This window comes from Rhododendron vialii, chromosome 10a, assembly GCF_030253575.1.
Source record: "Rhododendron vialii isolate Sample 1 chromosome 10a, ASM3025357v1".
NCBI lineage: Eukaryota > Viridiplantae > Streptophyta > Magnoliopsida > Ericales > Ericaceae > Rhododendron > Rhododendron vialii.
Genome location: NC_080566.1, coordinates 112,019 through 173,051, shown reverse-complemented (window position 1 = coordinate 173,051; position 61,033 = coordinate 112,019). Strand labels below are relative to the sequence as shown.

Here is a 61,033-nt window from a genome sequence, read left to right as displayed (position 1 = left end):
AGAAAAAAGTATGATTGGAGAAAGAAGTAGGATAATGATTGAAAACAAAACTAAAACTAAAACTAAGTTGAGAACCGAGCAAAGCCAGTTATCACTTTATTACTAACAAGAAGTCTGCCCACACAGACCTGTTTCATTAAATTTAAAACATTTTCCCAAAAGACCCACGAAAAAACCCAGCTTCATTCGTGTGCTTTCCACTTGTGCACTCTGACTTTTCACCTCGTGTTTCTCTTTGGCAAATGCCACCTCAGACAGAAGCAAAATTCCCAAGACAAAACATAACTCAGGCAATTAACTTACAAAAATGCTACTCACACAACAATCCAAACATAACATCAAATACAACATTTCACACACATGTGGGCTCCACACACACTACTATATGTGGGCTTCACATGTATGTGAGAGGTTGTGTGAGTTGTTGTGTTTTGATTGTTGTATAAGTAGCATTGTATGTTAACTTAGGCTTTGTTTGGAAAAGTTTTTATTTTCAGTTTTTTGTTTTTATTTTTGATATTTTTTGGAGCAGGTACTATAAATATATTTGTGTTGCTATTTTTTTTACAAATACATAATCAATTCCATTAGTTTAAGAAAATTCTAGAAACAAAAAAATTACATTTTCATTTGTTTTAAAAATATTTTGCCGGCCAAAAAAAATAAACAAAAACTATTATGGTCACCAAACATGTTTTTTGTTTTTATTTTTAATAAATAAACAAACTCAGAAAAAAAAAGTTTTAGAAAAGGAAGGTAATTTTAAGCTCAAAAATCATGTATTTACGTAAATAATTTTTTTACTAATATGAATCTTGTTTGATAGATCTCATTGAGATTTTTTAAATAGTGCAAAAAAATCAAAAAATTAATTTTTATTTTCGTTATATTTGAGTTTAAAATTACTTTCTTCTTTTAAAAAAAATTTAGAAAGAAAGCGGAACTGGGCGACAACTTTACTAAACAAAGCACACCCTTCATTCTCACCCTGTTCTTTCTTTTGTGTCGTTGATTCTACTGCCACGTGCTCTCTCGACAGGAAAGAAACTGTAGCCAAGCCGAAATCGAAACAGCGATTTCCCATAAAAATCAATACAAAGAAACCCCATCTTCGAAAGCATACCAAATCCACACCAACCTTATCCAAACTTCAATGTATATGTACAGTAACAACCAGCAATGTTTTCTGTTTTCGGTAAGTACAAAGAACATAGTTTACAACATTATTTTCACACATTTATGAAGGAAAAAAATAACAAAATAATACAGCTGTTCTTTATACACTTATCAAACAGCTGGTTCTCTTTCCTCTGGTGTTTGAGAGCAAAAAAAAATTCACAAGGAAGATACTTAACAGTTGGAAAGCAAACAAGCTGATCCATCTTTCGTTTTTCTTTTTCATTTCGAGGCCCTGAATAGTTGGCTTCCAAGGGTGACAACTGGGGTTCCTTCCCCCATGATTGTTGTCAAGTTCATCTCTTTCTCTAGTATTCGATCCAATTCCATTACCGCATAGCTCATGGAAGGTCGTCTATCACTAGTAGGGTCCACGGACCTGCTAATCAACTGAATGTACTCTTCCATGCCTTCTGTGGTGAAGCTATTTCCCATTCTTTGATCAATGATGGTAGAGATCTTGCCAGAGTCCTGATAATTTTGCACCTTCAAAACGAGAGAACAACTCTTGAGATGTGCATGATACTGTCTACTACATCATACCTTTTAAGGCGTGTTAGGTTCACTTTATGTAACAAAATATGACGCAATTAAAAATTGATAACTATGTTGTGTGACGGTTTGAAACCACCACACCTTTGCCTTTGGTGGGTATGCATTACACGTGCATTACTACGGATATAATTTGCTGGGTCGATGAACAAATAATCGTGGGCAAACAAACAAGTCTAGAAAATTTTATATTTGGAACTGCGTAATTTGTTGTATCAGTACTAGATTAGCATGGTGTGAGAACTGTTGGTACCCATTCAACCAGGTTTTGATTAAGATCTGAAGATAGCAACTCCATTGCTTCAAGCCCGCTTACTAGTTCCAGAAGGAATACCCCAAAACTATATACATCACTTTTGTCAGAGAACCGTCTGAACTCCCTCACCCTATATAAGCAAATGTGATTAAGTCATTAAAAGAAAAGGAAACAAAAGAGCAAGGCATGGTAGACATGAATAAATCACAGATGGGTTTGTTGAGAGCAGTACTCTGGGGCAAGGAACATCTCATCGGCTGCCACATGAGAAGATGGGCCCACAATATCAACTCTTCCAAGGAAATTGCGAAGTCCCGCATCAGCAACCTTAGCAATGAAATTTTCATCTACAAGAACATTTGCTGTTTTGAAATCCTTATGTACCAAACGGGGACTTAAGGAGTGGAGATGAGCCAAACCTGCATGTTAGAGAAATGAATCAGGCAGTATAACCCAGGAGCAATGTTCAGAGACATTTTGAACATGCAAAGGAGGAAGGTCTCTGGTACTTGACAGTCTTCCAGAACTTACAAAAGAATTTTGTGGACCGAGATGGATATTCGGATATTTTAGAATAGAGAAGGAAAACTAATACCAGGAAAGCCACTAATGCTCACTGATTTTGCAGAGGATCACCTTTAGCAGCACCTATAGCTATTGAAAGCCTATGCTTGAATTCTAGCTTCTCCTGTGAAACCTGACCGGCACCTGCAAAGGGAACATCACAAAATTTCATTAGAAATAAATAGGGGAAAGTATATCAACAAGCAAGACTGTCTACAAGAATGTTTCCATACAAAAAGACCAAGGTGCGGCTCCAGAAATATTTGTTAGGGAAGTCATCGACAAAAACTTGACACGTATAAGACCATAAAATTGCGCTTGACAAGTTTCAAAGTTTTTGAAATTGTTGCATAACTATACATCATAGTTGCCAGTAGATACATCATTTGATCTTCTATTCAGTGCCTCTCTTTATAAGTGGAGAAGAGACCAAAAAAAAAAGGAGGAAAAAAACATTGTTACTTTCTAAATGATTGGCAAAGTGGATTACATATTGGAGAAGAATTAGATGAGTTGTAAAATAATTGAATGTTAGGAGGACTCTAAAATTATGTATGAGAAGAGTTGAAGATAAATTAGTGTTTGGAATAATAAAGTAGATTCAAATATCATTTTTTTCTTTAACCTCACGGGGTTGGCCTGGTGGTCAACTTGGGACTTAGGGGGTTGCTCTCTCCAGAGGTTTCACGCTTGAAACCTCCCAACTACTATCAACTATTGTTGGGTCATTTCGCACGGGCTTGTCCCGGCTTTAATGAGGATCCACACTAGTGGATGGTGGGAATGGGTCCCCAGGGATTAATCGAGGTGCACGTAAGCTGATCCGAACACCTTGAATTATCAAGTAGAAAAACTATCAATCTTTTCTAATTCAAAGGCATAACAATAGAGTGTTTATTGCTTTCTTAAGGTTGTCAAGTATATGTTAGCCCCCCATCAAAACTTGTACAACATTGTTTTCTACTTCTATCAGCGGCGAATCTAGGAATTGTGACCAGTGGAGTCGCTCAATTGGTTTTTGGCATCACTTGTAAGATCCATTTGGCATCACTTTTAAGATCCATCAAATGCATTTAATAGGATTAATTTACAGTCCTTATATGATAAATAGAGAGGATAACAGGTTAACAACAGAGCAACAAAAAGATATATAAAGACATGAGCTTCTGTAAAGAAAACTCTAAAATTTTTATTTCCCCTCAACTCCAAGGCTATTTCGGCAATCAATTGTAGATTTTTTGAGAGGTAATAATGGATTATTGGAGGAAATTTTGACGAGTTTAGATTGTAGCTCTGTTTCAATTAAATTTTGAAAAGAATGTCATACTTTTTACTGGCTGCAGTATAGGGATGGAGAAAGTAAAAAAGAAAAAGTAGAGGTGGATTTGAAGAGGAATACAGAGCAGATAGAGCAAAGCAGAGACAGATAGAGAAACTGTGCTGTGGGGTGAATATACTTTTCACTCACTTTCAAACAGGGTGAGATGGGCAGTGGGCACATGACAGCCTTTGGATCATGTTTTAGCAAATCTACGGGTGCTAAGGGCTTTGTCAGTGGTGACATGTCAGTACAAGTTTTCAGAAAGGAGAAAAATTATGCTTAGTAAAATGTAGAAATTTGCAGGCCACTGGATTCAACTGACACCACATGTATATATGTGGCGTCGCCCCTGACTTCTATCTTCAATAAGAGGGTGTTCATCTGCATGTATATATGTGGAGTTGTGTAGGTAAAGGATCAGTGACTTGGAGCCAGATATCATGCTAAAAAGGACAATAAACATGATGTCATTTGTTTTTCACCAGTGTTTGTCACTCATCTGTTTTTCACCAGTGTTCGTCACTCATCTGTTTTTCACCAGTGTTCGTCACTAATCTGTGCTTGTGTGTGCGTGCGCAGGGGTGGGTGGGGTGTGGGGTTGGGGAGAATAAGGCATTACCATACAAGTGAATGGAAACACTTCCATTAGGAATATACTCATAAACGAGGATCTGTTGATCATTTTCCTGGCAGTAACCCAAAAGGGTCACGAGATTTCGGTGATTAATGGATGAGAGATAACGTACCTGTAGGGCATAAGTACAAGGATATCAGATCTTGGAGAACTTAATACAGAAAACGATTAAAAATGCAAAGTGAAACAAAAATCAAATCCCCATCCACTCCAGTCACTTTTAAAGTGGTATTTCACTTATATGTGATCTTTCAAGTAACTGGGAAAGAGGAGGGGAGAAAATGAAAAATGGAGAAGGCGACATTGGAGTTCATATTCAATATCACATAGAAGTGAGAACAGAACATACTAAGATCTAGTCGACGTGGTGACTTGTCTTGGAGGTACACAAAAACAAGGTGAAATTCAAGGCAAAATCAGGAGTAAGGCTCTGAAAGTCCAGAAGGAGGAACATAAATGAAACCTCTGAAATAAAGCTTTGTTGTCTTCAAAAGCACATCCCATCAGAATCTGAAACGGAGGGTGTGGTTGCAAACTGACTAACTAACGAGAAAAGTTGGTTCCACTAATCTTAAACTTCAAGTGAACTCTCTTGTAGTCCATCAATTTCAAACCTCAAAGATAAAACATAGACAGTGCTGGATGAGTCCAGAATCCCAGATCATATGCAAAAGCTTATGCAAAGAGCTTTTGCATAAGTTCTTTTTTAAAAACTAACCAACCATTATAATGTGAATACTTTTCCTCATTGGACAAGAAAGGAAACATCACCTCTTCAATGAATTCCTGACTAGGTGCAGCAGCTCGCTTTTTTATGGCTACAAGCATCCCATCATTTAGCAGACCTTTATATACCGCCCCGAATTTACCCTCTCCGATTAAACTTCTATCACTAAAACTTTTTGTCGCCAATGCCAATTCTTCCATCTCAAAATGCCTAGCTTCTCGCAAGGACAACTCAACCCCAACAGATCTTTCCACTGCAGATTACCAGAAGAGATAATGGACAGATACGCATTCATAAGAGGATCAGAAATCTATATATGTACGTAATTAGCGGAAGAACTAGTGCTCGTAGGGGTTCTATACCACCCCTTGGCTTTATGATGCCTCTATTAATTCATGTAAATTCCAAGCCAAAAAAAAATAAAAAATACTATATCCTCTTTGGATTTGGCAATCCCAATCGCTCCACCGTCAAATCTCCTTTGGTGCAATCTTAAAGTATAGCTTTGTCGAACATTTTAGAGTCACATGTCAATTTTCGCTCTAGCTGATGTTTGTTTACCAAATGCCAAGTTGACATGTGTAGGATTGTTGGCTAGAGAATTAACCTTTTTCATACTAGCAACCACACTCGTTGAACATTTTATTGCCTATCCAACACCCCCCTTTCTTCTGTTCCTTTTCATTTCCAAAGTACTTAACGAAACCGGGTCAAAATAAAAGAGAAATTAATCAGTCATTGCAACATTTGTGTAATAGATCACTTATTATTAGGTGATATTGAGCTGGACTTTGATTACAAGTGATCATGTATTCAAATTCAATAGGTACGACGTGCATTTATTCATTATTTGCTGAAATTTATCCTTTTCTGGAAAGCTTTCATGAAATTGAGTTGCAATCAAATAATTGTGTTATTAATTTGAGCTGAACTTATGGTGCTCCACCAAAATAGCATTGATGGAATCAACAAGGGGGACACCAGATGGCACCTCAGGCAATGAAATCCTAGTTCAGCCCCTGCACGTGATATGAAGTTACCTTGAACTGAGGGATCAGAAGACCCTGTCTCAGAAGTTCTTCCAGCACTTCTATTATGAAAGAGGCAGAACCAGATAAGTGTAATCACCATCCCCACCAATGCCACGGCTCCTGCAGCACCTCCCAAGATTGCTGCAAGAGTCGTTGACATTTGATTTGGGAGCCACTTCAGCTACAGAGTCAAGTTGTATGGTTACACATGGAACCTGAAATTAAAAGGATATGTAAGCAGATGAGTTTCAAAAAGAAGTTTAACCTGGATAAAGAAAGGACGCATAAACAACAGTTGACAAACTCTTCTTTTCAACGGTAAGCAAAAGAAATCCTATTAGTTAGATGCAGAAACATTATGAATAAGTGATTAAACAACATTAGAAGCAAACCTTCATGTTAGATTATAAGAAGATAAGTGTTCTATCTGCAGTGTATGGAAGGCTTAAAAAACAAAGCAGTTGGCAGGAACAAAATTGCTACTTTGGACATGAAAGCTCAATCTGGATGTAGAAGGAAAACAACCAACTAAACATGGACCTGCCGAAAGGTATTGGATGGATAATTAGGATTCTAGTCAAATACAGTAGCATTGCTCATTTTTGCATCAAGTAAATGGGTGGGAATAAAAGACGATTAAAATGTTCACATTGGAAATTTCTGTTTCAGGTGAGAATGCTTTGACACACTGCACAACCAGAGTTGAGGTTGAGAGAATTGAATGATAAGAGAAGCACATTGGAAATTAGCATTACCTGAATCGGGTAGCAAGATCCCTAAGAAACCGAGCTCCATTTGCCAATGACAATTTGAGCGGCGGGGGTTCCAATAGAACAAACGCTCAGATCGAAAGTCAACCACATTGAAAATCCTCCACTTCTAACACAGAAATGAAGCAAAAGTGTAATGTAGGCGTCAGCCTCTCCCAAAGCCTTTAAATCGGGACGCAATAGCCAAATAGAAGTTTAAGTCCGAGTATTTGACAAACTAAGAAAGAAAGAATGAGAGCGAACCTATCAAGTCAAAATTCATTAACAAGTGCCTTCTTGATGGGAAGCGCTACTTCAAAGTTATCAATCAATCAACCAACCAACCAATCAAGACCCCTCCTTTGATGAGGGAGGGAGGGAGGGAGGGAGGGAAATAGAAGTTTAATTGCAGTTGTTTACTTTTTCTTTGGAGAGAGAGAGAGAGAGAGAGAGAGAGAGAGAGAGTAGTTAGTTTAATAGAGGAGGGAGGAGGTTGACATCGAATTGCCTTGTCTTCACTATCGTCGTCGTCATCGGGGATACAGACAACTGCCGACAGAAATTGTGGTCGCGCCGACAGACACACACGATCAGGATTCAGGGTTTATTACTCCACCGCCAAAAAATTTCAAATCCCGTTTTCAAGAGAACAAAAACAAAATAAGGAAACAATCCTAAACCCAATTCTATTAATTTGCTGATGACGACTCAGACAGAGAGAAAACCCATTACTATAGAAGTCCGAAAGAAAAGGCAGGGGATTGTAAATTTGTATGTCAGGGACAAGGAGGAAGGATGAAGTAACAGGATAACAGAAATTTGATCCTAGCGGTAGCAGATTTGGGCCTCGGAGAAAATACAGTAGTAGTTCGAGACGAGAGAGAGAGAGTTGAAAAAGGCACTACTCCAGTGGGGAGTATTTTACTACTACTGTTCTTGGATGTGTGTGTAGGACTGTAGGGAGTGGGAGGGAGTCTTGTATTGTATGGGCTGTAAAGCATTAATAGCGGGGTTGTCTGTTACTGCGTTTGGGGGCTTATTGTATATGTTGTCGCTCTGTCCTGTCCCAGCCCAGGACATCTTGGTTGTTACGACTCTCTCCCTCCCTTACAAATTCTCTCACAATATTTTATCATCATCATCCTATACAAAGCAACTCTTCTACAACTATACACAAAGTCCTCGTCATTATGTGTGAGCCCGTCTTTTCATGTGAGGAGTTTGTATATTTGTGTGTGTAATTATAAATTAATTGTATACAAAGACGACAGAGAGAAGACATCCAAAATGTACAACCCATGCCAGCTAGGCTAAACTGGAAAATCACACCAAAAGTATACTACTATAAAATTAATGCCTTTTTTAGGATATTATAGTATTGTTGTTTAGAATAGAATATTTTAAAACTTACATTTCTTCATTGTCCAAAACCAAAGGAGAGATTTTCATACATACAGTATGTAATGTAATTAGAGATACACCCCTTCTATAAAGGTTAGCTAGGAAGGTATCCATTGATAATTGCATTGTTGCTATCCCCCACCTGCCAGCTATGTTGACACTGCTCCTACTAATCCCCTCCTATATTCAGTGTTCAAAAAATCCCCAGCTTGTATTGACATTTTTGTGTAGTGCACGACCCACCCTTTCTGATTACTTTTTGTTCAAACCAATTTCTCATAGGAAAGACAGCTTTGGATTCTATCACCCTCTCTACAGTTTATTTGTTTTCTTAAAAATTACTAGAAAATGCTAACCACTATTTATGTGGTGATTATTACTCCATTTTAGTTTTGAATTTTGATGGTCGCAAAAATTTATGTTACTTTCTCACATCTACTATAATTTAATGGATAGACGTTATCGTGACATTTAAAGAAAATAGTTTATTATTTATAAAGTTGCTGTGCAGTCAAAGACCATGTAGTGCACTACTTCATTAATTAACAAACCTTTGCCTCATAACCTAGCTATACTTGGATAAATGATTGCTCTCTATTAAACATCAAGGTAAACAAACAAAAAATTGCATGCCATAATTCATCATTCTTCAAAAATTATTGATTTGGTATTTTTTTCATCTTTTCTGAATTTTTTTTTCGAATCACATCAAAAGTTTTTGGATCGAACATTCATCTCAATGAGGGGAGTCCAAAAAGTGAAAAATTACGATCAAAAGCAAAAAAAATCACTAAAAACAAAAAAAAAAGGTGCTAAACAGCTGTATTTTTTTGTCTTTAGTGTCATCCTATCTTAACTTTTTCATCTTCGATCCACATTTTTAATTTTTTTGATTCCTCTATTTCTAATTGAGATGAACGATTAATTTCAAAAATTATAAGGTGAAGTTAAGTAGTAAGTTACAAAAATTAATTTTGTTCACCCTCACCTTTTGTGAGGCTAACTTTATGCAAATTTCATGAGATATGTTGCGGATTTCATTTGGCCACGGCTATTCGCAGCCCGCTTCTTGCTACTCGCTGTCAATTGCTACTTGCAACATATCACCTTATAAGAATTTGCTACCTACAACCAACAAAATATTCCTGATCTCCCCATTTTACCCTCTATACTTGCAACCCACAAAATATACAACCCCACAACCCTTCTATACCTACAAACCCTCCCTCTCCCCTCGTTTTTTCTACCACAGGCCTTCTCTTTCTACCTCAGGCCTTCTCTCCGCTGCCCGCCGCCAGCCACCAGTCTACCATTACCGCCACACCCACCACACGAAACCCATCCCCTTTCACCAGTCACCACTTCCAGCACCAAACCCACCCCGTCTATCTCTCTCTGTCTCCTCCCATTTCTTCTTCTCCCCAGTCACCACCACAACACCACACCACAACAGTAGCACAGGTTTGAGGCGAAGGAGATGTGAGAGAAGAGCACAATACGCCAACATCACCAACGATTTCGAAGTTCAAACATCGGTAAAATTTTTGTTGTTGTTATTACGTACCTACGCGGTTTTGCCTCATTCGAATTTTACTGTTTGATTTTTTTTCTTCAGAAACCACGAGCGTACTACTATTTCGTGTATCTATTTCATGTATTTCAAATATAATCGAACATTAGAGTCCGATTGTTTGACACAATTTTGGATATTAAAGTCTGATTGTTTGCCCCCTATTCGGATTTTAAGATCTGAAATTTATTGCCTTATTCGGATTTTAATATCCAATTGGCCGATTGGCCCCTATGTATTTCAGCAGCAGCTGAATTTGTTAGCATAGCTCATTCAGAATGTAATATCTGAATTTTTTTGCCTCATTTAGATTTTAATATCTGAAATATTTGACTCCATTCGGACATTAAATTTTACCCGAGTCATGTATGTATTTTACCCCAATTCTATAATGGGTCTCTGTAAGTTTTCTACTCTAGACGTTTTCATCATATAATGTGAACCGATTAGACAATGACACAAACCATTGACATTGTCCAGGAATAATTGACAAAGTTTTCGGATATTAAAGTCTAATTATTTCCCCCTATTCAAATGTTAATATCTTAAATTTATTGCCCCATTCGGATTTTAATATGTAGCTGAATTTGTAAGGTCATTCGGAATTTAATATCTGAAATGTTTTGCCTCATTTGGATTTTAATATCCAAAGTATTTTACCCCATTCAGACATTAGAGTCTGATTTGTCCCCTCTATTTCAACCTTTAGAATCCGATTGTGAGTGAGAACCTATAAACATTCATAACATTACCACACTCGGAGTTCTTTCTTCTTCATTGAAAAAGAATAAAAAAACCCTAATTTGGCTTGAAGAACTTGAAGTAATCTCTTGGAGTTTGACATGTAATTTGAAAATTTCTCTTCTTATGGTAAGAAATCTTCCTTAAACTATGAGTATTGATAAATATGTGCATATAGAATCAACCTACATGGAAGAGATTTAAGAATTAGGGTTCTATAGTGCTTACATGATGATTTTATACCTAACTCATTTTAAATTCTCAAATATTGTTAATTGGTATGGATAATATGATTTTGATCATGGAAACCCAAGATTGATGCATGTTAGTTGGTATACAAATGGATTATAAACATGAACTTGTAGAATTTTGAAGTTGCTTACTACTATTGATGTTGAGAAATTTTGAAAAATCTGGACAGCATCCAAAGCTACGTTTTTATCAAATTTGTTATACTTAGACAAGTTTATTGGTTATGAGTCCTTTCGAGTCTCAGAGATTGTTAAGTTGGTGTTGTTTTGGCGATGGAATCATCGAAAAATATGAAGTACACGATTTTTAATGAATATTCGATCACAGATTCCTTTGCTGAAAAACTGTGTTTCCTGCACAGAATTACTGAGAGTGCGGAAGAACGCAATGCAGCGGCTTTGGCCATTTTGGATAGTGTTTTGGGTGGGACTAGGGCTACGACTTCAACTTGCCCGTATGATCTACGACAAGCACTTGTTGAAGTGCAGAGGACTTTGAGGGGACCGGAGGCTACTGAAGCGAGCATAGCAGGCCCTAGTTCGGATCGTTACTCGAGTTGTTACACTACGTGCTGGCGCCGTGACTATACTTGAGACTTGTCTTTTCCATGACTTGTTTTTGATGGACTTTATGACCTTGTATTTATTTTGGACACTTTATGGTCATGGTTTATGGACTAATTTCCGTGGTGGAATGACTTTTGTTTTATTGCGGATAACTATTAGCATATTTGTGATAATTGGATACCGTGAAAATATGAATGCTAAGTAGGGCACCAAAACGTAAATTTTATGGTTTGAATCATTCTTAATACTTTCCTAGCCACAAATAATTCGTTAGACAATACTTGTATGTGAAAATTTAGATTTAAATGAGGAGTGCCGTACGAACGGACAATGCTCTAGACAAACATAGAACACTACCAAAAAAAATGGTTTGCCTAAATTTCATATTTTACAATAAAATTCTACGAACTCAAATTTTACATAAAAGTCTTTCGAGCCAACCTAGTCTAGTTCGATTATGTCCGTCGTTGCCACATCGTTCCCCACTATGTTTTTAAACTCTTTGATCTTGTCACAATATTGTGTATCCCATCCATCCGCGAATGAGTAGTGATGTATATACCAATTCCTTGCAATAGGCGGGATGGGGGAATTTGGTTGCAAATGAACCGTTACAAAGTGATCGCTGTAAACGTGTCCGAGCGCAATCAAACGTCGACTCTCAGGGGGAAGGGGCGGATATAGGGAAAGAACACGTTTTACGAGGAATAAAATTTTTACAAATATATATTTTCATGTTGGCACATTATACGAGGAAGAATTACATCCCATTTTAACCAATAATAAATAAGTGCGTTGATTTTCAAACTCCCCTTTTAATATCCACACTCTTTTTTGTCCATTACAGTCCATTCATTCGGAAAAAATTAATTTCGGAAATAAATATTCGAAATCTATAACAAGATTTGGACTTTAATTTCTGATTTATGTACCAGTACTTAGATTTTAATTTTCCAGGTTTCTCTATCACTCGGTACTTTTGTCGTCCATTGTATACGGTTTTGATAGACGTTACGTTCTCAAGATCTTGAACCTTCAAATGGGTTAGGATTTCTCTGGGTTTCACCAAAGCAACTGACAAATCAACCACCGTGCTAGTTTGCTCTGCTGACAACCTCCCAGCATACGAATGACCCTCCAAGTACACCACTGGAGGATGGTTGTGAGTGCCATTGTGGATATAGATAGTCCAACCATCTTTGCCCTTTACAGCTTTCAATTCAAATGGGTATTCACATTTTTTGGTGCCCGTGGACTGCACTCTCTTCTTCACAGCTACCTCCTTCCCATCAACCTTCTTCACAAATGGCCTATACTTACCGCTCCTTTCACATGAAAACCTCATCCAAGGTGTGCGATTCTTAATACATTTCTCAAAACCCTTAATCACAAAGATAAACCCGTGTTGTTTACCAGTGCATCTTATCCAATCTACCAATGCTTCATCGGATGGGAAAACCTACACACACATGAAAAAAATTATAGCCCGTAATATAAGATTGCACATGATAAATGCTCTATCAAAAAACACTCACCGTCTCCGTTGTAAAATACTCCGTATAATCGTATGGAGGACGAGTGGGAAGTAGGTATAGTCGATGACACTACATAACTACCAAGTGTTGAAGTGTCACCCTGTAACACCCAAAGGCAAACCAGGTAAGTGCCGGATTCTCTACAGTTTCATTCAGATATTAATATCTAAAAATTGGCACCAAATTCCGATATAAGAGTCCAACAATGTTGACAATATTCGGATATTAATATCCGAATAGTTGTACATAATTCAGACATTAGAGTCCAAAAAATTAGTAAAGTTTTGGCACTATGTGTCCATTTGTGTCGGGCCAGAACTGAAATTCAAAATGGAGGGCTTCTGAAATTGAAAATGGAGGGCGGGCTTACCTCTCTCTATGGTTTTTGCTCCATCACTACAACATCTGTGACTTGTTTCTCAACTTCCATTGTGTCCATTGTGTGATCTTCTGACTACAAATCGTGGTGTATTGATGGGTCAACTATTTCGTATTTATCAATGGAGGGAGAGGAAGCAATCGAGGTTTCCATTGACAATTTAAGAGGAAGAGGAGGGGAGGAGGATAGGCAGACTTGGCTGCTGGTGGGTGATGGCAGCTGGGTAGGGATGAAAATGGAGGAGTTTGAATGGGAGGAGGGAGGAGACGTGGTCTAGGGAGGGAGGGAAATCAGGAGTATGTGGTTGTATGTAATGGGGTAAAATAGTCAAATAGCATGAGGTCTTAGGGGTATCATGGTCAAATTGCACAAGGGCATTTTTGTCCGTAATTGATAAAAGTTTTAATCGGCTGCGAGTAGCAAAAATTACGCTGCAAATAGCGGCGCCCTTTCATTTTGGTAATCGAAACTGCTCATTGAGTATCAATTAATTTGGTACGATACCATGCAGAAATTAAGTTTAACGGGATTGATGAGTACTCGATAAAAAAAATCCAACTTTGCCCTATCCAGTTCTATACGCAAGAATTAGATTTTATAATCAAGTACTTTCCGGTATTCGATTGAACTGATTTTTTTGCGTGATCTTCTAACAAATCAAGTTAGACAAAATAAGCGGTTTACGATCATCAAATCAAGACCTGTAACATGGCTCACGGCCCATTCGATGTGGGTAAAGTTACCCTCATCATGATGTTTTTGAGAGATGGAACTGACAATTTTGTTTTGAAATGCATGTTATGTTTTGTTTAATTTCACTCCAACATAGCTTCATGGTAGAGCTTGCTGAAGGTGTTCGATTCATTCAACATTCCCTTTCCCTCTCTCCTAGGGTAGAGCAGTGTAGAATTTGCCTTTATCCAAAATTTAAAAAAAAAAATCGAAAAGATGGAAAGAACGGAATGTTGGGGAATTCTCCAAATTACATTGTGGAGGTAGTGGGTTATGGTGTGAGAGAACTTTGAATTACGTTAGATATGATTGATATATCTCTACCTTATCTTATACTTGGGTAATATGAATCGAAGTTTTGTTTTCAGATGGCATAGGGTTTGCACTCCCAAAGTCAGACCTAAATCACCCAATTATTTAGAACGCCAAGAAAACCAAATGTTTTTTTTCTGCAGAATATAAACTCCATCAACAAGAACAAATAAAACCAACGAAGGAGAACTTAAAAGCCTTGGTGTAGAGAGACGTATATGGCAAGAAATTATATCACTAAAATGGCTAAGAAATTAGTAATAGAGGCAATGGTGCCTATTGGCATAAGGTGTCTTTCAAAATGTTTGCAGTGGCTGAGCTAGAATTTTCATGGAATGGAGGCACATATAGACATACTACTTTGACATGCCCAAGTACCGAGTCCAGCACTAATAGCGCCATGCGCCTAGTTTATTGCGTACCCACGTACACCTTACTGCCTAGTACATGCGAAGCTTCTTGTTGTCTTTTTTTAAGCCTCTTCATTTCCTTCTCTCTTTCCGTGTGAAATTATTCAAGTTATAGTATTATGAAATAGTCAGAAAACAAACTGAAATTCTGTATCCTAGACGCAATTCACCAGTGCCCCGATACACATTATATTCTTAGGTAGTGACAGAGGTGAATACTATCTAAGGAAAGCGGCTCTGAAAAGCGTCTTGAAGCACTCTTCCATCTTCTTCACCTGCAAGGAATACATTTGCCAAGTTTAAGTACAACTCCAAACAATAAGAAGCGAAATAAGAGCCTACTGGAGCAAGAGATAATCCCGTCTAGCAAAAACAATGAATCTCTTTTTGACAACTCAGGTTGTCTTGATTAGTTTATGCACACTTCTACTAATCTCTCAAGAACCAATCCCACTGTCCAGTTGTGGAGACCCATCTAAAGCCGAGACAAAGCTTCTATGGACCAGCCCCTCAAAAGTTGATAGCCCTTAACGGAATTCCAAACTTGAAACCTACGACAAAGCAAACCCCTAGATATCATGCCTTAAGTTGAAATACTTCTCTTCTATGTTGTCGAAATAATTAGAAAGAGTCGGGTGATAGCTGATATTTCTGCATTGCTTTTAAGTTGTTGAAAAGAGGAACCTAGTTTAGCATTACCTCTGTCCCAAATTGCTGATTCTATATGAAAAGTCATGCAACTTTCGAATACAAAATATAATACTTCCGTTCATAATAACCAAATTGCAGAACTCATGAAGTACTTTACATTGGTGTAAAGAAATTCAAAAAATCATGCTCAAATAGAGAAGTGTATTCTCAATCCCGATTAAAAAAAAAAAAACATGAAAGGTTGGAGTGGGGGTTTGGGGTTTGTTTGGATAAAATGTGGCAGGTCATGTGGTAGGTAGAAACATTTGTGCAGAGGCAGGCCAGGTCTGTAGCCGGTAGAGAACTTTGAACCCCCTAAAAGACCCTCTAACCCGCCCAACCCATCGCAGTCATCTTTTCAACTGCAGGTGTCAGCGCAGTTTGGAGGGTTTTATGGACGAGTCCTGCTACATACACAGCAGATCTGTGCACAGATTTCGTTTTGGGGCCCACCACGGGTCCCACACAAATCATCCGAGCCGTTCATTAAATGTAAAACATTTTTTCAAGGGTCCCTGTAAAAAATAAGCTCAATCCGATACCAATAGGTGCTTCATCCAACCATTTAACTTTTCATTCAGATTTTCAGATAATGAAAAGTTATATGGTTGGATCAAGCACCTATAGGTATTGGATTGAGCTTATTTTTTACAGGAACATTTGAAAAAATGTTTTACATTTAATGAACGGCTCGGATGATTTGTGTGGGACCCGTGGTGGGCCCCACAACAAAATCTGTGCACAGATCTGCTGTGTGTGTAGACTTTCTGTTTATGGACAGCCGTAAACCTGATGATCCTTTTTCATCCCCTACACTCCTACAGTAACTTACAAAATTCTCAGGGGTGGTTTCAACTTTCAACTGGTTTTTTTCTATTGAAGTTAAACTTGGGCCTGAATCTACCGTTTTTAGTTTCACACCAAGTAGATTGAAATAGATCATGCGTCTTCTGTTGACATGTCTATGTTACTGCATGTTTCAATCATCTATGAAGGTAACGACAACCACCTTATTCTATCTACAAAAGGTCCCACGTCTATGCATACAAATTGCAGAGGGATAAAACTACACTAAAGCTTCCCAATGAGGAGATCAAATAGAATAGTTTATAATAAGAATCGTTAAGTTAATTGCTAAGGTGGTCCTTCCAACTTCCAGAAAAACAAAGAAGAGGAAAAAGGAAAACTTACGTACGCCATGTGCAACTTCATGTCTACAAGAATGATGGCATTTTTAAGGTAGTGGCAATAAGAACACTGGGCTTCAACAAACAACAGTGTTGCATTCTCATTTACCTTTGTATTGATAGGCCTGCAGAGGAACACAAGTTAGTAGTCAACCATAAAAGGATGAGATACACTTAAGTCAAATGAGTAGCGTTACCTCACATTTACATAACACCGGCACTGGACAATCACATACAGTCCTTGTCAGACACCACCTTTCTGGAAGAATGTTTAGTTTTGGATATCACTTTGTTATGCCAACTCAACGTACATCAATGTGAGCTGTACAAGGGCATCCCCAGATTTCACATCCAGGGGGATCACCCCGTAGCTGTTAAAACAGACACAGGTTATTCATCTCCCTTTATCCTTTTGTTGCTATGTAGCGAAGCCTCTAAAAAATCAAAGTCTGGTCAAGAAAGGGCGGGGTAGGACATTAGTATTTTATCAGAGCTGGTAGTGAAGCATGAAGTTCAGCCAAACATTGGAATATCCAATTGAGCAGCTGTTCCCTTGGTAGTTCCAGAAGAAGTCCTGCCTGCAAGAGGAAAGGGAAAGTAAGGGAATATGTGAACAAAAAAATACCCCTGAAGTTTAAAAGGAATACTATGAATAGCAACTTAATCAAAAAAATGACTTTGGTTAAGCGGAATGTCAACAAATCATATTCTTTTTAAGGATGAGAAGTCCCTCCAGGATAGAGCTAGTTTGAATACACCAATGCAGGTAAACCACCCTCGAGACTCCGTTTCCAGTTAATCAGGGCATGGTCAGCAGAACGGGAGTTAAGCACGAGCCACGAGCTTTGGATTTATGGTAGGTCCCACCCTCCAAGTGACAACCTTAAATCGATTGCTAAGATGATCCACAAAAAGTTGAAATGCAGCACATGATCGATCCCAACATGCAGGAATCTTGGCCAAATCCTCGTACGATATGTAGGCACAAACATCAGTTCCGTTTAATTTTCACCGGCAACAAATTCAATGGAGACTAATTGTCCAAATATCAGAAAAAGCAGGTTGTCAAACTATTGGCATCGCAAGTCGTCTCCATGTAGCCATTGGGAAACGTTATTTTAGGTTTTGTTTCTATATTCATGGAGCAGCGATGAACATACCCAACCATACAACAAGCCATTTACATCGAAATCCAAACAAAAAAGTACACACAACTGACCTACATATGCACACACACACAAGCATCACTACCTTAATTTGGTCATCCTCGAATTCCAGAGAATTTAGGTGGGCATCAGATGCAATTGAATCTGTTATGAGCTTGAAGACCTTTTTACTCATGTTTGTTTTCATGCCAACCATCTTTTCTGAAGCATATATCCTTGAAATCCCTAGATCTGCCGCCATTCTTCTCACGTAAAGCTTTTTCAGTAGAGTTTCCATTGAGTAAGGCTCTTTCCCATGTTGACTGCGCAGATTCTGTGTAAACTGCATTAAACTCCATATGTCTTTTTCAGCAGCCTTTTCAGCCTCATTAATTATTTCCATGGGGTTCTCCAAATAGTTTATGTACTCAGAAGGTAGATGAAGATTTATATTCAAATCGAGCTGGCACACAAAAAATGGAAACAAGTGGTCAGCAAAAGACACAAATGTTTTGATTTGCTGAATTAGACACAAATGACTGGTCTAACATCACAGCAGGAACCTTCAAACTACAATTATTGGTTGCAAAATCTAACATGATCTCTAGGATCTGATACAAGCATGATGATGTGTTGTACAGAGCTAAATGCCACACTATGGCCATAAGAGGAAGGTTGTTGGGCCACAAGGCCGGTTCACGGTAATGAATGGTGGTTTCGGTCGGGGCAAATGCGACGAGTACATTGCATCATAACGTGGGGTGATTGTGACAACCTAATATTGGCCTTTAGTTCCACAATGGTTTGGAACTAATGCTTTGTTCGGAACTTGTGGAAAAGAAGAGAGGAAGGGAAAATTATAAAATTTTCTCTCCCATTGCTTGGTTTGGAGAAAATAGAAAAATCTAGAATTGTACACAGTTCAATTTCCCTCTCATTTTCCTTTCTCTTCTTTTCTCCCTCTTTCCTCAATTTCCAAATAGAGCATAAAGGACGGTTCAATATATAAGTAAACCCACCAAGGCTACATGTTACATTTGAGTATACCTTTTGAGGCCAAGTGATTTAGGCTGAAGGATGCACTTGGATAGTTGGATGCGGGGTCATTATACTTTACGTATCCTTTAATCTAGTATGGATAATGACGACATCAGGCATGCAGGTCCTTCTTTATATTTATCCATGAACAAGTACGTTTCCAAAGTTAAAATGTACTATTTATCTGTTCGTTTTTTTTTTTTTTTTTAAACTTTATTACATTTGCATGTTTCCAAAAATAAGCAAATACCTCTACAGATTGGTAAGGAACTGGAATAATATGATGTTCATCAACCTGAATTCACAAAAAAAAAAAAAAAATTTAAGTTAAATAAGTAACAAGAGTGTAAAAAATGGAAAGGCTGTATAGAAAAAAATGGAAAGGCTGTATGGAAAATCTGCAAACCAGGTTTCTCGACAATTATAATAAATCATATTTGAGAACTTGATCTTAGCCATTTTCTTTTGTTTCGACCCTTCTTCAACAATTACGACTTGTCTAACCCTTAATGCAGCTCTTTTAGAAAACAAAGCAGAAACAAGTTAGATAAGGGATTTCTCCATTCAAAGCTGACAGGAAGAGAAGACTCATCCATCATACTGGGCTGAATCTTTCACAAAGAAACTGAAGTTCAGTTAGTAAAGATCATAAACAAAAACATACCTTAGACAAGCTCTCAAAAAGCATTTCAAAGAAGAGATCAATGCCTACATTTCCAACATCTCCAGTTTGTTGCTCACCGAAAATATTACCAAAGCCTCTTATCGCCATGTCTCTTTCTGCAAGTTGGAAGCCTTGGCCAAGATCACGGCACTCTTCAAGGGCGGCAAGCCTCTCCTAGATGTTAAAATTTCAAAACTTAATTTGCGCGATACAGGAAATAAAAACAATAACGTCTCAGAAATATGCAAATAGGAGCATCAAAATGCTAAAAGGTGTTCTCTTAAAATAGAATAATTGGAAACAAACAGTAGAACAGCCGCCATTTCATTAGGAAAGTACCAGTGCTTCTTTAGAAAGCAGCGACTTGGCAGGGTAAAGTAAGTGTGCATGAGCTTCCTTATCTGCCCGTCCCACCCGTCCACGCAACTATTGAGGGAGACATAAAATGATAAAAAAGGCAAACCATTTGCATCTTAATTTGTCGTTATAACTATCAATGCAGATTTAAAGGATCTTTCCAAATAATTCGAAGACACATATGCCAAGCTATGATCCATAAATATCCTATTACACACACACAAGATACATACATACATATGTATATGTATGGAGAGAGAGAGAGAGAGAGAGAGAGAGAGAGAGAGAGAGAGAGAGAGAGAGAATTACTAATAATTCTGAATACGATAAAGCTCCTAGTGAAAAAACTGGAGAGAGTATTCAGGTTGTATAATGCGTGAAAAGTTCTATCTTGCATTTTCAAAATTTCCAGCAGTTCTATTTTTCATTCAATTTTTTTTCAACAATTTCATTTTCAAGTTTTTTATATAACAATACCAAATGAGCTTACCAAATTTCTTGAGCCCTTTATAGAAAAACATGCTATGTAGCACCGACATGGACACGACACAGATGTTACACCGACACTCCGATGTTAAAAAATTGGAGGACACAACACGTTAGGGGACACGTTTTAAATGGTTTATATTTATACAATTATACGTATAAAAAGGCTCTAATTCTATATGTGTAACACCACATATAGCTTAAATCTTATAGGTCATCACATTATTCACAAAAGTATTTTAACAAAAAGCGTTTCATCATCTCTGTGTCTTTGTCATCAATAAACTATCATATGGTACACAAAGAAGAAAGACTTTCTAAGCTTTAACAAGAGTCTTAACAATTTTGTTTAACACCCCGACACGTCTTGCAAGTGTCCCAAGAGTGTCCTAAGCAATTTTTGGAGTGTCCCCGGAGTGTCCAAACCAAAAACATTGAGAAAAAGTAGGACACTTCAGATTTGAATGTCAGACACGTGTCCAAAGAGTGTCGGTGTCCAAGAAGTGTTCGACACCGGTACGTGATCTCCGACGAAGTGTCTGTGCTACATAGTCGTCAAGCATATATGTGTTCAGGAATTCCAAGCTAAGATTTCCATGATTGCTCCTTCGAATTCCATGAATCTTTAGAAACTCAAAAAACAAAAACTTGGGCAAGAGAATTAACATAAAAAGGTAAACCTGATACAATTGGGCAAGGCCAAAGTGGTGAACATCCTGAACTATGATGGTATTAGCATTCTGGATGTCAAGCCCACTTTCTACTATGTTTGTGCATATGAGAATTTTGATTTCTCCTCGTGCGAACTTTTCCATAGTTTCCTCAAGCTGCTTTGAGTATTGCTGCCACAAGGATAAATCTATACATCAAAAATTACTTAGTAGCAAATATTATTCCAATCATACCACATATAGGATACATAAAGTTGATTTACTCCTGCATCACAAATATGAGCTGGTATTTGAATACAATAATACGTTTCTACCTTCTGTATTTTTTGGTTTGTTTTTTACCCCCACAAGAAATTCCCTATCTTAGAAAATGCATTTGAAATTACAAGAATATTACACCAAGTAATAACTGTTCGACACCTATGCAGCACGGAAACAAACACAGCGGGAGACAGTGACATGGATACAAATACGGGATGCGGCAATTCTTAAAACATGGAAACACAAACAAGGCAGGGCCACTACAATTTCTTTTGCAATTAATTTTTAATTATGCAAACCAACATTGTAACCACTAAATATTTGGGTTAGGACTCCTATCGAATGCATTATCGATCATTGGGGATACACGCACAAATATGTTTTATTACCTCAGAAAGGCTTTTAAAATTCACAAAAATTACCCTGTCGTGTGGCGTGACCCCAACGTGACCCTCTGCAAAACATATCATTAAAATGTAATGTCCGTACTAGAATTTAATGGACGTGGCATGTCCATATGTGTGCCTTTGTGTTGCGTGTCCTCACAGCGGGAAACATGGATACAATAATTTCTAGAAGTGTTGGTGCTTCATAGGCTGCAACAAATATACTGAGACAACTAGTCATCAGGCACCAGCTAAATTAAAGTTTTTGGCTATCTCATCTTCTATTTGTTTAATAACCAGAAAAACAAGTTATATGAAGTCGCCAAGCTAGCAGTTTCGTTTTGATTCTAAAGGCGTCTAACATCAATACTTGAAAAGCCGGACAAAGTTGGGAAAGGAGTTACATAACAATGATTAAAACTCTAATCCAGCATACATGTTAAATGCCATTAGACAACAATATTTAATATTGGAACATAACTAACTTTGTTTCCGAGTAATGCATACTTAAATATTTCACTTCCCAAAACATAAAATAGAGACAAAGGTGTGTGCATTCTCTCTAAAAAATCTAGAAAGACAAGCTCTATAAGCTTTTTAATGGTAGTTACAAAATTCTGTCCAAGGTAATTGTTAAAAGGTTGAGACCTGTTGCCAGATGATATTATTTGGCCCACACGCGCTAGCTGTGTCCTTGGCATAAACACCCCTAATAATATCACTCCCTTAGATTGAAAACAAGGAAAAGGTGTTAGAGATTTCTAAAATTGATTTAGAAAATTCTTATTATTTAAGTTAATGGAAATTTCTCCTTGTTAATCCTAAACAAGGTGGTCCCCAACACCCTATCATTCAATCCTCTGTATGGAGAGATTTTCTCTCATCATTGACAAGCAAATCGATGATAGACATTCGAATGGACTTAAAGCTTCAAATGACGGACCTTTTTCAGTTACTTGTTCTTAGCTTATGATATTGAACTTCCTTCTAAAGCAAATGACCCGAACTATGAGACCATAATGGACACTCTGAATAAGTTTTGTTCTACATCTGGCAAACTGATAAACTTTGAGGAGTAATCTGTCTCTTTTACCATGGCTACAAGAGTGGCAAGTAACCTGAAAGCCTCCAGTGTAGCATCCCCATTACCTCCGACACAGGCAACTATTTTGGGAGACACCCTCGTTCATGAAAGGGCCATCAAAAAAACACTATTAGTATAAATTGGAGAAGATGCAATGGGTTTCTAACTGCAAAGCCAATGATTTATGTTTCATGGGTAGGATTACTTTGATACAGTCTATTGCTTCCACTTTTCCAAATAACTCTGTGCAAACCTAAAACTACAATCTTATACACATTTGTCAACCCCAATCAAATGGAACATACCCAAGTAACCCAATATCTTCAACAACTCCTCTTTTAAGTTTTGGAATCTCACTGATACCCCAGCTGGAAAGTGAGTTATGACAGATGTTTTCAGTTTTAAATCTACCTATGACATGCTTACTGTGAATTAAGAAAGATGCGCTTGACATTAGGACTTGAAAATCCCTTAGGCTGAAGGATTTCTTTGGACTTGTCTCCATGGGAAAACTCTTACTAACCATCAAAGAACAAACAGAGGGCTCGCTTGACACCACCACTTCCACCCCTCCCCCCAACTCTCCACTCTCATCATCCCCCTACCCTTACCCCTCAAACCCTCTCTTTTCAACCCCGACGGAGTTAGATCCAGAGTCCCCAAGGTTGACGCGATGTTTCAGCTCCAGTGACTTTGGAGTCGGATCAGACGACAAAAGCTACAGATCCAGCAATGACAGCATTCAATGACAAAGACTGAATAAAGGGCAGTTTTTCTTTTTCCTTTCTATTTTGTTGTTTTTTGTTTTTCTCCTCCGTGTTTCCCTCCTTTTGTGGAGCCTTTGCATCCCTTAGGGGCTGTGTTGTATTTTTTCGGTTTGAGTTTCTCGTTTTTTGAGTTCTATTGCCTCACGTTTGAATGAAAATACCCCCAAGGTCGCTTTTAGCCAGCTTAGCAGTATGCGTTAATAGAAGACGATGCTCACGCGGTCATGCCCAGTGACGGTGGTTTGGTTCTTGTTGTTTGGAAGAATAAAGAAAGTGTATAGAGTATATTTTACCCTAACAGACACACACATATATTTATATTACTCTGGAGAGTTACATGTACATTAGATTGGCCATGTGGGACAAACCCACTTATTCTACTAACACTTCTAACACTCCCTCTCAAGCTGGAGAATAGCTATCACAAAATCCCAGCTTGTTACATAAAAACTCTAAACGAGGTTTAAATAGTGATTTGGTAAGAATATCTGCTATCTGAGCTCCTATGGACATAAAGAGCGTAACCAACATACCACTGTCAATCTTCTCCCGAACAATGTGACAATCTACCTCAATATGTTTGGTTCTCTCATGAAACACCGGGTTCGAGGCAATATGTATCGCTGCCTGATTGTCACAATACATAGGAATAGGTAACTGTACCTGAATTTCCAGCTCCTCAAGAAAGGATCTTAGCCAAACAACCTCACATGTAGTATGAGCCATAGCACAGTACTTAGCTTCTGCACTAGACCTGCAACAACAGTTTGCTTCTTACTCTTCCAGGTAACTAGGTTGCCACCAACAAAAGTATAATAATCAGTTGTTGAACACCTATCAGAAGGTGACCCTGCCCAATCTGCATCTGTAAATGCCTCAATACGAAAATGACCATTAAAACGATAAAATAAACCGCGTCCAGGATGAGCCTTAAGATACTTGACAATGTGAATACAAGCTTCCCAATGTGAAAGACGAGGAGCAGATATAAACTGACTCACCAAACTAACAGCAAATGAAATATCAGGACGTATGTTGGTAAGATAATTCAATTTACCAACCAAGCGACAATATTGGTCTGGATGAGGAAATACCTCCCCCTGATCAATGCAAAGTTTGACATTAGGATCCATTGGAATCTCCACAGGTTTAGCTCCCAATAAACCTGTCTCTTCAAGAATATCCAACACATATTTCCTCCGAGACAAACTGATCCCATCCTTGGACCTCGCTACCTCAATACCCAAGAAATATCGCAGCTGACCCAAGTCTTTAGTGTGAAACTGACTACGTAAAAACTGTTTCAACTCATCAATCCCTTTCTGATCATCTCCAGTAATAATAATGTCATCTACATAAACAATGAGCAATACTTTCCCTCGAACCGACATAAGGGAGAATACAGAGTGGTCTGACTAACTTCGACACATGCCAAATCTCATAACGGTATCACTAAACTTGCTAAACCACGCTTGAGGAGATTGCTCAAGTCCATAGAGTGCTTTGCGAAGATGACATACCTTATGACGCTCCCCCTGAGCAACAAACCCAGGTGGTTGCTCCATGTAGACTTCCTCCTGGAGATCGCCATGGAGAAAGACATTTTTTTACGTCAAGCTGGAACAACGGCCATCCAAGATTGGCGGCAAGAGAAATAAGAATCCGCACAGAACCAAGCTTGGCAACGGGAGAAAACGTTTTTGAATAATCAACACCATAAGTCTGGGTGTAACCTTTGGCAACCAGGCGAGCTTTGTGACGCTCAACAGTGTCATCATGAAGATACTTGACAATATAGACCTAACGACAGCCGACAGTAATTTGACCAGCAGGAAGAGTAACCAACTCCCATGTGCCATTATTATGAAGAGTAGACATTTCATCCTCCATAGCTTTCCGCTACTCAGACCGGGATAATGCCTCCTAAATAGTGTTAGGAACAAAAACGGAAGAGACAGTAGTAGTGAAAGCATAGAGAGATGGATAGAGATGATCATATAAGATAACCCGAGAAAAAGGGTGAGAAGTGCTAGAACAATTAGAAAAACCATATTTTACCAGAGCGTGGCGAGTCTCAAGAGTCGAATATCGACGAGCAGGCAGATCTGGCGACAGGGGGGGAAGATGGAGGTGCTGGTGAAAGATGGTTTGACAGGCTGGGAGGGTTCTATAGGTGGAGGCTAGGTTGGTGCCAGAGGCTGGGTTGGTGCTGGTGCGTTGGAACGCCGAACATAAACCTGCAAAGGGTTTGGTGGAACAGTGCCAGTTGGAACAGCCATAGGTAACACATACTCTGGTGTAAGGAGATCATGGGTAGTAACAGGAGCCGAGTAATATGGCAATGACTCATTGAACGTGACAACAGCACAGACAAAGTGACAACGTAAAGTAGGAGAATAACATCAATACCCTTTCTAGGTGTGAGTATCCCAAAAAAATGCACCTAACAGACCGAGGATCAAGTTTACTCCTATCAGGGTCAAGAGTATGGACATAATAGTTGCACCCAAAAACTCGAGGGGGTAATGAGTGGAGAGGCCGATCGGGAAACAAGACTGTATGGGGAACCTGACCACCTAGGACCGTAGAGGACATGCGGTTGACTAAGTAAGACGCAGAGAGGACAGCGTCACTCCAATATGACTTAGGAACCTGCATTTGAAATAATAAGGCACGCATAACCTCAGACAAGTGCCGAATCTTGCGCTCAGCAACTCCATTTTATTGTGGAGTCCGAGAGCATGACGATTTGTGAATAATGCCATGATCACTGAAAATTTAAGAAAATGTACTATGAAAATATTCTCGGGCATTATTTGAACAAAATATCTTAATGCAAGTATCAAACTGATTCTTAACCTCCATGTAAAAGAATTTAAAAACAGATTTCAATTCAAATCTCTCTTTCATTAGATAAAGTTATGTGATACGAAAAAAATCATCAACAAAAAATAACATAATACTGAAAACCAAAAATACTAGGCACGTTAATAGGTCCCCAAATGTCTGAATGAACTAATTGAAAAGGACGCGATGCACGATAGTCAACCCTAGGATAAAAAATGACTCGACAGTGTTTACTAAACTCACAAACTTTACAAACCAACTTATTAATGGAACAGCACGAGAGCACAAGACACTTCAAACTCTAAAGAGAGGGATGACCAAGACGACAGTGTTGTTGATATGGAGACTCTGATGTCTGAGGGTAACAGATTGAGTAACAGTCATGTAATATAGGCCACCTCGCTCAATGCCCCCACCAATCTTCCTCCCCGTCTTGAGATCCTGAAAAACACAGCCATGAGGAAGAAATGTAACGGAACAATTTAAAGATTTTGTGAGTCGATTCACGACATAAGATTAAACAGGAAATGAGGAACATGTAATACAGATGTCAAAATAAGAAAGGAAGAGATAGGAACTGAACCCAAACCAATAACAGCAGTTGTAGATCCATCAGCTAAGGTAACATGAGATGGTCTACTAACTGGCTGTCGATCACAAAGGAAAGTAGGTGTACTGATCTGTAGCTCCCGAGTCAATAACCCAAGGAGAGGAAGAAGAGGAGGCAACACAAGCAATAGATGGACCAGTCTGAGCGAGCGTAGCAGTGGAAGATCCTGTCGCAGTCTGAAATGACAATAAGCGTTGTACTAATCAGCTGAAATAACCATACTATCGGCAGAAGATTGAGTAAATTGTCCAGTATCCTAAGAGACACCAACCTGATGAGCCTGAGGAAAACCATACAACTCATAACATGTGTCCACCCAATGATTGGTCCCCCCACAATAAGTACACAACCGAGCGCCACGGACACGATCGTAGCCTTTCCCTATCGTGCGGCCGCCACAACTAAATGTACGATCTCCACTACCACCAATGATAGTATCTGTATGGCCACCAGAACCACGGCCACTCATCCCAAAATCTTAGCCACGACCTTTAAACCCAGAATCACAGCGGCTACCACGACCACGGCTGACTGAGAACACAAAGCTATCAAAAACAGCGGAAGTCAAAGCAGAACGGTCAGGAGTCGGTGTAGAAATAGACGATGACTGACGGAGACGACTAAAAACCTCACTGAGTGGAGGTAAGTCACGAGTCCCCAAAATTTGATTACCCACAGGACGAAAGGTCGATGATGCACTGGATAAAATATGAGTAACCCTCATATGTTCACACTGGCGCCGCATAACTTGAATATCAGCAGTAAGAGGCTCACAAACATCCAATTTATTACAAATGCGCCGGAACTTAGCATAATAATCCTCAAAAGAATCATCACCCTGAGATATATTAAAAAAAGACCGACGAAGGTCCTATGTGCAATGGAGATTGTCTACACCTGAATAAAATTCTTTTGCCTGGGTCCACACCTCTTTAGCGGTATCACAGAACATCAGCATACTAATAACCTGTTCCATCATACTATTCCATAACTCTGAACGAACACGGGCATCAACCGCTTTCCATGCCTTATATGTCGGTCCGTCAGTCAAATAGGAGTCCTGACTGACCCATATAATACACCTCAACGGTTTTAGCCTAAAGAACATAATTGCCCCCATTAATGGGGTGGAGGTAATAAGGCGCCTCTCGCGAGACCAAGAACCACTAGATGAGCTACCAACAAGAGTAGAACCAGAGCTAGAAACAGTACCAGAATCAGAATCCTTCTGCTCAAACATTTTACCAGTCAACGGAGAGGCACCAACCAATAAGAATCAACAAGAGCAACAACTACCAACAAGTTACCATCAACAGAAGCAAGAACAACTACAACTGACCACAACCATGAATACCCAACAGATTGTACCTGGGTTGGACATAACAGTCACGTATACTAACTCCATAGATGACGGAGATCCACCAATAACTAAACAGGATAAATTAAACACTGTCCAACCCAAATAAACTGAACATAACAACTCCAAAAGTCCGACTTACATCAATATTGAGTAGAAGACAGAGAAACTACGGGCAGAATGGCTCTCAAAACACCGAAGTCACAAGGGATCTGAAAAATACCAGCAATAGAACACAGGAAGACAAAATACCAGCAAAATCACATGAATCTAAAACTAGGAGGCTCGCCAGAGTAAGGTGAGGGTCGCCGGAGGATCGTCGATGTCCGGTGAGGGTCACCGATGACTGGGCTATGGGTGGCAATGGGTCTGAGGCTGTTTTTAGGTGTGTCGGCAGAGAGAGATGAGAATTTGGGGGCTAGGGTTTCAGCGCAATAGTGATGGTCCGCTAGTGTGATTTGGGGGCGGATGTGGTGTTAGTATCCGATGTGGTGGTGGGTGACAAATGGGTACGGTAGATCTATGGCGGGTTACGCTCAGATACCATGTTGTTTGGAAGAAAAGAGAAAGTGTGTAGAGTATATTTTACCCTAACACACACACATATTTATATTACTCTGGAGAGTTACATGCACATTAGATTGGCGATGTGGGACAAACCCACTTATTCTACTAATAGTTCCAAACAATCTTTGTGACAAAATCCTTGTATAAGTTTCGTGGGCTTTCTTGAATGAATTTCTGATGATTAAAAGAAAAATAAACTGCTTACTTTTGACTCCATGGCCCAGATATTATTGTAATTGTGAGGAAATACATCTTTTAAGAAAATGCATTTATAGCCACAACGCTTCGACCAACTTTGATCATGTTAGAGCTTGTCCCACATTGGTTAAATATAACCTCCAAACATAGTATATGAGCCTTGGCGGCCTCTTCACTCATTGCCAATTGGTTTTGAGTTGGATGCTTTAACATGGTATCAAAGCTAGGTTTTCAGAGGCTTTTGGACAAGACTCTATGTCATTGATAGTTGGTTCCCCCTTTGTTTGTTGATGGTAGTTTGATAGTTGTTGCATGTGTTGAATCGTGTGTTTACCTCACCACATGTGGATCAGGGGTTGCACGTGCGGGAGAGTGTTAGAGCTTATCCCACATTGGTTAAATATAACCTCCAAACCTAGTATAAGAGTCTGGGCGGCCTTTCCACTCATTACCCCCTCAAGCGTTTGGGTGTACATGTTATGTTCATGCTCTGGATCCTGACCGGGACAAACTTGATCCTCGGTTAATTCGGTGTATCTTCATGGGTTACACACTCAGAAAGGGCATAAGCGTTACTCACCATCTCTACGTCGTCATTTTGTTTGTGCTGATGTCAGGTTTAATGAGTCACTGCCTTTTTTCTTGGGTCACCCCACACCCGTTGACCTTCCCGAGTCTGAGTCTATGTTTCCTATAGTCGTATCATCTATTTCTTATCCCTCTTGTGAAACCCTTGCAGGTATATGCTCGCGTCCTAAAGTTCCACCAGCGCCACATCAACCAGAAGCCACACCTCAGCCCACCACTCCGTCTTAACCATCGTTGTGAGATCCGGACGACCTTCCTATTGCTCTTCGTGCTTTTACTACTTCTACTTCTATTTTCATCCCCAACATTGTTCAAGAGGCCTTGTATGTTTCTGAGTGGCAAACAATTATGGAGGATGAGATGTCTGCCCTTCATCACAATAACACATGGGAGTCATTTCATCTTACTGTTGGAAAAACCGTTGTTGGCTGTCATTGGGTGTTCACTGTCAAGTATCTTCCCATCTTTCTGATGGAACTGTTGAGTGCTATAAAGCTGGCCTTGTTGCAAAGGGCTACACCCAGACTTATGGTGTTGATTATTTAGAGATCTTTTCTCTCATTGCCAAACTTGGTTCTGTTCAAATACTTATTTCTCTTGCAGCCAATCTTGGTTGGCCATTATTTTAGTTGTATGTCAAAAATGTCTTTCTTCATGGGGATCTTTAGGAAGAAATTTACATGGAGCAACAACCAGGGTTTGTTGCTCAAGGGTAACGTAATTATGTGTGGCGTCTTCGCGAAGCACTATATGGGCTTAGTCCCCTAGAGCATGTTTTGGCAAGTTCAGTGGAGTTTTGAGATTTGGCATTCACGGCAGTCATCATTTCGTATTCTCTCTTACATTGGACCGAGGGAAAGTATTATTGATTGTCTATGTAGATGACATTATCATTACAGGTGATGACCAGAGAGGTATTGAACTATTGATGAGCTAAAAACCTTCCCACGTCAACTATTTCATACTAAGGATTTGGGAAAACTGCGTTATTTCTTAGGTATTAAGGTGGTGCGATCCAAAAAGGTATTAGCTTATCTCAAAGGAAGGATGTGCTCGATATTCTTAAGGATAATGGTTTGTTGGGATCTTGCCCTGTTGAGACTCCTATGGATCTCAGTGTTAAATTGTGTGTTTACCGAGGGAGTTGCTCTCAAATCCTGATCAATATTGTCGCTTGGTTGGTAAGCTAAACAACCTTACGATTACACATCTGGATATCTTGTTTGCAGTTATATGGTGAGTTAGTTTATGTATGCTCCTCGTCTTACACATTGGGAGGGTGTTCTTAGAATTGTAAAGCACCTCAAGTCACATCCAGGACGTGGTCTGTTTTATAGAGCAAGTGGACACTTACGTGTTGAGACTTTTACTGATTCCAATTGGGCAGGACGACCATCTAATAATAAGAGATCAACTACTAAATATTGTTTCTTCCTAGGTAGAAATCTTGTCAATTGGAAGGGTAAGAAGCAGACGGTGAGATTGTAAAGAGCCATGGCACACACGACGTGTGAGATTGTATGTTTGCGGTCTTTTCTCGAGGAGATAAGGTTCAATGTGCAATTACCTATGAATTTGTACTATGGAATCAAGAAGCAATTCACATTGCGTCTAACCCGGTATTTCATATGAGGACTAAGCATATTGAAGTTGATTGTTATCTGGAGCGTGAGAAGTTAAACTGGTGGTGCTATAGCTACTCCATTTGTGTTTACAGGCTCTCACTTGGCAGACATGTTTACTAAGTCGTTGTTCAAGCCACGGTTAGAATTGTTGTGTAACAAGCTGGGACTTTATGATAACTATTCTCCAGTTTGAGGGGGAGTGTAACAATTCTATTAGTTGTCCCACATCGCTTAGTAAAGTTCTGTAATAACTTATCTCATAATATAGACAATAGTTGTTGTGTTAGGGTTCATTTAACACCCTAAACACTTCTCTTAGTACTCTTACTCTCCCAAACAACAGATTATGTGCAGGTCCATGACATAAGCCAGCCTACAAACTGGAGAGAATGGGGTTGCTATAAATCCCCATGATCAATTTTATTATTTCATATATGTTTCATTACCCAGAACATCACCTTACATTGTTATTTCGCGGCATATTAATATGGTCATCCTAAAAAAAAGTGGATTCCGATGTTCTAGTGATTGTGCACAAGATTTATAAAATGCTGTTGAGATCGCAGATCTGCAACTTAACAAACGTCCGAGAAATGCTAAGACCGATGAAATGACTGTTGCCAGCTGTGAAACGCAAAACTCAACACAGATGGTGGTTCGAAAGGGAAAACCCTGGTCCGGCTGGGTTTAGGGAAGTAATTAGAGATGAGACAGGAAGATGGATCACTGGACACTAAGGAAGGTGGTACAATTGCAGAAGCCTTGAAAGATGAGATATGGGACCTCCTAAAGGGTCAATTGAGGTTAAGAAACAATGATTGGATCTGGTGGAGGTCGAATCATATTACGAGCTAGCTGTAGAGTTGACTAGAGATGGGCTACTCCTCACTTTGCTTATGGGAATCTGGTGGAGAACAACCAGAAGCTAATGACAATACAGAGCTGCCCTATATGTTACACCCTGTGTGAAGGGAAGAGAGTGGAAGACAAGTTGGAAAACCTTGGTGTAGAACAATAAGTGCCAAAGGTTGATACATTAACTTTTCCTTCTTTTCTCTCCTACCCAGTACATATAGAAAAAGAAAGATAGCAAGCTAATGGATAGCCTATGCTGTAATTGAAAATGAAAAGCACAATTTGTGAAATTGTAGGATCTATAGGTCAAAAAAATTGCTATTGGATAATAGAATGGGCCTAATACTGTACAAGGGTTTCTCTCTCTATGAGATTATAAGTACCAGAATACATACAAAAAAATACCCCTACTGATAGAAGATAGTCTGCACATACAAAGCAGTACATACCGCCCTTCCTGGATACTAAAATGAAACAGACTAATATCCCCTTCACTATCTATATCCTTCTTTTTAAGGAGATGTATACCAAAGTTGATTGAGAAGGTTTGGCCACGACGCAGCGTGCCATAAACCTCCTAGTAAAACAATGAGGAGTCCAAGTAGAATGTGTAAAAAGGAGAAAAGTAAAAACCGGGAACATAGGGTCCAGCCAGCTGTGAGAAAAGGCATGATTGACTTGAATTTGACAAAGGTTGCGGGTACTGTAAAGAGTCCAATATAAATGACCCAATGAAACTGACTTCAAGTAATTGGTATTAAGGCTTGCTAAGTTAATCATGGGAGCTTGGGGAAAGAGCACCGCTGCCTCATGCCTTCAAAATGTCATTTGTTACCATGGGACTTCAATGCATCAACAAGAGTATCACAAAATGAAGTTTGACTTTTTCCTATATCAAGGGTCAACAAATTGAACTCGTTATTAATCAGAAGTCAATATTTTACCGTTCAAAATGTAAATCCTGTCATGCTGATTTGATAAAGAAGTCCTTATAACAAAACAAATCCGTGGAAGATTATTAGAGACTATCCTAGTTGTATTAATACATATAGAATTAACTGAAATGGATAAACTATGCCAGAAAGGGGTGAATATGTGATCTTAGAACAAAACAAAGCTGGAAGAACCACATAAGAAGATGATAATGATTCTCACTACAACACAAAGTTTAACTTGCAGACATAGTTTTGACTTCTAGTACACCCAGTTCGGGGAAGCTGCAAAACAAACCAATATTTGAATAGCAATTTGACAACCATACCTAATGTTACAAGCATAAACAGATTTCTTTCCCACCGAGGACAACCAAAAAATGCAGATCTAAAATTCAGTTTCCAATGTTTAAAAAATAAAGAATCCATAACACAAAATCAAAACTTAGGGAACTCAGTCAATTCTTCACAACATGAAGCATCTGTTTATCTGAAAATTACACAATCCTACTTATTATATGAATCCTAGTTTATGAAAAAAAGAGATTTCACCTTCCCATGAGCCATAGCAACTTCAACATCTGGGAATGAAAGTTGAAGAAATTTCATCACTTCTTCAAGTCCTGAAGATGGTTGTGGAACTCACATCAAGAGACAAAATCATAAGAAAACACTGGACATTCTCATAGTGAAGAACACGCAAACTGATTTTCAAGTTTTCTTTTCTTTTCTTGATGGAGAAGTTTTTTTCCTTTTACTTGTCCCTCTATCTATGTCCTGCCATATGAGCAGTAAGCTGTGACCTACCCTGATACATTCATATCTAATAATACTCATGTATTGTACTGCCTCTGCAAAAAGAAAATGACACATTAGTTGAACTTATAGAAAATGGTCAGTAAGAGACGTTACCTTTGATACGAGGCAGAACATAGAAAACTTGGCCACCACGGTCCAGCTCATACTCAATTGCTGATATTACCCTCTGTTTCTTGTATGCTGAAAGATGAGTTCTTATAGGAACTCTTTGAGGAGGTGGTGTTGAAATTAAACTGATATGACAAGAAGGATGCAAAAGGAATGTAAGTATCAAAAACAATCAAAGGCTAGGACATAGGCTGAGGTAAGACATGGGGCCGAGCTAAACTAGCAAAGCCACATAAAGTCATAAACCAATAATGAGGAAACTAAACAACATTATATCCACACTATTAAAACATATCTGCAAAAATTATGAAAATAAAAAATAGTCCCTTAATAAGATTCCAGCCGACCATACTGCTATTTTAACTGATTCCAACCCTTTCTGTGCCAAGTGGAACATGCGGGAGTCATCACGGTTCATAAGAAAAGTGCTGACGACTTAAGTCCGCAAGTGCTTAGAAAAAGGTAGATTGATCTTCCACCCATGACCAATGGTTTCACATTATGTTCATTTACTTCAGTGACACAGATCCACAATTGCCCACATTCCCTCCTTTACTTCTTAGAACAAAAGCATTCAACTGAAAATACTCTTTTATTTTTATTTTTTTTTAAAACCCAACGATACTAACACAAAGAAATATATCTTATACAAAACTACAATTTAATAAAACAGTGTACTAAACGCATCAACTTCCACTTGTGTCTTAGCATTACCTAGCATCACGAAACCCAGTCAATGCTAAATAAAGGGTCCTCGGTATAGGTGTTGCAGAAAGCGTGAGAACATCAACTGAAGTTTTAAATGAAGCGATCTGCTCCTTCTGTTTGACACCAAATCTCTGTACAGCAAAGAAACAATACACATACAAGTCAACAACATTTCCATTGGTTGGGTATCAAAATCAAAAGATGTATCACGGAGAAAGCATGGAACTGGAGGGTTTGAACTACATTCCCCATCACTTTCCTATGGCATATCATCATAAAAAACGAAGGTCACATTTCCATGCATCTTTTGAAAATAATATACAAATCCCAGTATTTAAGATTTTGTGCTGCATAATTGTTTTTCCAATAGGAGACACTAGCCAGATTGCAGGGACACTAGCAGTCTTCTATGATGGTCGGAGAGCAGGGAGGAAGCTTAGTTGATAGACAATGGCTCCAAGCCCATATGTGATATGCTCCTACACAGTATTATTGATACGCTATGGTTTCGTATTAGAGGAAACAAGAACTCATAAGATAATTTAACCAATTAAACGTCTTATTAGACATAAAACCCAACAAGATTAACAACTTGTGTAGTTATTGATCAAAATTGTAAAGAAATTATTTTAAAACAAAGAGTCCATCTGATTTATCTATCACCAAAATGGTGATAGATACTTTATGGATACGAGTTATTTTAGACTTAAAACATCTTTAAAATATGTATTTTGACTTTCTTGAAGAAATAGTAAGAGAAAAAAGAGAGCTAAGAAACTGGTACAGATTCTATTAAATACCTCATAATTGGGGAGAACTCCAACACAAATGCCCTTAGTCATGGCAGAGGACTCAGAGATAGGGAGAGGACCCAGTGGCTCTACTATACAACAAGGATGCCCCTCACTATCTATAATAGCAAAAACCTTATCGAAGGACGACATAGGGGAGGTGCATGAAATCTAAATTTGCAGAGACTCGAACTCGGGTTTCAAACCCATCAAAAACCGATATGCAAGCTAACGAGTGAGTGGTTTGACCATAATAGCGGCTGCATCAGCCAAAAAGTCACTCAAGGGCTCGTATTGGGCCAATCACCCTAGCGAGAAAGTAAATCCTAGACAATTCGGCTACCGAGAGTTGCAAAGCCTCCTGAGATGCATGAGAGATCTCTTGATATAGCTCAAAAATATGAACGTCATTGCGAGAATGAGCATACATTTGTCTCAAAGCAACTCACAAACAATGAACTGTGTCATGGTGCATGAACATGTCCATAGAGTTGAAGAACCAACAAAAAATAGTGCACTTTTCAATATGCAACACGTTTAGGATCCTTCTCTGAAGATTGTTGTTCAGTCGGAGCCAAACAGACTTGCCTTTCCCTCCAAGGAAAAGACGAAATTAGCGATTCCATGGCAAAATTCTTACAATTCAAGAAAACGCTCGTAAGTTGTAACACGACAAGTAGGAAAATGACGAGACATTGAAGAAGCGTATTGGAGATTTGGAGTACATGGGGTATACTTGATTCAGCCATGACAGGAGCACTTAGTTCAACCATAATAAGCCATCAACTACAAACAATTATGAATTGAAAAAAGGGAATAACCAGCCGAAGACACGGAAACCCGAAGAAATCTGCTACAGAAGCTACATAGTAGCCACAAGCAAAGAGAAGAAGCAAGTAAACCGTGAACACCTTAAGAACAAAGGTAGAGCAGCAGTAGGAGGCGACACAACTATCAGTGAATTAGCGGAAGGATGATCAGGTGGCGAGCAACGGAAGGGTTTGGGATCAACGGAGGGAAAGCCCTAGGTTGGTTGACAATCGGCGAGATCCCTAGGTGGATCGGCAGGCACAAGGGCGACTCTACTATGGTTTCAAGGGGTTAAATCGAACCCCACGGTTCAAAAACTACCCTTAAATTTTTATATTATTTTCATATATAATTTGATTTTTCTTTATCATTGTCCACACAAGAACATTGGTACGAAGCTGAAGTAAATCAAAATTCACTTTAAATTTGTGAGTAAGTAGATGATGTAGCTCACTAAACAAAATAAACCAAGCCCAATAAATTTTCAACTAAACTAAATAAACCATGCCTGATGAATTTCAACTAAACTAAATATATTGTATTTTCTATAGCGTTTTGTATACAAAGAGCTTATATACATTTTTGTCACCGATGAGCTAAAATCCTGGACGAGCAAGGGGCTGCCACTGTGGTGGTCGTCAAGGCTAGATGAGCCCCCAGGCGGACAATGGTGGTGGAGACTTTCCTTCTCGTGGTCATGGATAGCGATTGTATTGGCATGAGGGGACCGACGGTGCTTTGCTCTGACACCAAAAAGGAACCAATATGTTTGGTGTAATTTGCTTACCTTCATAGACAGATAGCCACATATATTTGTACTACCAATGTAGGGAGATACTCAACCAAGGGATCCTAATTGACTAAACCAATTAGGATACACCGATACTAATCTATGTCAGACATGACAAAGTTCTGAAAATTGTATTGATGATCCATTGAAGAAAAAGCAATAAATAAGTTGATCCCATTTTGACGCAGCATTGTAGCGGAAGAGAGACTAGATATCATTCTAGTAGACGAATGGGGTTAGATATCGTTCTAACAGACGGGCTTCTTGACTCCATAAGAAAGAGATAAACACACAATATAGGGAACTCTGAATTTTATTGAATGAATGAATGAATAACAAGTAGGGTTGCACCCTTATTTATACTAGTAGTAGGCCTAGCTAAATAGGAAACTAGAATCGTGCACCCTTATTTATAGGAAACTAGAATCGTGCTAAATAGGCAGCACTAAATAAGATCTCCGACTATTATTATTCCCTAACAAAAGTTGCCAAAACAAGTGGCATAAATTAAAACTAAAACTCTAGAATTAAAAGTTCCCATAACTTGAAAGTCTTGATCAATACTTCTTCCTTGATTTGATCCTATCAAATCTTTCCAGAAAATCAGTAGAGATTTGTACTACATCACATTTAATTTATTAGCCATAAAACTAAACTAATTGTTTAACTGGCTAGTACAAATATATCTTGGGCTCAAGCCAAAATCGGCCAAACTCATAACTATTGATTATAGCAACTGACAACAGAAATTAATATTGTAGTCTGCAAATCTCAAAAACAAAAAAGGTACTTTTCTAGCCGTATCCAAACCCATGCCTCTGTCCAATTTATTAAGCAAGTTTACATATCCTCCAATTCGGAAAATAAGTGAGTCCGATGTGTAGACACGTGCCTAGTCCGACACCAGCACCCGAGTCTGGGAACCCTAGCTTCACAAGATCCATTTACCTCAAAACAAAATAATAAACTCCATTAGGATCCGAAAGAAACCACTTTTGTGAAACCAGGTGTTTCTATCATTTTTTTGGAATGCAGTATAGAAGAAAGTCCAAGTTGAAGAAATTAGGAAACCCAACTGTTATCAGACAAGATAGGGAGATTGGCTGCTGCTGATAGAGTCTAAGAGGCATGTATCTCATACATATCATCTAGGCAAAGAAACATGTTCCTATGACTGACAGATGAAATTAGGACAAAAGATACCAAAAGCATCAGTTCATATCTCTTGCGTTAGATGTACATACATATACATGTCTGAACGGAGTTGAGTGAATGAGAAATATAACGAATTAATCTGGATGGACAACCGGACAGTCAGACACAAAGATGCAAAGCCATTAGCGTGAAAAATAGAAAGCAAACCTGTTCCTCATCAACTACAAGGAGGCCGAGATTATTATACACAACCCGACTGCCAAGAAGTGCATGAGTGCCGACAACAATGTCCAAATATCCATGTTTGATCATGTGCAGATACTGCTCTTTTTCTGCTTTGGTCTGCATGTTTCAAGAGATCTTGTTAATCCCGCCACAAAGAAAAGCTACTATTGCTCAATTATGTTGTCCCAGAGTAGAGCAGTGCTCTGATGAGGAATTGCACTGCTGATGCAAATAAAAGATCTACAGGTTTGGGATGAAGTAATCGTTCACAACACTCCTACATACAACTTCTACCAATTTCACTCACCTTTGTCAAAATCAAGATCTAGAATCACCAAGAAGCTCTTGCGAACTTACCAAACAAAACAGGTTGCTCTAGGATGGAGATCAAAATTAAGGATCCCACAAAACCAAAAGAAACTGATCTTGTAATAGGCATACATACTCAAGCTATCCAAAACAAGCAGATCGAGAAAGAGGAAACATGCAGCAGATCGCTCATAAAATAGATGAAAATGCAAGAAACAAAGGAGTGAAAAAGTAAATCGTAGTTTTTTGTCACAAGGATGATATGAACAGGGGAACATGAAAGGAATCTTAAAATGAAAATGGTAAGTTACAGAACATATTTTTTCAAAAATTGAAATGCTGAGCCACCATAACTACCAACACTTGTGATCAAAATGAGAAAGGAACCATCCAAGCGCCTTTTGCATTCAAGCATTCCATTGTTAGCAAGGAAGCTTCTGGTGACCATTTGATTGAGCGTAATAAGGAGTATCAATACCGAATGATATCTTTAATAAGTACTTAAGTAGTCATCTTTAATGCTATCTCCTTTCAAAAAAACAGAACTTCATAAGCAAGTATGGTATCAATATCTAAACATTGATCCTATATCGCCTAAATAACCATCCATTTTATCCATCTACTGACAAAAAACTAGCTCAAAACAACATTTTACCTGAAACCTGCTCAGGAGTCCAACCTTGATGTTAGGATATTTTGAGAACCGCTCAGAAATAACATCAAAATGTTGCTTCGCTAAAACAATTGTAGGTGCAAGTACCATAGCTTGCTTTCCTGCTGAGACCACACAAAATATAGCACGTATTGCAACTTCTGTTTTACCAAACCCAACATCACCACAAATTAATCTGTCCATAGGAGTTTCTCTCTCTGTCAAATCCTTCTCAACATCAATAAAAGCCTGCCACAAGTTTCCAAGCTCTCAAGTTCCAGTAATGCATGCAAGCTAAAAAAATTCAACAAGGAAACGATATTTACAAGACATTTTCTCAATAGAAACATAGAAACCTCATTCCTGATAGCCTGATAAACATGCGCTAGAATGAAGTAAGTTGTCAGAAACTGAAATAACTCTGAGAAAGTGAACCTACTGAAGCCTAATAATACATATACAAGTCATGAGCAAGAAGAAAATAAACCATACTTGCTTTTGATCTGGTGTAGGCTCATAGAGAAATTGAGCTGAGAATTCAGCCATGGCAGGACTCTTCGGGTAAGGAGGCCTTCGTTGCTTTAGCCTATGTAGATACAATTCCATCAAGTCAACCACCATTTTCTGAACAGCAACCTTCCCTTTTACCCTTCTCCTTTCCCACATGCTAGTGTCACTTAATTTGCTCAAGGTTCGTGGCCTTTTAGTTTCATTTGGGCTGGAAAATGGTGATTGTTTTTGTTATGATGATTGCAAGATAGGTGTAACAAACACTATGCATACGAATCAGGACATGCCACAACGTAAAAGATTATTACGTCACACAATAACATTAATAAGAAGAGAATCTCCTCTGATATTTCGATTTACATCAAAAATAGCCCCGGAGTCCTTACCTTATCACATTAGGTACGTTATTGTGTAATCCAAGACCTGATCTAGAGGTTGTCTCATGGTGCACATGCTTGCTAAAAAACATATTATCTATTGAGACTTGCAGAGTCCAAGTCAGCTCTAAGTTAAGCAGGACTATGCAAGGTATACGGAAGGCAAAACCCACGAATTGAAACTACGTGAATAGCCATTTTATTGTGAGAAATGACCAGATGACTCCTAAATTGGTAAGAATAAGAACTCCCACGGGTTACCGCAATGGTAGAACCCGGAAACCAGGGCCTCAGGAAGCCTTTGATCTGTGATTCTACAATTTCCACTCTCACCGTGTGCTATCAATTCCTGTGTTAGGCCAGTCCCTATAGAGCTTTGTCCCAAATTTTAATTTGGGCCCCCGCAGTCGACGGTGGGATAGGTCCTCCGCATTAATGGTCCATTAGGCCGGATACTGAGGTATCAGTAAATAAAAACTTCATAACAATAAGAAGTAAGTGAAATTTTGCCAGTTCTGAGGCTCCATTCTTATTATGATGCCGGTAAAACTTTGGAATAAGCTTGGGACGTATTAAGCCCCAAGGTAATAAAAACCTGCATGCCGTGAATTCTGGCTGCAGGTATATCGAATAGAGCATTATAAATGGATTTAGCGACCACAAGTTGTGTCAGTTCTACGTGGCCAAAAAATCCTCTCCATTCCTGTTGAAAAGCTCGACTAGAATGCTTCTAACTTTTGAAACATCATGTATAAATCAAGTTCTTTAGCCCTAGCTGTTTAGATAAATAACCAAAAGAGATTGAGCAGAACAATGCATATAGACTTAAACTACTTAACAATGGTTGAAACAGAAAAGTGCTCCACGAATGTTGCATGATTTCAAAAATCCTACTAAGTTAGAGTTTTAAGAGACAGTTACAAAGATTATTTGAGACAAACTAAATAGAAGCAACGCGGTTAAGGAATAAACGGTTAAAAGATGAATGTCGCGTTAGGCTAAGAAATCTGATACCGATGAGTGGTGCTATCCAAATGTGAGAATGCTACATAAGAAAGAGGTAAAAAAAGAAATTTTGAATGAGCCCAATCAAGATGTAATCAATTTGTTCGACACTTATATGCATATAAGTTTATAACAGCTTTTCCATAATGTACTTTAATACAAACTCACGGGTAGAACTCACCCTTGAAAACCGGCAAACAAGGGGAGGATGCCCAAGTTCTTATGTACACAAGGCCATGCCCATACTTAGGTGATGTGGGACATTAGGATCGTAACATACCACCTTGCTCCGCAACCGACGACCAAGGCAACCACTCTATCGACACTGACCCGACGGTAGCCCTTTGTTTTTTTCCTAGTGGCTCCACTCATTTATCAGTATTAATTACTTTAAGTATAGATAAGTCGCCCCCTCCGCAGGTCGCATTGCAACGCGATGGCAAGCTTAGATACCAAATGATACAAACTCGCGGGTAGAACTCACCCTTAAAAACCGGCTTAAAGGGGAGGGTGCCCAAGAGCTTATGTACACAAGGCCAAGCCCATACTTAGGCAATGTGGGACATTAGGATCGTAACACACTTGAACTAGTTTCTTTACAAACCCAAATTGCTAGCAGAGCGTCTCCAAAATCTATTTAATGCGGGAAGAAGGGTAAGGTGTACATATCATTAAGTTTTCAAATAATTGAAAAGAGGTTGGAAGGTGAAGGAGGACGCACAGATTATAGCGATAGAGCATGCGGGAGGCTTGGTTAACAGGGAGCTTGGCCATTCCATCGGCATACTCTATAAAGACGTACTCAACAGGCTCAGTACAATCTTTGGGGCGGTCGAACTTAATCCCAACAAATCGTCCAATGCCGACCTTCTTGTGGACGACGTAATCTCCAGAGCGGAGAGTGTAGGGGTCGGCCTTGTAGCTGAAAGCCCCCATCTTATTATTTTCTCCGCCTTCCCCTCCTCCTCCTCCTCCTCCGCCTTTCAACTTCTGCAAACCCCTCTGCTGCTGCTCCTTGACCAGCTGAATATACCTATCAGCCTCTTCGGAATCCATAACGGGTCTCGAATTAGCTTCTCTCTTGCCTGCGTAATCACGGCGTATCCTTTCGTTGAGAATAGATATAGCGTCGCGCTCCTTCGACTCGGTCTTCTTTTCCTTTCGCTGAGGAGGAGGGGCTTCGGTGGTGGTCGCGGTGCTGGCGGCGGCCATGGGCCTGGAGATGGAAATGCCTTCGGCGGCATGAACGGTAATTAGAGGGGACGAGGGTTTCCGATGAGGACGAGGTCCATGACGGTGAGGGAAGTTGGAAGCGAAGACAGTAATTGAAGAGAAAGATGAAGAAGAAGAGGAGGCAGGGATATTGGGCACGGGTATGGAGAACGGGAAGATGTTGGCTTTCGCAGCCCCAGCCATATTTTCACAACGAAAGACTCAGTCAATCCCTTGCCTTATGGACGGCGTCGGATTAGGGAAACAATATGGAAAGGTTTTCCGGCAGCGGGAGAAATTATCAGACAAACTACCAGCAAAGAGCCAAAGAGCAGGGGACACGTAGTGCGTTACAGTACAGGGGAGGGCTGCTCAAGGTCTGGTTCTGTTTGAATTTATAGAATTCTAAAACCGAACAGTTAGTCACGTTTTTTATAAGATGAAATTCGTGTTCGAACTAAAAATTTTACGGTCCGGTTCAAATTCAATCCGTGACTCGTGGATCGGTTACGATTTTGTTCACGAATTTTAGCAAAAATAAAACTCAAGCAAATATCTCACACTAAAACGAAATAAGGTTACTGTTTACGCCCGTTTTTGGTATAAAGTTCCGAGCAAGCTTTGGAGGGCCATTTAATTATCTTTTAATTAAATTGGGTCATGAATGAAGATGTTTGGATCTAAAATTAATAGGCCAAAATAATATTATATGGGCCTAATTAATTTTAATTCAGTTGGGTCATGGGATAAAAGCTTCATGGGCTCAAGTATTTCGATGGAAATGGAAAGGTCCATATTTGCATTAGTTATAGAAAATCTACCGGAACCATTCCATGAAAAATGGACGTGGGCTAATTTATTATTGTTTATTGAAATGTTATTTGACTAGGTCAAATGGCCAATGGTACTTTCAAACCCACGGAAATAGGAAATGGAAGAAACCCATTATCATATTAACTGTCCGTGATCTTGAAGAAAAAAAATAGGAGAGGCCCACTTGCTTTTTTCAACTTCTGGTAACTATGCACTCACGCGTGCAACATGGGACACTTGGCGTCACAAGAATGAAGCGGGAAAAATCCATTTCATGCAAAGTCAAAGACCATTGCCTATAAATACTAGTTCACAAGATGAAAAAATGGTTTATACACCAATCAAGCCAGCACTTAAATCAAAGTCTTTCTAGCGAAGCAATTATCTCACTTTTCTTGCATTCACTCAGTTACTTCTTCAAGTAATTCGGGTTTCTATCTCTCTTGTACCCCCAACTTTATTGTTACAACATAATAAAGTTATTTCTACGTTGTTACTTCTTTTCCTACACGGTTAGGAAATTGCTAAGTCCTCTCTCGTTGAGGCAAAACCACGAACCATTACTGTAATCTAGCCCTTAGGTTTGCAGCACATTCGCCATACAGTTACGAAGTCAGAAAAGGAACACCTAGCCCTTACGTTAGACGTGACAAGTCTTGGCACGCCCACACACTCAGTCTTTGAGCCATTTCGGAGCCGAACATCTTTTTGGCACGCCCGGTGAGACCCTAATCGCCTAAGAGTTTTATTATGGCAATGAAGCAACAGCAGCAGCAACAAGCGGATCCACCCATCCCGGATCCACCACAGAGTCCTGAGGGAGTGGCAGTCGACGTGCCATTACTCTAAGAAGCTGGTCCTCAGATCAGCGCTCAAGATCTTAATAACGCTACCGACGGTGTCAAAAATTATATGTTTTTAGCAGGACGTGAGATCTCCCACAACGTTATGCAGTCAATCTCGCAATCGTTCTCTCAGTCCTTGGAACCTCTAACCATAGCAGTCAACAAAATGGTTGCTACGCTTACAAAGAGGCTACCGCTCGCTCCTCAGCAGCAGGGCTTTCCACAGTTTGGTATTTATGGCAACAGTCAAGACCAAGTTGGCTTATTGGGGGCACCTCCCCCTCCTCAAACATTTTACCACGCTATCTCATCTAACAACCCTACACTTGGGGGGCAAAAAGAAAAGGGTGTTGTGATTGAAAGAGCCTAGACGCCTCCAGCAAATAACAATCAAAGGTTTGTTTTGGTTAAAGATCAACCCAAACTTGACAAATCTGACAAGACGGACAAAAGGCCTTTGCAAAGAGGCCAAGGTTCTGGAAAAGACAAAGGAAGTACCTACACTCTTCAAAGCTCTGATACTCGGGGGACAAGTCCAGTCCAGAACCAACAAGCATAAGAGGCACGCCCACAGCCGCCTCTTATGACAGACCTGTCTATGGGAAGGGATCAAGTCTTGAACTTTGCTGATGACGTTTGTTAATGTTGAAAAAATCATTGGCGGGTATTAATTATCAAAACACGTCATTGGCCGTCATTTTTCCGTTAAAAATGTGTGGTTGGTTTGGGTCCCATTTTGCATACCTGAATTGGATTTGGGCCACGTCGAGTAGGTCAATACTCGTCCTGACCCAATATATTTATTTTACTCTTTATATATTAATAGTAGGGAAAGTGACGGCTCATGATGTGTTTTGATAATTAATACCCGTCAAGGACATGCTGAGAATATTTGTTAATACTGAAAATATCCTTGATGGGTATTAATTATCAAAACACGTTATTGATCGTCATTTTCCCAATTAATTAACTAGTTAAATGTGACCAAGTACATTTTTTTCATGTGACCAGCGGTACCCAACCATCTTAACCGGGTATCACTTGACCGCCAAAAAGGGTCGGGTCCAGGGCCTATTACCCATACGGGGTCTAGGGCCTATTACACGTACCCGAATTGGTCCGACAGTTTTGGGTAAATAGTATTAAAACAGGTTTGGGATCGAGTTTTTCAATATCCGCCCCAAACCTAACCTGCGGCCATCTCTACATTATATGACTAAAGAATGCGATTACTTTGTACCAAAAAAAATAAATAAAAGAAGACTAAGAACATCCACAGTGGAATAATCAAAATTCAAATGTTGCTAAGGTTAGCAATGTTTGATCAAAAAAGTGCTCACATTGAATAATCAAACCGAGCAACCTCTTAGAGCATCCACAGTGGTATAATCAAAATCAAAAGGTTGTTAAAATTAACAATATTTGCTCAAAAAAAAGCTCACATTAGAATAACCAAACTTAGCAACTCATCAAATTTTGGCCCTTGAATAATCAAAACTAACAACATTTTGCCAATAACCAAATTAAGTTGTTTATATATTTCCTCAATCAAGTACACCATCATTACACAAAAACCTTCTCTCTTCCATTTTCAACATGTTTCTAAGAAAAATACTTTTGAAAACTATTTTTATTTTTTCGCAAACACTGTTTTTTTTTCAAAACTGTTTTTTATTTTTTTGCAAAAACTGTTTTTTTTTTTTTCGCAAAAACTTTTTTTTATATCCCAAAACAGTTTTTTACAAAAACAGTTTTTCCCAAGACAGTTTTTTTATTAAAACCTTTTTTTTCAAAAACTGTTCTTTATATTTTTTTTTTCAAAAACAGTTTTTTTTTAATTTTTCCCAAAAAATGTTTTTTTTTTTAGAATCAAAGTTTTCAAAAAATTATTTTATTTTTTTCCAATAACCTGTTTTTATTAGTTTGAAAACTATTTTGAAAAAATTATTTTTTATGTCACAATTTTTAGATTTTATAAGTTGAAAATGTGATGTGGCAAGTTTTGGTTATTTAATTTTGATTGTACCATTATGGACTTTTACATTGCTAACATTAGCAACCCTTTAAATGGATAATCAAAAGATGATGTGGCAACTTTTGATTATTGACTTTTGATTATTCCACTGCGGATGCTCTTAGCGTCTCATCAAATTCTGCCCTTTGAATAATTAAAACTAACATTTTTTTGCCAATAAGCAAATTTTTTTTCTCTCAATCAAGTGCATCATTATTACATAAAAACCTTGTCTTTCTTCCCTTTTTTTTCTCTCTCTCAAAAATGTTTTGAAAAATTAATTTTAAAAAACCTTATTTTCAAAAACTTTTTTTTTACAAAAAACAGTTTTTTTTAAAAAATTTTAAAATGTGTAAGTAAATAAAGTGTGTGTTTTTTTGAAAAAATAATTTTGGAAATTTCAAAACTCTTCTATACAAAACTTTTAAAAAAATTGTTTTTTACACAAAATCAATTTTAAAAAAACTGTATTTATAGTTTTGAAAATTTCAAAACTGTTCGTGTAAATACAGTTTTTTCAAAATTTTCCAAAACTGTATTTACAGTTTTTAAGTAAACAATGTGTGTGTTTTTTGAAAGAACTTTTTTTTTTCACAACTGTTTTTTTTTCTTCAAAAACTGTTTAATAAATGTTTATTTTTTTTCAAAAAATATGCTTGAAGTGAAAGGAAAAAGTTCGGAGGGCCTATTGGTTTTGATTATGGGCAAAAAAAAAATCAATGTGGGATTTGACATTGCTAACTTTAGCAACCTCTAAATAGATAATTAAAATCTGATGTGGCATATTTTGATTATTCACATTTGTTTATTCTTCCGTGGATGCTCTAAGGGCTTGTTCTCCGAAGGATGTTATGGGTTTTTTGGTATTTTGACCTTATTCATTTTTTTTTTATGTTTGATAATTGTGTGCTAAATTTTTTTGGATCATTGATTCGTCGAGAGAAATCAAAAAACCCAATATGTTTATACAAATAATTTTGAAAATATTCAAGATAGAGTCTAAAAGCTGGATATCTCATATAACATTTGGTAAAAGTAAAACTTTTAATCTTTTTGATTTTTCTCACCGAGACGAATCAAAATGCCGGAAATTTTGGCACAAAACTACCAAATATGATCTTTTTTTTTATTAATAAAGAAAAGAGACAAACAAAATGCCTAAAAGCTCCTAAAAACGTTAGAACTTGAGAGAACCTCATAACCAGACCTAAAATAGTTGGGCAGGATGGCCCAACTGTTGGCCCATAAATAGTTAGACATGTGCTCTTTGTGCAGACTTTTTTTTTTTTTTTTTTTGAATCAGTCAATATTTCATTCAAGCCCGAAGGCGAAGATTACATCGCAACAAAACAGGAGTGCACCAAACTATCTAATCCGGGATCCAAGGACACCCTGCAAAAGCAAATCAACACTAGGTGCCGATATGAGAATCCCGTCCGGGACAAGATAAAAAGATCTCAACAGAAATCCCAGCACAAACCATTACACAACAAAGAGCAAATGTAATCTAGAACAACAAACAGAATACAAGTATAAAGGGAGAAACAGCCTCAAGGACAGACCAGGCCGGCCACCGGCCGACTGGCCGACTGAACCAAAGCAACCCTCCATCACACCCGATCTGATTGTTGACGGCCCGGAACGACCAAACCAGTGCTGGTACGAAGATCCCCAACACCCGCAACCCAGCTGCAGCTGTCTGAAATCGCCGCACCACCATTGAACCAGCTGCCGACCGAAAACCTCAAAACCTAACAAAATTATTTCGCCCACCACCCAAACCGCCGGACCTGGGGGAAACCCAGACCAGCACAGGCCGAATCTGGGGGGACCCAGATCGGAGACCACCCGGACTGAAACATCCGGTAAACGGAAAAGAAAACCGAAAGGGGGAAAACCCAACCCAACCGCACACCTTATTACCTCGCCGTCGACTCTGAGCAAGACAGAACAGAAGCCACCGTGAGGAACAACGGACTGTGAGCCACCACCACAAATGGGGGAGCCACGCCGGGCCAAGCAACGGATGAACCCCTACCTGTGGGCACGGAGAGCCAGCGGCGGGAGACCACGAGGCGAGGAGGGCAGGGAAAAAAACGAACAGGGAGGGGGGAGGAGGCAGAGAGAGAGGCGGAGGGCCTCCCCCCGGCGGCGGTTAGGGTTTCTGATTTGAGAGAGAGTTTTTTAGAGAGAGAAAGAGAAAAAGGGAAAAGAATGGTCCATTGATTATTGTGGACCAATATTTGTGCAGACTAATATTTCAAGAATTTCTAGAAAAAGCATTGTGAAAACTTTCAACTCCTTTTCGGCCGAACCCGCACTACGAATTTTCAAATGAAAAATCTTTACCAAAGTGTCAACCAAATAAATTCACTAAATTGAGTAAATTGACCGTTGATTATTGTGGTTTAACGTTTGGTAGGCGTGGCGGCTTCACATGTGTTTGTATTTTGGCATAAAAAAGTCCAATTGTTTGTAACGACTCCCAATGTTCTACAGAAAAAGACTATCTTGCAGCTTCTCAACTAGATATCGAGTAAGTTTTGCAGAAAATTGCATTCCAAGATGGAAGAGATTGCTACGTTACAGTATCATTTTAACACTACAGTCACCGACAGGGAGGGTCGGTGACCGGCCATCGACCCTGTGTGGGGTTCACTCCGGGCCCCGCACGAATGGTCCTAGCCGCTCAATAATTTAAAAAAAAAAAACCGAGTGGGCCTTATGTGAAATAAGTTCAATTCGATGTGTGTATGTACTCGATCCGAGCTGTTCCAAAATCAGATGATTCGAGCCGTTCAAAAATGAAAGTTTGGAACGAGCATGTACACACATCGGATTGAGCTTATTTCTCATGTAGCCCACTTGATTTTTTTTTTTAAAATTATTGAGCGGCTTGGATCATTCGTGCAGAGTTCGGAGTGGACCCCACACGCGGTCGGTGGCCGGTCACCGACTAGCACTGCTGACTTTAATACTCGAACTTTCGCAATTAATTATTGTTTTTTTTACATTTGACACTGTTCACTGTCAGAGTTTACAAGCAAAAAATAAGTTCCGACACTTGCAAAATTTGCGAAACCATTCCTCAATCTCCCCATCTCAGACAGAGATACTAGTAATTAGGAGTAAAAGGTTTCATAGCTAAAGGTCTCTCTCTCTGTCCATCGATTGAGCAAGGAATTTTAGGGAGATGAAACGACTTAAAATGGCGGGATCGTTTGTTTGGATGATGATGATTACGATACTGGGACTGCAGCTGCAGGTTGAGGTAGCTCGAGCACAAAATCAGACTCGGCCCTCAAATGGTACTACACCTGCTTCCGAAGGTGCGCGCTTCTCAACACACAAGATCTCTTCTTTTTCTTTTTCTTTTTCCTTTTCTTCTTGTTTTATTATTTTTATTTCCTCTCCTTTTTTTGTAGTTTTGCTCTGTGCGTGGGTAAAAGAGCACCCACAAAATTTTACATAGAAAAAGACACCTTTTTGATTTTGAGTGGCGATAGTCCTAGAGTTTACTACGAAGGATACAAATGGGAGTGTATACTCTCTCTCGAACTGAGCGAATTAGCTACCTAGATAGATTTAAGACCGTGGAAGTGTTTTTGGAGCTCGCCGGAAACGCACCGGAGAGTTGCCGGAGCGGTGCCGAAATTTCCTTTGGGGTGATCATTCAACTCCTCAATCCTCATAAGTTCTCTTCCTCTGAAGTTTTAATTTAGCCTCAATAAAATGGGTCACCACCCAAACCTTTACTCCTTTGACTTGCTTAATTAAAACTTTTGGCCGAATGTTGGCAATTGGATTTATTTTTTAAAATAAAACTAGCTCAAGTTTTTTTTTTTTCGTTTTTCTTTCTTTCTTCGACGTTTCACGAGTTGCTTTGTCTTTTCAGTTATGGGTTTGAAATGTTATGCGAGGGGATTGTTTTTAATTCTTCACGTTTTATTATTCACATTCCATCTGGTGTTTTTTAGAAAGTTGCAAACTTGCAATCAATAAAAAATGGAGTGTGAAGAGTAATTTCACCTTTATCCCCGGGCTGTGCTACGTGCACAGACTGCTGTGCACAGCAGCCTTTTCTTCCCGTCCCGGGTCGCACAAAGATGATCGGAGCCGCTCATTTTGTTCAAAATATGTCGTTTAAGGTCTCTGTAAAAAATGAGCTTCGTTCGATATCGTTAGAGGCGTTAACAAAACACCCAAAATCACTTCAGAATTTAGGCTTCCGATCATCTTTGTGCGACCCGGGGCGGGAGGAAAAAGCTGCTGTGCACAAATCATTTCTGTTTATCCCCTCAACGCATTTGACTTTGTTTATTTCGTCTCTGAACTCTCAATTGCACCTATTTTTCCCCCCAACTCGTGTGGGTGCAAATTCGTCCATGATGTTCTCATCACAGCAAAATTTTCACACACAGTAATTTGCAACCATCTTCAGTCTTTTTATTTGGGGAGATAAAGTCTCATGCACATCATGTGCGATGGTTGCCTTCCACAATTAGACAGATGTTGCCAATCAGACTCAATATTTATAAATATGGTAGTTGAGGGACGAACTAGTTAGAGTTGATAGTTGATAGAGGACGTGTACAATGTTTGAATAATCTAGTGAATATCTTTCTCCTCCGCTCAATCCAGCTTAGTGTAGTTTCATATGGAAATGAGGAAATGAAGTAGTTTGACAGAATACACTAAAACGATTGTCTCCAAGTAAAACAAAGAAAAACTACCAAGATTTTACTGAAGGATCATGGAACCATTACCTAACTATACATAAGTAGCTTTTGAATTTTTGAGTTGCGGTTATCCTGTATACTGAATTTGTTGCGTTTGATTTATGAATTTGGTGGGCAGTGAATGCTTTGAACTCCATCTATAGAAAATGGGGTTTTTTGGCATCAAACCAATTGATAATAACCGCAGAACCATGCACTGGATTTGCCACCGACAATACCAGCCTCGCGGTGGAAAATGAAGAGTACAATCCCGGTTTCAAATGCGAATGCAATGGGACTGTTTGCCACATTACTGGTCTGTAAGTGACAAATGCTTGGACTTTTCACCACATACCCCATATGTTCGCATAAGGTCCATTTGATACTTTTTCAACAAAAGGTGCAATTCATCAAACATGTTCACCAACTTCTTCTAATGAAAAATTAAAATCAAAATGCTAACCCATCAAAGCGTAGTGGGTGGTTGTTAAGGTTCCTACAGTGTGTTGGAGTGTGCACAAAATGTATTGAAATATGTGAATGTGTATCAAAGTGTCTGAAAATTTATCAAATTTTGTCTCTATATATCTATCTAACCAATGCTCAATAGGCGGCGGTTAGCATAACTGTCTAAAAATAATGATGGCATAACATTGAACGTCAAAAAAGAGCTTGGTCAAAATGGAAAACATGTTGAATTGTTGGGAATATGTGTGAAAGATTGTGTTCCACATCGGATAAATAGAAAAAGGGTTGGATCGTGATATACAATTGGATGGCTCATCACTTATAAGGCTTAGCCTTTTAAGTGAATATGGGTTATTCAATGTATATTGGGTCCATGTTATGCGGTCTAGACTCTGTGGATACTCCCCAACGGATTGGGCCTACGCGCACACTGAAGAACCTTAGGCGGATCAGACTCCCAATAGAATAGACGAATGGAGTTAATGGAATAGGCAGACATAAGCAGTGAATGTGTTATGGATAAGTTAGAAGTGACAATAATGAAGATCGAATGGGAGAAAACCGTTTGAGATGGGATGATCATTTGCGATGTAGTTTAATTAACGCAGTTGTAAAGAGGATTTTTAATGACGTTGAGGGTGGTAAAGGAGATACAAGAAGGCCGGGGATAACTTGGGTTGAGGTAGTAAAGGAATATATGGTTGCTTTACATGTGACCAGAATACCATTTTCAGTAGAACCAATTGGAGGGAAGTGATCTGCATAGCCAGCCCCAATAATAGTTCAAATTCATGTTGAGTTGAGTTCAATGTAGTCCTCGTTAAGTTCATTTTTAAACTCGTCCAGCAATTTGCACGCTGTAATGTACTGTGCAGTTGAAATTCAAAACCATGGTTTTATGAACTCGAGCTCTTTGCTATGTTTGTTGAAGTCCTTCACTTACGACTTGCTCTCTTTTCCGTGCTTGTGACAGGAAAGTCTATGCGTTAGGGGTTGGTGGTCAAATCCCAGACGAGCTATGGAGTTTATCTTACCTCAATGATTTGTATGTTTCTCATTAAATGTTCAAGTAAATGAAGTATTGTCTTCCTTCTATGATATGTTTTTCTCTATCCAGCACCTCACCGTATTCTATCTATCTCTGCTTTGCATGATTGGGCATTTTCCTCAGTAGGTCCTTTAAAAATTCTGTCATATAATGCTGCTAAGTTTCTTCCATGTATGCAGGAACTTGGCCCAAAATTACCTGACTGGTCCCGTGTCTCCGTCCATTGGCAATCTAACTCGAATGCAGTACATGTAAGCCACCTTACTCTTTGACTAAATTTTTTTCCAGGTCATTAATATTTGGTAGCTCAACTCATTTACTATCCTCATTTGATGTTCTCAGGACCCTGGGTCATAATTCGTTATCTGGGGATGTTCCAAAGGAACTTGGGAAACTTACTGAATTAAGAACACTGTATGTTATGCTTAAATCTGCACGGGGTTCTAAGAGACAAGTTGGTGTTCCTATTTTATTGATTGCAATGCAACTTGATGGATATATGCCCGAATATCTAGTTTATGCTATTTTTAGTTGGTTTTTCTTCAATCTCGTTGCTTTGCTATAGTGGTTTGAGGACTCCAGTCAATCGAACATTGGAATCATTTATACTAAAAATTGAAATACATACCCGTTTTGTGCAATGTCCTTTATTATATTACCTATTTAAACTGTTTTGATGTTTTTGAATTTCTAATTTTCCAGGGCCTTTAGCACAAATAACTTCTCTGGCCCACTGCCATCAGAGCTTGGGAAGTTGACAAAATTAGAGCTACTGTAAGTGATGAGGTTTTGCTCACTCTTTATTACATTGTCCAGAAAAAGTGATGCTTCAATTGTTCGGCTGCATTAGGCCTGAATAAATTCTTGTGTTATTGCAACTGAATTGTGATATGTATTTTCATCATGCTCATCATACAGATGAAGATGTCACTAATGTGTGAGCTGCTTAGATGTGGAAGCTCACCAAACACATTTCCCTTCGTTTTCCTCTTTGCACCCCGTTGAACAGTCTTTCTGTAGTCTGTACAATAATTTGGAAAAATAGGCAATGTTCCCAGCTGAGTTAGCTTTAGCTTTGGATGGTGAGGTGATGTACCTGTTAGGGGATACTGATATCCCAAGGACTAAGGAGAGTAGGGCTGGTGACACTTGAGTACTTGACCATTTTTCTTTGTTATTATTGCAACTTATTTACCATGAGACGACAACATACAGAATCCATGATGGTAGATTCAATCATTTTTTTTAGTTAGATGAACCAAAAGGTACTGTGTTGTCGTGATGATCTTTAGACAATACCATTGATGGTTGCTATAAACGAGATAATGGAGTAGCTATGAGACCTAATCAGTACAGTTTCTCAAAACTGTCCAGTAAACACTAACCTTATGCTGATGTAGTTGCAATTATCACTCAGAACCTAGGCAACAGGTTTCGTCCCGGATTCATCAGCTTTGGAGAGTTTCTTTTGTGGGGGTATTTACAGTTAAAAGGCCAATACATTTTTGGGTATCTTTATATTCTGCAGTAAGCACAATCCTTTCTACCCCCTGAAGCCACGGGCAGAACACCTCCAAAGCTCTGTTACTAGATATAAAGCTCTGTTATGTGTGTCATGTACCTTTCTTCTCATTGGCCTATTTTTTGTGACCTTATCTCATGGGTTTTCACCTCTTGATTTATCTAGAAGATCAATACTCCCTCCATCCCATATTCTTGGTCCTATTTTCGATTTCAAATTTTGAAGCGGACAAGCATTTAGTGTATTGGGATTCAAATTCAATAGCATTATTTGCTAACTTGCCCCTGCTTTTCCCACTTTCAAGTGCATAGCTGTTTGTAATGAATAGCTTTGAAAAATTACGAACTTTTTGCTTTGAGTCCTTTGGCTTTCCAAAATGGACAATATTTTTCAGACACCCAAAAAGAAAAAAAAGATTGAGAATATGGGACCGAGCAAATACTTAAATTAATGCCCAGTGTTGAGAAGAAAAAAGTATAGCGTTGTCTCAGGAACATTATTATCGTCCTTGACAGGTACTTTGATAGTTCGGGAGTTAGTGGATCCATACCTTCAACATTCTCTGCTCTCCAAAACCTGCTAGTAATGTAAGAGAATTCTGACTTATCTTTCTTCTCATCTCATCAACTGAAAACATTTGTGTTCAAATTATTTGTATCTTTGATCAAATTTACCAAAGAAGAGTTTTGGGGATCTCAGGTGGGCTCAAGACAACGAACTCACTGGTAGCATACCTGACTTCATAGGGAGTTGGTCAAAGCTTATTCAATTGTAAGCAATCTTCAATACTGTGTTCTCTTTATTTCCACAGTCACGCTCAAATTGTAGATTTATGTATGACATTTGGATACTTGTGACACCGTTCAGAAACTTATCTTGCGTAGTTGATGAATCAACTTTACCTTAAATCTTCTGTAGGAGGTTTCAGGGAAACTCCTTAGAGGGTCCTATACCATCAACATTTTCGGACTTAACCGCGCTCATGGATTTGTGAGTTGTCTCTTACAAAACCTTTTGACTTTTGTTCATTTTTGGAGTATTATTAAGCCTCATCTTCTCTTTTCTTGTATAACAACGCTAATACAGGAGAATAAGTGATTTAGCTAATGGAGGCTCTTCACTGGCGTTTCTTAAGGATATGAAGTCTCTGAATGTTTTGTAAGGCGATATGGTTGCAGCTAACCAATCTTTTGTTCTAATTTCTCATTTTTCATTCATCTCCCTTGCTCTTTTACAAAACTAATCGAACGTCATGTGGTTTCATGTCCCGCAGAATTCTAAGGAATAACAACATTTCTGGTTCTATCCCATCAAATATTGGAGATTATCAACGTTTGTCACATCTGTAAGTCGTTGCTGTTAATCATGGGTTGGCTCCCATATACTTCAACCTGAAAATTAGGCAGTTGATATTTAGGTTGAGGAAGAGGAGGTGAAAACCCAAAAGATAGCTCCACGAAGTAAAAAATTGTTGATGTCTTCACGTTATTATCTAGTAATTTACTTTTTGTTTCTAACAACAATCGTTTATTCAATACCCAGGGATTTGAGCTTCAACAGTTTAACTGGATCGATTCCTGATTCTCTGTTCACTTTGAGTTCTCTCTCTTACCTGTAATGAATATCTTGCTCTCTGTTCATTTCAAATACCTTCCCAACATATACTCTTTGTTGCTTGAAGTAGTTCTTTATGCTCAGGTTTCTTGGGAATAACAAGTTTACCGGTAACATTCCTCAACAAAAGAGTTATTCTCTCCTTTATATGTAAGTACATCTTAGATGTCGATCTACAGTTTATTTAAATCGTATGTAGTGGTGTTATCCAAAAAAAATATCTTTTTAGGTTGAGAACTTCCTTTTCTGGTCCGTAATGGTTATCAGAAAATACAAACTTTTCTTTATTAAAGATGGAGTGAGGGAAATTTAAAATATTTGGACATACACTAGAATATTCTTTGCCTCTTTTCTCTTTTCTGTCTGTGATGATTTACCCTTTTTTTTATTGCTTTATTTTTCTTAATGGACGATTTTCACACACTAAAATTAGGTTTCCAGAAATTTTATGTGTACATGTTTGGAACAGCTTCAGAGAAGTCTTCAATAAAGTGTATGTCCTATTAATGCCTCTGGAAGATGGAAAACACATGAAATAAGCGTGGTTTAATATCTGTGAGGGTTAGGAGTGGGACCAGGCGTGACATGTTCTTCAGGGAAGATGGCGGGCACTACTATGGCTTGAGACCGCTGGAGGTGGGGGAGGTGAGTGCTTGAGAGAGAGAGAGAGAGGTTGGTGGTACTGAATATCCTTGAATGTGTGTCTTCGATAAGTGTCAGCCCCTCCCTATATACGAGCCTTGGAGGAAGGGAAACCAGCTCCCCTTGCGTGGGTACCTGTTGGTGCGGCAGGATGGGGGTAGACTAAATTTCTTTTATGAGTTAAGATCCGTTCTTAGGGCTTGTATTACAGAACGCACAGAGGCAAGTTTGTGTGCTATTTGGAAGCTCGTACCATTAGTCTGGTTGTTAGGTGGTAGGCATGATACACCCTCCTAGGTGTCAGGAGGTAGCTAAGATACATCTTCCATCCTGTTGGCTGATATGTCTTATTTGAGTAGATGGAGATATCATGGAGATTCCTCTTAAGTGTTAGCAGCAGTGTGCTTGGAGCTGGTGGCTCCATGGGGAGTTCCCTAATGGGCAGCCCGTCTGAGGTGATAGAGCCCAATGGCTTGCTTGGCCGGAGGTGACGAGTATGGAGCCCGGAGGGCTCATTTCCTTCTACATCCAGAAATCTATTTTCCTTTTTGAAAAGTCAGGTGGTACTTCCAAACTTGATAATTGGAAGTATATGGGAATCATGTTCTCTTTAAGCTGATCAGAAACACGAGGTCACAACGTGCACTAATAGTTCCTTTTAAACATCAAAGAAAGACATTTAGGAATCTAAGTCAGTCCATCATTATTGCTTGGATGAACTTTCACCACCATGTTGTGCCGCTACTGTGTTTAACTGTTGGGGGGAGACATGGGGAAAAAAACATAAAGGGTTCTCGATTAGAACAAATTGGTTTTAGAAACTGATACGTGATGGTTCATGTAATCATAGTAGTATGTATGGCTCTTAACAAAAACGAAGGCTTACCAAACCTAGCCATACTAAGCATTGTGTCTGAATGAATTAAAGTCTGGACAGTGCCCCGCTAAAGATCAAAGGCATCTCACGATTTGGAATTGATCCGCTACGAGATTGACTATGGAGAGACTAAGCTCATTCCTCTCCTAGAGATTCAAGCAGCAGTGGAAAAAAAAAACATTTTTGTAGTCTTCACGATGAAAGCTAAGAGCTTGCTCAAAGACAGCCCAACTAGGGGATTTTACCACTTTTTGTTGAATTAATTCAGGCGCTCAAAGGTAGACTCCAAAAGTCGCAAGATCATGCTGAGAAAGTCGAAAAGGCACAGGCTCTCGTCCATCTTACCAGTCTAAAAGAAAGAAGGCAATGAGCAGTGAGTGCCAGGTAGAGCAGCATTATCGATAGGTGTAGTAAGATACGAGAAACGGTGGTATCGGGTTGAGCAGCCAAAGCTGTCAGGTAGCAATGCTCCCTAGTAGTTCAGGTCAGGTCAGGGCATGAAGCTACAGGTTCTATTTACGGTCTTGAGACAGAGGTCAGAGGCTACTTGTTATGTATGTAGCCGTGCGTGTTATTCTATACTAGTAGTAGCCGTAGTGGGTCTCTTCTTTGAGAGATGTACCAAACCTAGCCATACTAAGCATTGTGTCCGATTGAATTTGGGCTGGCTACATGATCCATTTCGCCATCCCACTCTGTCAACAGGATGGAACATCCACTGAACATTCTCATTATGTTATTGCTTGCAGAGATTTGTCATACAATGAATTATCTGGGAGCTTTCCTTCTTGGATCAACCAAACAGGCTTACAACTGTATGTAAACTTTTCACCCTTTTTTTTTATGTCTCTCTTTGCGTTTTACATTCAAAGTTTGTGGTTTACTATTTGTTAGGAAATGTGAATTTTCACTTAACATAACCTCGCTCACGTGAAAAGAAATCACCTACCAGGCTACTCACATTCAGAGCCTTACGCTGGAAAATTCTTCTATTTGTTCACCCCACAAGCAGTAAATAGTTGCACCAAGAGAGAGCTAAAACACATCGTTGCTAAAAGGGTTAACTTTCCTGTTTTTAGCCCAACTTATCTCAGCAATAGCCCCATAGGATTCCAGCAGTTAGATTCTTCATCAGCGGAGCCTTCCACACAGCTGCAGAGAACTAGAATTCAAAAATAGGTGGCAATGACTTTCAAGCTCAGAACAACACAAGTTACACAACACATACTGAGTTTCAGTGCTCACAAGTCACACCCCAAGCAGCCAATTGCATGTCCCTAGTAGCGAACCCTTCCCATAAAAAGCTAGCCACTAAATAAAAGCCCATCTAGGTACTCTACGCCCAAATCGGATAAGCTTGTGCCATAGTTGAACCTGATGTCTCACGCTCAAAACCTCGCAAGCAGATATGGAAGTATATCCACCAGAACTAGAAGGAATTCATACCACCAGGGTCAGCCCTGGGCATAAGTCCACCAGGTGATTGCCTAGGGCCTCCCGTTTTGGGCCAAATAATTGGGCCCCAAAGTAGTACAATATATTAAATATTAGGTATATGAAATATTTTTCAACTAGGCTAACGCAGCACAGTGGTTAAGCGTGCGTGTATGGAGCGTGGAAACGCGAGTTCGATTCTTGGTGGCTTCCGTTTTTATCCCAAAGTTTTGGAACATCTGTACAAAAAAAGGTTTTGAAAGGAAGTTTTGGAGTCTTGAACTCCCAACCTGAGATTCTAAAAGGCGGTACAAGTACTTTGCCACCGAACTACAACCGTTGCTTGTCTGTTATCTCGAACTACTTATAAATATACTAAAAAATGAGAGGCCCCATTTTCAAACTTTGCCTAGGGCCTCGGAAATCTCAGGGCCGGGCCTACATACCACCCTGTTTGATTGTGAAGGGTCACTGGTCAGGGGCTATGTTTGAGGGGGGTGAGCCCTTGTAATTTGTATCAATAGTAACACTATGCCTACCTCTAGGCCCCCTCTAAATACCAAACCAAAGTACCAAACCAAACCGAGCCATGTTTCCCAATCAATTGGGGTTGGTGCCACCTCCAAATACCATTAGTTAGATATCACTTTGTTGCCTTAAGTAGAGAGCAATGGATAGTACTTAGTGCTCTACTTAAGTAGATATTAATATCTAATTGGTGATGGTGATTCTACTTAGTGCTCTCTACTTCGATATCAACAGTATGTTGCCTTTGGAACACAATCTATTGCTTCTCCTTGAGACCTGTTTGGTGTGGAAACTAGTGTCCCACTGGACATAAGAGCACAACAATGCATATAGCACAGGATTTTACCCCTTGTCAAGAACTTGAGTTGGAGATGAACACCGTAAAACTTTTTCGCATACTGGCCATGTATATCAGTCTGCATTTTTTATGAAAAATAACTGTTGACACTAAAATTTCAGCATGATTTAATGCCATCCAATTAATTGAGGTAAATAAGTAATCTTAATTAATTGAAAGTCAAATGTTGGTCAAAGCCTTCAAATAAATATCGGGTCCATGAAATTTATGGGCTTAATCCATTTGAGAACCGGTGAAGACCAAAATAAATTGGGCTAACTTAATTAGCCAAATGGGTCAAGAAATTGGGCTAGCCCAAAGATAAGGCCTCTCAATTTAACCCTAAAAGAAGAGTAAATAATAAAAATATTCTCTCTTTTGACCGAAAGTCATTTCCTTTATGAAGAGCCAAACATCTTCTTTTATAGGAAATGAAGTCAAAAAATCAAATCAAGGAAAATATTCTATGAAGATTGTGCCAAGCTTAGCACCCTCTCCTTGAGCCTATAAATAGAGGCTTTGAGGGAGAGAAAGGGACTAGTGGCTGACACTCTTGCACAAGCTCTCAAGCACCTTCAAGAGTTCAAGATCATCAACACTTAAACAACGTGCCGATTCTCCTACAAGGTCTATCATGACTACGCTCAGAGTTTTCAAGTTCAATCTCTTCCTTAAAGAGATATAATGACAATTGTTGGAGATCAAGAGATTCAATCCCTCAATCTAACTCATTTTCTTCAAGCTTCTTATTGAAAGACTCGAAGAAATCGTCAAGCAGTTCAATTTGACGACAAGCTTCTACAGCTGTTGGATTGCGACTTTATTGGAGATCGAATCAGTGGATTTGTTCTTTGTAAAAGAGCATATTATAGAGGATTGTACCCTTTATTTAATTCAAAATCAATAAAATTATTTTGTGCACCTTTTTTTGCGTACTTTATTGCATGACTTGAATTTGTGTGTTACAATAACAAAGATTTGAAGTTGTAGACAAGAAGGGGAAAGAATATGATTTTCAAAAGGGGAAGAAAGATTTTGCAAAACTGAAAACCCAAAAATAAGAAGTGAATTTCTATAAACCGTCACAAAATTTCTTTGATTATGTCCAGAATCGAATATATGGGGGTTGAAAAGATGGCAACAATCCTTGTTAGGGCATTGGGTAAACCCCGAAAAAATTTTATTTTCCTAGAATTGATAGAGAAAACCATTCTTTTTGATTTCATCTTTTACAAAGCAGTTTTGAGAAAACAAATTTTGGAAAAATGGAGGGTTCTATTGAGGGAGAGAGAGACAATATACCTGCTGTCTCTCACCTAATGCACGATCTAAACTTTAGCCTCTCTGTGTATTCCTCCTCCTCTGAAAACCAAACGGACCCTTTAGTGCTTTATGCATTTGCTTCATTAAGTCATGGAATTCACAAAAATAACTTCTCTTTTTAAAGCACCCAACGTGGACTCTTGACTTCTATTTGAC

General features: G+C 38.9%; 3 protein-coding genes across 13 annotated transcripts in view; 1 reads left to right on the top strand and 2 right to left on the bottom strand.

The window, feature by feature from the left end:
* Window positions 1–1,110: 1,110 nt before the first annotated feature.
* On the bottom strand, window positions 1,111–6,791 carry LOC131302250 (putative serine/threonine-protein kinase). Its single transcript, XM_058328780.1, has 8 exons — window positions 6,654–6,791; window positions 6,271–6,476; window positions 5,275–5,483; window positions 4,489–4,615; window positions 2,621–2,692; window positions 2,217–2,403; window positions 1,982–2,114; window positions 1,111–1,662 (listed from the first exon to the last, which is right to left on the bottom strand). Exons 2-8 carry the CDS (start codon window positions 6,419–6,421, stop codon window positions 1,399–1,401), a joined length of 1,143 nt encoding a protein of 380 aa, XP_058184763.1. The 5' UTR covers window positions 6,422–6,476; window positions 6,654–6,791; the 3' UTR covers window positions 1,111–1,398.
* Window positions 6,792–15,181: 8,390 nt separating this feature from the next.
* On the bottom strand, window positions 15,182–43,054 carry LOC131302248 (ATP-dependent DNA helicase At3g02060, chloroplastic). Of its 4 annotated transcripts, none has more exons than XM_058328776.1 (15): window positions 42,204–43,054; window positions 40,083–40,308; window positions 39,594–39,839; window positions 38,612–38,746; window positions 34,865–34,989; window positions 34,136–34,275; window positions 33,776–33,846; window positions 21,156–21,317; window positions 19,972–20,058; window positions 19,633–19,806; window positions 19,219–19,263; window positions 18,037–18,393; window positions 16,983–17,363; window positions 16,790–16,910; window positions 15,182–15,459 (listed from the first exon to the last, which is right to left on the bottom strand). In XM_058328776.1, the coding sequence occupies exons 1-13, from the start codon at window positions 42,896–42,898 to the stop codon at window positions 17,262–17,264; spliced, it is 2,565 nt and encodes an 854-aa protein (XP_058184759.1). In that variant the 5' UTR covers window positions 42,899–43,054; the 3' UTR covers window positions 15,182–15,459; window positions 16,790–16,910; window positions 16,983–17,261. The 4 variants fall into 4 exon arrangements, with proteins under 4 accessions (XP_058184759.1, XP_058184761.1, XP_058184762.1 ...); XM_058328778.1 differs by having other exon boundaries at window positions 16,794–16,910; XM_058328779.1 differs by having other exon boundaries at window positions 15,182–15,451; window positions 16,794–16,910.
* A 5,759-nt stretch (window positions 43,055–48,813) lies between these two features.
* The window catches only part of LOC131303549 (probable LRR receptor-like serine/threonine-protein kinase At1g56140), a 33,676-nt gene continuing 21,456 nt past the window's right edge, over window positions 48,814–61,033 (top strand). For 2 of the 8 annotated variants that reach the window (XM_058330468.1, XM_058330466.1), the window contains exons 1-15: window positions 48,814–48,948; window positions 49,479–49,695; window positions 51,224–51,404; window positions 52,526–52,597; window positions 52,780–52,851; window positions 52,943–53,014; window positions 53,303–53,374; window positions 54,638–54,709; window positions 54,822–54,893; window positions 55,041–55,112; window positions 55,209–55,280; window positions 55,396–55,467; window positions 55,665–55,736; window positions 55,821–55,886; window positions 58,005–58,070. In XM_058330468.1, coding sequence (XP_058186451.1) covers window positions 49,560–49,695; window positions 51,224–51,404; window positions 52,526–52,597; window positions 52,780–52,851; window positions 52,943–53,014; window positions 53,303–53,374; window positions 54,638–54,709; window positions 54,822–54,893; window positions 55,041–55,112; window positions 55,209–55,280; window positions 55,396–55,467; window positions 55,665–55,736; window positions 55,821–55,886; window positions 58,005–58,070 — 1,169 coding nt within the window. In that variant the 5' untranslated portion in view covers window positions 48,814–48,948; window positions 49,479–49,559. Of the gene's footprint in view, window positions 48,949–49,408; window positions 49,696–51,223; window positions 51,405–52,525; window positions 52,598–52,779; window positions 52,852–52,942; window positions 53,015–53,302; window positions 53,375–54,637; window positions 54,710–54,821; window positions 54,894–55,040; window positions 55,113–55,208; window positions 55,281–55,395; window positions 55,468–55,664; window positions 55,737–55,820; window positions 55,887–58,004; window positions 58,071–61,033 lie in introns of those variants that run through there. The other 6 variants (XM_058330469.1, XM_058330471.1, XM_058330470.1 and 3 more) reach the window with 6 other exon arrangements.

Coding starts and splice junctions, on each gene's coding strand:
- LOC131302250 (XM_058328780.1), bottom strand. CDS start 6,421: ATGTCAACGACTCTTGCAGCAATCTTGGGAGGTGCTGCAGGAGCCGTG. Junction 4,616..5,274: donor GTCAGGAATTCATTGAAGAG/GTGATGTTTCCT, acceptor TATGCCCTACAG/GTACGTTATCTCTCATCCAT. Junction 2,115..2,216: donor GAGATGTTCCTTGCCCCAGA/GTACTGCTCTCA, acceptor TTGCTTATATAG/GGTGAGGGAGTTCAGACGGT.
- LOC131302248 (XM_058328776.1), bottom strand. CDS start 42,898: ATGGCTGGGGCTGCGAAAGCCAACATCTTCCCGTTCTCCATACCCGTG. Junction 34,990..38,611: donor TTGTAGTTGATGAGGAACAG/GTTTGCTTTCTA, acceptor TTTGCTGTACAG/AGATTTGGTGTCAAACAGAA. Junction 19,807..19,971: donor TGCTTTCTAAAGAAGCACTG/GTACTTTCCTAA, acceptor TTTAACATCTAG/GAGAGGCTTGCCGCCCTTGA.